A 72,089-nucleotide genomic window follows, 5' to 3' on the forward strand; every position below is an offset into this window, starting at 1 on the left:
AGGTGAAGTGCAGAGGAAGGAGATGCCATGGAACTTGGAATTAGTTTTCTCTGTTGTGAAGAACGTGAAAGAGATTAAAAAGTGATGTCTCAGTATAATTTTCACATGTTTACATATTTAGTAACATTTAGATCTATTCTTTTTTCTTTCTTTAAAGAAAAAATATATTTTGTAACATTTATTTTACAAATGTTATTAAAAATATGATTTTGTTAGTATAGCTAACATTTTAAAAAATGTTAGATAAAAAGTGTTAGTAAATATCTAAATCCTAGTAGTGATGGTGGCCCTCCTTATGGTAATCAACCTCAACCACCATATTCCTATCAACCACCACCTCAACATTATCCTCAACTACTATACGGACAAGTCCTATCTTATCACCAAATAGCTCCATATGATCCTAATCTAGATCCACCATCATACCTCCAACCATATGTGCCTCAATAATAACCATATGAGCCATATAAATCATACCTAGAACCACCACCATTCAAACACCAATACTCTCATGAACCTCTTGAACAATTACTCCCATATACACCACTTCAACATTCTTACCAATATGAACCACCTTCCATATATGAAGACTTTCTCGCAAATGATGAACCCTCTTTTTCTCCACAACCCTCAATGAAGGAAGCACTCCAAGTGTTTCTACAAAAGCAAGAAAAGTACCAAAAGAGGCATGATGCTATCATGGCTACCTTAGCCGAAACTTTATCTCGCTTGGCCTCAATACGCTCTTGCAATAATCCGAGCACTTCCACGGATGAATGCGTAGAATCTACTTCAATTGAAGTATATGGAGTGAAAGAGAGCTTAGAACCTCAAGAAAAAGAAGAGGAGTTAAAGTATGAGTTGCAATAAGTGGAGGAAGTTGAGAACAATGAGTCAAAAGGAGTGGTTGAAGAGTTAGGAGAAGATGAGCAAGGAGCAAGCTCCATTATTGAGGATGATTAACCAACGATCTCATTGAGATTGTTGAACCTTCCTCTATGAAGTATGAAATTGATGTTGAGGAGGATCGTGCACAACCTTCGAAACATGTTTTGAGCAATGAAGATGATTTGGAAGAAGTTGGTGAACAAGAAATAGAATTTAAAGAAGCTAGCCAAGAGGTGGAGGTTGTTAAAGAAGAGTCAAAGGGAGAGGGAACAACCATAATACATCCATTGGATATATCCCTTGCTAAGTCACGATCATCCATATTAAAAGTTGAGTGGGTAATCATCTCATCCTTTAACTTCCTTGGCCCATATCAATATGCTTTGTTGGAAATGGATGGTCAGCTTAGAACTCTTCTTGGGGTGTTAAGCAAGAGGAAATTGGATATTAGTTGGCAACATAAATCAGGACTCACTAGGGTTGAAACCTCAATGTTGGAGTTCCAAAGATGGTGCAATGCTCAATTCAATAGATCTCGGAGGAGGATTTGGCATTTAAGGGAGAATTCGGAACTCTTGTCACCTTAATGGAACTATAGTAATCAATTAAAAGACGGGTGCAAAAACAAGGTTTGGGATCCCGGAATACAAGGTGAGGATCAATTTTGGGAGCTCTTAACTTGTTTGAAATTTCATCAAAGCTTGGTGCACATCAATTGGAATATTGGAGAATATTTGAAGTCCAAGCATTGGTGGAAGTATAAAGATGAATTCAAGCATAAACCTCCATGACAAGAGCTCACCAAAATGTCCAACTTAAGAAGAATAAATAAAAGTGCTAGGTGGGAGACACCCCACCATAGTAAAATCTTCGAACCCTCACTTATTTTTACTATTCTTGTACATATTTCTCCTCTTTGTTAACTTAATTTGGTAGGTTTTTTTATTGTTAATTACGTTTTTGAATATCTTATTGGATGTCACTTTTGAAATATTTTATAGCTTTCTTAATTTGATTTTATATTCTTATTTCAATTATTAAGTTTTCAAGTAATTTTTTAGTTGATTTTGGCTTTAGGATATTAGAAAGTAGGTTGAAAACTTCTTTTTAAGCTTAGTTGTACATGGTAAAGAAAAGGATTGCTATCGTGCGTATGCATGGGAGATGTGTACGCATCATACCCCTTCTAGAACCAAAATTGTGCGTACAGATGGAGCATGCGTACGCATTTCACCCTTTCCTGAATTAAATTCATACGTACGCATGGGAGATGCATATGCATTATTCCTTTCCAGAATCAAAATCATGCGTACACATGTCCTGTGCGTACGCACCATCTCCAGTTTTGCCCAAGTTGTGCATACATGCGTACGCTTGAATTCAAATTAAATCCCCCCTTGTACGAGCCCTAATTTGCACATCACCACAGTTCACCCCTTTCCTTCTTTGTTTGTTCTTCTTCCTCAACCCTCACCCTTCCACCACTCAACCACCATTAACCACCACAACTGGCAAACAACCATTGCCACCGGACCACTTTCCACCAACCATCTTGTTCTTCATCCTTCTTTTCTTTCCTTCTTTCTTCCTTCACCATTCTTCTTCTCCCTCATCACTTCAACCTCCAGCCACCACCAAGCTCCACAACCGCCGATGAACATCCCTCGTCACAGGCTACTCCAACCAGCCACTCCTCTCTTCACATTTATTTAGATCTATTTCTTCTTCCTTTATCCGCAATAGAACACTAGAACAGGGTATCCCCAAATTTTTTCTCTTTCCAGCGTGTCAACTGCCACTGGCGCCACCTCTAGTGGTTGTTGCAGTGTAGCTACTGCCCCTTTTCCCTCTGCTCTGTTTCTGATATTTCTCTACTTCAAGGTTTTTGTTTAATTTTTCTTTTAATGTTTGTTCAGTTCATTTAATCTTGTTTAGTTATTTGATTTTAGTTAATTAGTTAGTTGAATTAGTTTGCTATTAGTTGATTTTAGGTGGTCTGGTTAGAATAATTTAGTTACTTTAGATTATTAGGTTTTGAATTATCGTGAAAAGTTTTTGGATTGACCTGAATTAGTAGATAGGTTGCTGGAAGAGTTTGGTTAATTATTTGATTATGTGAATTGCTACTTTGTTGATGCTTATGGCTATTGGAATTACTGTTCATCATTGATAATTGGTGTTTTGCTTAATTTGTTGTTAAGATTGATGAGATTGTTTGATCCTGTTAATCCACGATGCTATATCTGATTTTGCTACAATATGCTTGTTGAATTAACTGGATTATGCTTGAACATTGCTGATTTTGCATTATGTGTTGATAATTGTAATTGCAATATGTTGGATTGCTTGACTGAATTGATGTGAATTGCTATCGAAATTCTGTTGTCCCTGTTGAACCTTTGAATTGGTGTTGCAAAGTCTTTATTAATGCAATTTGGGTTGCTTATACTTTGCATGCCATATGTTTGTCACCATGTCTCAAAATGATTTTTATTGAATGAATTTTGGTCAATTTCTTGCTTCAATGCTTGTTTCCTCGTGTTTTACCTATTGCATTGAAGTGACTGTGTTCACACTTCTAATTGACCAAAATTTGTGCATTTTGTATGGTTTAGGTATCTTACCTAATATGACAAGATTGACAAAATTTACCTATGTACCCCTTTTGATCAACTTTGGGTGTGCTTAATCAGTTTTGGGTTACATTAGGTATGAACCTCACTCTTTTGTATCAATCTTGTGATATTGGTGCTTGAAAGCATATTAATGTTCGACTTACTAGGCTCATCTTGTTGAACATTATTTTTGTTAGTTCTTACATCAATTGCTTCTGAATATACTTTTGCCTATATGTTTAACTTGTGTTTTGAATTACATGTTGTAGCTACCCTGTAATTTGATTCATTATTTCTTATTTAGGCATTAAGTTGAGAATATTACTTATGTGCCCTTGAGTGCTGCTTATGTATACCCTTGTGTTGTTTGCCTTGTGATTCCATTTCATGTACCCTATTCCTCTGCTCTTTTACAGGATGACTGACAGAAAAGGAAAGGGAAAGGCCAAGTAACTGGGCTGAGTAAGAGGGGAAGAATCTGACAAATGGCTAAAACAGTGGATGACCCACAATCTGAGAGGACGATCAATAGGAGAGACCAGTTTAATCAGAGAACATCTCCTACTGATCTGTCTAAGTTCTCCAACCTCTACTCAACGCTCAAGTTTCCTAAATTTTAGAAATGAGGCCTCCATGTTGAGCAAAAGCTCCAAATCCCTGCTGAGCTGAGAAAGTTCACCGATGATCAGATTGATCAGTTGAATGGGCATTTCTGGATAGGGAACTAGTGGAAGTGAATGCATCATGGGTCCCTGAGTTCTATTCCAATTATTACACGAGGGGCCTCGATGCAGTTTATCTCAAAAGCAAACATATTGGTGACTGATGAAGCCCTCGAGGAGATCCTCCACATCCTGCCTAAGCTTGAAGGCAAGGATGATTATGAGAGGGCTGAGGAGGATCAACTCATTTTGACCTTTGACTAGGATAAGATCCTAAGTGTGATAGCATAGCCGGGCAGAACATGGATTTGTGGTACTCAAAAACCGGGCCCCAAATCTATTGCCATCAAGTACCTGACTATTGAGGGCCGACTATGGCATCAGATCCTCTCTAACTACGTGGTACCAAGTACTCATGAGACTGAGATCATAGCAGATATGTCGGTTCTTATCTAGTGTGTTTTGGAAGATAGACAACTATACCTTCCAAGAGTTATCAAGAAGTACGCAGATATGTGCATGCATACGCGAAATGGGGAAATTACAGTCTCGCATATACGGGAAATACCACGCGACACGAGACAACTTCCCTGTCCTAGAGGCTCGTGTACGAGGACAGAAGCTGCGTATGCGAGTTGGGAGAATGACACCCCCGTGTACGCAAAACATGGCATGCATACGCGTAACCCCTATTTTTGGAAAAAGTGTATTTTTCGTGTTTTCAACTTATTTTATAACTTCTAAACCTCTATAGTTACCTTCTAAAGTCTCAAATTTAGTTCCTAAACATAGGGAGAGGGATAAAATTTGAGAAGGAGTTAACTTAGAGGTGAAGAACGATTTTGAAGTAATGATTTTGTGGTTGAAGTAGTGCAAAAATAATGATGATGTTAAGAATGATAACATAATTAATAATAAATGATTGATATTGAATTATTATTTGGCTTATACACTTCCACTTATCTAAGATACGAGTTTTTCTAGGTATATGCAGTGACTAGCCACCACTTGCTCCAGGTTGAGACTCGATACTCTGTTAACCTAAGTGGCAAGATGTTGGGGATGCGCACATGAAGGGACTGTCCAAGGTTAGCTACCGGACATGTCGGGTTTGGCTATATAATCGACAGATGATATCATCAGTAATAGGGCAGGCATACATCATTTGCATTTGTCTATTTTGTTTGAGTTTGCATTACTTGAAATTGCCTATTTGATCAACTATGCCTAATTGCTATATGTCCTATTTGTTGTAACTACAATCTATCTGTGTTTTCTTTGTTTGTATTATATGTTTATGCAACTGAGAGATCCCTTGCCTGGCAGAGAAGTGACGATGGTTATTCTATTGGAGTTTTAGAGGGTTGGAGGAGAGTGAGATTGAGGTGTTAAGTTATATTTGGATTTGAACCTATGTACCTTAGATAGTTTACTTGGTTTCTAGTTTAATTTCTAACTCTAAGTTTTCAATCTGAGTGTCAGAGTTCTAGGATCGCCTCTGGCTTTCCCGGGACCTTATATATTATGTATGTTGGCACTTTTACCATGCTGAGAATCTCTGGTTCTAATTCCATATATATGTTGTCATTTTTCAGATGCAGTTCGAGAGGTACCTCGCTAGGCGTCTGGGGTTTTCTGTCACAAGCAAAGTTGGGATGTTATCTTTTGTATTTTGCTATGTAGATGTATATGTATAGACTTTTCCTCTACATATGCTTTACTTTTGTTCCTCCTAGGGAATTCATGGAGAAATAGGAGTTTCAGTAATGTATTTTGAGTTTTTTGGGAATGTGTGTGTGTGTGTGTGTGTGTGTGTGTGTGTGTGTGTGTGTGTGTGTGTGTATGTATGTATGTGATATTCTCCGGTGGACCTTGGTTTTGCAGCTCAAGCCTGGAGTTTGATATTTTGTACCATTGATATTCTGCTCCTTATGTACATATACCTTTACTTTCTTCCTATTTAAGTTTCTGTTATGTGAGTGTTACGCTTTTTTTTTTCGCAATTTTGCTTAAACCTTCCTTCAAGGCTCCTCGTTATAAATTCTTTTCAACTATTACTATATGTGTATATTTTATTTTAGAGGTCATAATATTTTACCACGTTTGTCTTACGGCTTAAGCGTAAAGCTCTGTGTGATAGAGTGTTACACCCTTAGAGCATAGCAGCAAGGAAGAGCAGGATCTACCAGCTGAAGGTGGAGACGAGTAGAACTCCAACACTATCTTGCTTGTGGAAGGCCGTGCATATTTTTAATTGCAGGGAGATCGAGCAACCAGATTGGCTGTTAGTGACAATTTTTCCTTCTAAACATTTGTTTTTTATTTTTATTTGGTTTGTATATATTTTAGCTATCTATGCTAGTTTTACTTTTAGTCATTGCATTTTATTTATTTTAGTTTGTATATATTTTAAATATCTTTTCGAGTTTAGCATATTTTACTTCTTTCATTATGGTGTACATATATATCTTTGTCTTTTAATTGTGATTGAATAATATGATAATAGGACCTAGTTCACTTTCCTATATGCATATGATGATTTGGATTGATAAAGAATAGGAAAAGAACTTAGGATTTTTTACTTTTCATCCAATCACATTATACTTATACATATAATAAGTTTAGTCAAAATAATTAATTTTCAAGACAAATTTTTTATATAGGGCATCCATTGATTTGAATAAAAAAAATTATTGAACTTGCTTAAAAAATATGTGGAACATAGATGAGAGTTAGAACACACAACCTTGTGAGATTTGAGTTTTAATGTGTGGTTGCATCACATTAACCACTATTTTCATTATTGTATGTGTTATTCTCTCTCTATAATTGTGATCTTTGATTTTTTTAATTCCTTATGTCTAATATTTTGTGTATGAATGCATTTACATGATTGAGGCCTTATTTTATTTAGCTCACTTACCCAAATAGCCTTACCCTTTTATCTACTATTGTTAGTCAATTTCGAGCCTATTTAATCCCCTTTTGTTCGTATTTTTAGCACATCATTACCCCTAAGTGAGAGTGTATATCATTTAAGTGTGAAAAAATTTAGGAACACTGGTAGAGAAAAAATTGGATATTTTACATTTTTGTTAAAATTTTGAAAATTTGGTACATACTCATGCATTGAATGTTGAACTATAAGCATTAATCCTTTTTGTATATATTATGTATTGGCAAAAAAAGAAAACAAAAGGAAAAGAAAATGAAAAGGCAATAAAAAGGGGACAAATGTTACCCCAGAAGTAAAGTTTAAAAGAAAAAAATGCATATGTGATATGCATTGAAAAGAATGCATGAATATGTGAAAAAGTGAATAATGGGTAGTTAGGTTTTGCATTAGAGTTGAATAGGTTGTCATAGGTTAGGTGGGAGTTTAAGTTAAGCAAAGATTCAATTTCAAGTCCACTTAACCAAATACAATCTTACCTTGAACTTAACCCCATTACAACCCTTGAAAGTCCTCATCATACTTGTATGTATACATTGAATAATTGTTGACTGGTAGAAGAAAAACAAGTCTTGAAAAGCAAGATTAGAAGAGAATTGAGTGAATCAACCCTATACACTTGAGCGATTAGAGAGTATACATATCCGGTGATGGGTTCGATTACTCAATTCTATATTTTCACCTTTTATTATTTATTATCTTGTAAGTTATTACAATCTTTTGGAACTCTAATTGATTTATGGGTCTACATTGATTGCTACATTATTTTAGCCCTCTATATTTATATATTTCTTTGAAAATTGATTTATTTTGACCGAGTAGATACATATATAGATACAAATAGATAGATAGAATAGATATAGATAGTTACTTTTAATAAATATGAATATCCGTTGATCTTGTCTTTCTTAATGTTTAGCATGAGCACATGCTGTTGTTTAAATGTGGGGACGGAGGTTGATAAATCTATATTTTATGATGAATTTTGGGTTAAAAAGAGTGGAATTTATCAACTTATCTTGCATTTATTCATTGAAATTGCATGTTTGTTTGAATTTCTCCTAATTGTGCTTAATTATGAAAAACATGCTTTTTATGCTTGAAAATTGCTAAATTTAATTCATTGTTATCCCATTCGATGCCTTGATAAGTGATTTAAGGTTTAGAAGGCAAGAATGGCTTGGAGAAATGAAGAAAAAGTATGCAAAGATGGAGAATTCATGAAGAAATGAAGTTTTCGAATTCTACCCAGTTGTGCGTATGCATGGCAGATGCGTACGCACGAGTGGCAGCACGTGATTTACTTAAGTAAACATGTGGCTCGCGATTTGAATCCCATTTTGAGTCCAATCCAACTCATTTCTAAAGCAATTGAAGGAAAAACTCAAGTGGGGATCAACAACCAAGTAGTGTAGGAAGTAGTCATAGTAGTAGTGAAAACCATGTTTTAAGTAAATATCCTAGAGAAAGAAGCTCTCTCTTCTCTCTAGAAATTTAGGGATTTTAGTTTAATTTCTCCTTAGATTAAGGTTTTGATCTTGTTTTAATTTAGTTTTCTTCACTTCTTATTATTCTAGCATCTTAGTTTGTTTAATTTTACTTGTTAGTTTCTTTATTCTTGCTAATTTTAGTTTATGAACAATTATTGATTTTAATTTTCCTGTAATGCAATTTGATATTTTTGTTTATCAATGTTCTTTCTAGTTGTTATTATTGTTTTCTTGAATTTGGTAGTTATAGATTTTATTGTTATTGCAATTTATGATGTTTTTCTTTTATGCCTTTTAAGTGTTTGCTAAAATGCCTTTCTTAGTTCTAGAGTAGAATTTTGCATTCTAGGCTTGGAATTGAGGACTTAGGTGACTGATAAAGAGAATTTATCGTCGATTTAGATTTTTACAAAATAGAATTCTGTCATTGAAAGTATAGTCTAGACCAACAATTAATTCCCAAATCAAATGTTTATATTCAAATCAAATAACCGAGATCAAGAGTACTTCAACCTCGGATCGTGCTCCCTAGGATGCAACTGAAAGTGTCACACTTTTGGTTGTGGAGGGGTTTTTGCAATCAAAGAATAAAAGATTAAAAGAACTAAGCAATAAAAGAACTAAGAAATGATCAAAATTGGAAATTAATGCAAGCAAAGGTAAATAGGATCAAACTAGTGAAAATGCTATAAATGCAATAAAAGAGCCTTGACTTGGGAATGAGGATCCAAGGAATCCTATCATAGCCATAACCACAACTATGGTAATTATGATGAGTCAATCTCGCCTAGTCAACCCCAACCATTGAGGAGTAAGTCAAGCAAGCATAATTGACCTTAATCCATAAGTCCTAACCAACTTACCAAACTAGTTGATAAAAGGCTAGCGTCAATGGAAATAAGAGTCAACTAACTACCCAAGAATTACCACTAAATTTCGGACATTATGAATCTGGTATCCTAGGAACTCAAACCACAAGTCAAGGTGGGAAAATCTACTCAAATTCTAAAGTTGGCATTTTCACAAATATCTTGTGTGCATAAAAGTAAAACATGGAAAATTGCAAGGAAAAATAACAAACTATAACCAACTACCAATAATACCAACAATAAACATCCAAACAAACATAAAGAAAGCATGAAATATTAAATTCATCAATCAAAACTTCAAGAAACACAAAATTGCAAGTATGGACAAAGTAACTTGAACCAAAGAAAGTGAAAGTAAAAGTGCTATAATTAAAGATGAAATTGAAAGTACTTACAATTAAAGAAGCAAAATCAAAGACCCAAGCTTGCTATAAAATGCTACAATTGAAATTGTATAAACCCTAGGAGAGCTCTCTACTCTACACTACTCCTATTCCTAATTACTATGCAAAAAATGTAAAAAGTGGCCTTCTACTCTAATGCCTTCAAATGGCTTCAATCCCCCTTGATATAGCACTTCCCTTTCAGCATTGGAGCTTCCAAAAGTGTGCTAAAGGCCCCCAAAATCACACAGCACGTGTTTCTTTAATAAAATCACGTGCAGGGACCTGTGCGGACGCATAGGCGTGTGCGTCCGCACACTCGGCTGTTTTGGCTCCTGTGCGTACGCACGGGTACTTGTGCGCACGCACGAATGGAAATTTTCTCTTGTGCGTACGCACGCTTGCTTGTGCGCACGCACATCTTGATGTGTGTGCCTTTCCTTATTTTTCTTCATGTTTTCTCCCTTGTACATGCTTTCTTCCACTTTTGGCTATCCATTCTTGCCTCTAAGGTCTGAAAACACTCAACAAATATGTCATGTCATCAAATGGAATAAAAGTGGAATTAAATTGCTCATTTCAAGCACAAAATTGCATGTTTTCACATTTAGGATCAAATTGGGGACAAAACACAAAAGTATGCTATTTTGGTGCTTAAGTGTGAGTTCATGTGCTAGAATCCATCCAAATTGAATCAAAATATGCCATCAAATATGGACTCATCAGTGACCTTGAGTCATTGATGTCCAATATTGATTGGTAATTTAGGGTTGTTTGTTGGTTTTATTTTTACTGTCACTAGTCTTTCACTAAGTCTAATTTAGTGAGTTGGCTAGGACTTGTGCATTAAGATCAATTATGCCTATTTGACTTTTCTCCGATATTTAGGGATGACGAAGTGGAATTAACTCTTTTTAGTTACCATGCTTGTGGTCAATGACTTGGAAAGGAAACCTTAGCTCTCAATCCTTGCGAAGATACTTTTGAGCATTTGAATTTCTTTGTTTGCTCTTTACTTTCTTACAATTTAATTTCTTGTCTTTTGCTTTTACAACCCTTTTTTCTCATAACCAATGATACGCATACCTCACTGCAATTTCTTTGAGAGACGATCCAAGATTTAAAATTCCCAGATTTTATTGATTTGAATTTGTGACAATCAATTAAACTCTGACACGAGTCATTTGTTGGTTTGGAACTATACTATTGACGAAGCAATCTTTTTGAAAAATTCTGAACCGACATTTGGCCCGCGTCATCATGCTTACCAGTTCCTCTATCCCTTCTTACCCTATCAACATCACCATCAGCTCCATCCTAAAGTAATACACATTACCCTTGGTCTTGAAATTCATATCTAGGTCTCCCTACAACTTGAAACCTAATATTTGTGGCTCAAAATCGTTGACGAATAAAATGTTTAAGGTGATGAGGTGGTCGTGCAAGAGGTGGGAGGGAGCGAGAAAAAGAGAGGTAACACTTATGGTTCGTAGAGGAAGTGCCACCATCTTCTTTTTTCTCCCTTTCTTTTTTTGAATCCTACTCCTTTCTCTGCTTCCTTTTTTTCTTTTCTTTTTCATTTATTTTTTTAATTTTATGATTATTTTTATCAATGACATTTTGGTCCAAAAATAAAGGTATGAGAAAAAAAGGATCATTTTAAACAATGAGCAAAAGGGACAAAAATGTCCCTCACCCCTCATTAAAAGGCTCACGGCCGTATTTCTCTTTCTTCCTCAAATTCTTTTCTTCTCTATGGAAGCAGACCAGTGAAAGTGAGAGAGGAAAGAAAAAGATTTACTATTCATTATCACCTTCAAATCCACTTTTCTAACAAACCAGAGCTTTAATGATGACTCGTTTGCAACTACACGCTCTCGTCTCCCTCTTTATTTCTATACAACTTTTGCAGTGAGTAACCATGAGAACTCATTTCTATTTCTCATTCTTTTTTTTTTTCACGTTATGAGGTGCGAGGGATGAAAATATATGATTTTGATTCCTTAGAGGAATCTCCTCTAGCTCGAATTCGAGAGGGATTTTATCCCAAGTTTATGCAATATAAGGTAAAGAAATCCTTTCTCTCCATTTTATCCCAATTTGTATGAAACCTTAAGTTGAAAATTGAATGAAATTGATTGATAGAGTTTGTTGAGGCTTGGATTGGCCAAAGGCTTAGGATCACTGCATTTAAGGTACGGGTTTTGTTGTCAAATAACCATTATATAATGTTATGTGAAACCCTAGGCTAGTTGACATAAAGATATTGATGAATTGTTGTTGATGATAGTTCAATAAAATATACTTGTTTTAAATGATGAATTTGAATGGTAATGACCGAAGGCCTCGAATATTTGATTATCCTATGGCATGCTATGATGTTGATATTTGTTATTTCCTAAATTATTGAGAATGAGGTTGATGACGATGATAGGCTAAACTTGTTGGGAGTGGACTTATGATGATGATACTAAATTATGATTTTGGGTTTGGTTAAAAATTATATGATGATTGAGATAGTAATTAGATATTTGGTGAGTTATTGAGTGAAGAGATAGATAGAACAGGAATAAAATGAAAGATTATGATTTGGTCTTGAATGTTGGTTGAGTTTTGATGGAAATGATTCCAAGAATTGGTTAAAAGTGGAGTGCCTTGGTGTTGTAGAAAATTCTGCACTCTGGCAGATTTTTTATTAGATTCGACGAGTTATAACTTGGTCTCCAAAGCTTAAAAATTGGTGAGGTTTATTTTGTCATAAAATTGAGAATGTCTAATTTATTGTCTTCAAAAAACAAAGGCAAAATAATTTTTGTAGCTAAAGTTATGGTCTTTTGAAGTTTGGAGGTTAAAATGTGATTCTACAGAAATAGCAGCAGTAGCAGGTACGGTGCTTATACACTATTTTGCTGATTTTTCTAAAATTTTGTTTTTGATGTAATGAGCCTTTCCAGTGAGCCTATGCCTTCCCGTAACACCTATCTTGCGCCTAAGAAATACTCTAAGGCATTTAAATTTGTTGAGGATAGTTTTAATGAATTTAATATGAATAATCTCCCTATAATGGTTGTGATTAATGAACAACGGGTAGTGTTATAATGAAATTGGGTAAAGGAAAGGACTCAGATTCAATGAGTTGAGAGGCATTTTATGTGTTATGTGTTGTTCTCATCGTGAGAAGAGGGTAAGGCCTTGTCAAGAATCCTCTAAATATAATGGTTATTAAATGAGATATGATTAGTGTGAGATGATAGTTTTGTCCCACCCACAATGAGGACGGTGGTTTTGTCCCACTCATAGCTTGAGGATGATTGTTTTGCCGATAAATATGATTATGGAAAATCATGATTATGATTATGATATTGGTTATGACTCTGGTTGTTTTTATTATGATTATGATTGTGATATAATAATTGAATTGGCAAGGATAGAGGATTTGTCCCGCTTGCATGATTATAATTGAGATATGACTATTCATTGACAAGGAAATGTATTTTGTCCCGCTTGCATTACTGATGAGACACATGAACCTAGCAAGGATGGTGGTTTTGTCCCACTTGTTCAGTGCTGCGGTGAGACACTTGCACCTGGCAAGGATGGTGGTTTTGTCTCACTTGCTCAGTGCTTTGGTAGAGATGTTGGGATGGTGATTTTGTCCCGCCCATATTCTTTCTTATCGTAAGGGTGGTTAGGCATGCAATCCCTAGATTAGCTAGCCTCCAAGAGAAGGTGACAGGGCACTCTCCCTCTGAGACCGACTTGTGATAAATGTGGGATGTTCCTCTTGGGGATGCATGATTGAAAGACTATATCCGGATTAGTTACCGGATGTATCGGGTCTGGCAATATAACAGACACATGAGCTCACGGCCAGTACGACAAGCGTGCATCATATGCATTTATTTGGGTGTACATAATTGTTTGGTTTGCCTACATGTTTATCTATTTGCTACTTGTACTAGTTGAACTATTTGTACTTTGTAGTGATTGATGATGGGTGTTTTGCTTGTGTTTGTTTTCCTAAAAGGATGACGTAAGATAAGATGATAGTTTTGATGGGTTTCGTTAATTTTAAGGTTTGAGATGGTCAATTAATGAGAAATGCATTATGGCGATGTTGGATAAATGTTGATGAGTAAGTTGTTTGATCTAGAGTTTTTAGTTTGTATCTTTAAGTGAATTATGATACTAAGGACTTAGTTAATGAATTGACAAATTAAAATGTTAACTCAATTGTAATCAAAATTATAGTACACACTAGAGGTTTTCTTTAAACGGTTTAGTTAAAACCATACGCTTTGAAATCCTATCGAGTTAGAGATTAGGAATGCTTAGAGGCTTCATGTTCCATATATAGTCGTTATTTGGATTCGTTACCCTGCTGGGAACCTTTGGGTTCTTACCTATTGCTATTTACTTCTCTTTTTCAGATCTCGACGGTCTTCTGTGATAACCAAGTTGATCTAGCGAGTTTCTACTTCTTCGGAGTGACTAGTCTAATTTTGGTGGTTTTCTCTCGTTACCTATATAATTACCATGTGTATTTATAATTTGAAAGACATGAATTTCGTGTATTATGATCTATTTTAAAAACTTGTATACATACATATATGTATTATAATTTGTATTAATTGAATTCGAAATTCTTATTTGAAATCTTTTCATTCATCTAGTCATGTCAATTCTATTTTATTTTGGTATAATGTATATGTAAAAAAAAGTATGGCTCATAGGCTCCTACTTATGTATTATCAATATTATTGATATGTTAAATTAAGAATTACAGGTTAAAGATCACTATAATGTTCTAGCTAACAGCCTATTATGACCTAGGCATAATGAGTTCATTAGTTAAAGTGTTACAATTTTACACTGCACCAATTTAATATGAGCTTATACATTGAGTCCAACTATTCTTGTATAGGAAACGACCGCTTCAGTAACATAGCATTCCCCTATATATGATACATCCTTCAAATAGACACATCTAAGTTTGTGGAACTAGATACTTTGTTTCATTGAAAAATTTCCAAGACATCCTTTTCTTTTAATAACTCTCTAATTATCCCGCAATAGATATCAAATTCGATTCGACCCGATCATTCAAATTAGAATACCAGTCATTCGGTCTACTAACTGATTTGAATTATCATTTAAACCTGTTAAGCAATTTACTCAGTCAAATTTGATCAAACTCAGCAAAAACTGGACAATTCCTAGTTAAACTCGAGTTGACCCACTAGGTTAGAGAAATTTGAAGTTACGTCCTCCTAAAAAGAAAAACCAACGTTTATCACTATACTCAGGGCTGGGCGAAAAAATCCCAATCTTGGATTTTAAACCCAATCCAAACCAAATCATTTTAAAAAAACCAGTTTTTTTTAAAAAAAATCCAAACCACATTGCATCAATTTTATGGTTTGGTTTTTTAATCCAAACCATTTAACCAACTTAAATCCAAATCCGGATCCAAATCCGAATTAGGATCCAAAATTGGAAAAACCCTAATTTGGTGAACCAGTTCATAGTTCACACTACACACAAATCATCGCGCTTCTCCTTCAACTGTGGCGTCTTCTCCTTCGGCGCTTCTCCTTCGGTCTTCTCCTTTCTCATTCGCCGTTGTCATTCTTTGGTTTCACCGTCTCCGTTTCCCCGACTTGCCGTCACAAGTGTAGGCTTTCCATTCGCCTCTGCTCGCACTTCTTGCCACTGGGTCATAGCGTTAGTACCATTACCCCTGCTCGTTCTTTTGCTAGAGGAATTTCGAGTTGTCGTGTCTGATTTTGTAATTGATTGCATTGCAAATTTTTTTTCTACCCAGGAGCACATCAAAGTTGGTGAAACTGAACCAGAACAAGCAGTTCCAGCACAAGCAGAACAAGCAGTAGCCCCTGTTCTAGTTTTCTGCTTCCAGGTTTGTGTCCATTTTCCTTTTTATTTTATTAAGTTTGATTAATTTTGGTTAATTAGCTTAGTTAGATTAGTTACTATTAGTTGATTATAGGTGGTTAGGTTAGGATGATTTTTTTTAGATTGTTAGGTTTATGATGGAATTGCTGTTTTGATGAGAAACTGGGCCGAGATGATTTGAACATTGTTTGCTTGTGTGAAAATTTACTATTTTATTGCAAAATTACTGAAATTGTTGCTGGAACTGGGCTGTTTTGATGAGAAGCTGGGCTGGGATGTTTTACTTTTATGTGGTTGCTAATTTGTGCTGAGAACCTTGTATGATTTGAATGCAAGTTCATTTTTTCTTTTCTTTATAATATGAACATATTTGTTATTGGATTATGTTCCTGGGCTCCGACCTCTTCAATGCATAGAACTGTTTCCTAGAGAACTGACAGCTGGTTGGGTTTCTTGGGGGAATGAACCCCTTCACTTCTAAGATTCTAGATATTTTGTCAAAAGATAGATAAATAATAGATACTATACTTCTTTGTAGTAAGGTGCTAACCAAGTGACCACAGGTTTAATTTTTTCTTCTTCTCTCCTCGCGGGGTGGCATAAGGTTATGTGCTAGGCAGGAGTTTTGTGCATTATGGTGTTCAATAGATAGATGATTATTGTACAAGTGAAATATGACCAAATTTTGTTCATGCCTGAATTTGTATCGTCTATTTCTAGTGCTGCTTTTTTGCTGCATGTTATGTTGACTGAATGTTATTTAGTGTTTCAACTTATCTGATTATAGGAATTATGACTGTTGCTCCTATTACATGTTGTTTTTCATCCCTTTATTTTTTAACTCGAGACTATTAAATTTTTCGGAGCTTGTTTGAATATTTGTATCTCTCATCCAATGCCCTATTTTTGTTTTGTCCCTTTTTGTATTCTTTTTCATTCTTATGTGGTTGGGGAAGAAACGTAAGGAGTCAGATGCGTATAGCTTTGGATTGGTTGCTTTAGAGATTGCCACCGGGAAAAAAGGTGTTTGAGCTTATAGAGAATCAAGATAGTCAAAAGGGGTTAGTTGAGTGGGTTTGGGATCATTATGGAAGAGAAGAGCTGCATAAGGTTGTGGATGAGAGACTAAAAAAGGATTTTGATGAGAAACAAGTGAAGTATTTTATGATTGTTGGTATGTGGTGTTGTCATCCTGATAAGAATATGAGACCATCAATAAGACAAGCAATTCAAGTGCTTAATTTAGAATGAAGGTCCACTGGCACAGCTTCCAACAAAGATGCCTATTGCAATTTATTATATCCCTACACCTTCTGTCAGCTCTGATAATGCTTCCATTAGTGTTAGCCTCCAAACTGGTCGTTCAGACCTATTTGTTAGATGTTTCATGAATAATAGATTATGAAATTATGGCCTTCCAAGGTAGAAGTGCAAGAAAGTGTTTTGGTATCATTTCCCAAAGCTTAGTATATTCAGTTGTTCAATAAAATTGTGTTGACCCAGACTATATTATATCATGATTATATGTGAATTATGATATTGATTATCATATTCTTTGGAATTGGCTTCTTTCTTGAAGATAACAATTTTCCTTTTATTAGGTTTTTAATTATTTGATTTAGATTTTGTGATGGTGGATTTTTTCCTTGAGAAAATTTTACATGGCAGTAGCTTATTGAGTGACATAACATACACAATTAATTTTATGTTAAATATTATTGACTATAATATATAGAAATTCTTAGATATAGCTTTTGTTTAGACTGTTTAAGTTTATGTGAAATAGCCTCATAATCCATGTTCATATGTCTCTTTGCAAATATCATGTTATTTTCATAAAATGCAAGAAACTAAGTTGGTACAATCAGTTGTTTGTCTCTCTTTGGGCTGTGTATAGTTTATGAATCATGTTGAAATCATTCTTAATATGAAGTTTTAATTTCATAATCTTTGGGCCGTGTTTTCTTTGCGAGATATATGAACATGGATTAGTTTATGAATCATGCTGAAGTTTTATTAGCTGCTGGACTAGTTTGTGTTAATTTTAGCATGTTTGGCACCAAATTTTGAGTTATGTAAACCTTGCTTTATATGCAGAGCAAGATGACTGAAAACACTAATATTGAAGCAGCAGGGATGTCCGCTAGCACTCAACCATCTTCTCCACCGTCAGGTTTTCATAAGAATCGCTCAGCTGTCTGGGATCATTTTGATGTAGAGAATGCTACCGAGAAGAAGGATAAATGCAAATATTGTAGTAGCTTAATACAATATGGGAATGGAACCACCTCAATGGGTGGTCATTTGAGAAGATGCAAGCAAAATCCTAATAATGATTCGAACAAAAGAAGAAAAACAACAACCACCCCGACTATAGATGAGTGTGATATTTTAAATTCACCCAGTGCTTCCAAATTTTACCAAGAGGAGGCTCGAAGGGCACTTGTGGAAATGTTTATTGGAGAAGAGGTACCATTTCGCTTCGTTGAAAGCCCGAAATTCCGAAGATTTGTACATGCCCTACAAGCAAGATTCGAAGTTTCTTCACGGACTACATTAGCACGTGACATTGGAACTCTTTATGCTGAAGAGAAGATGAAGTTGCAAGATTTTCTCTCCGCAAATTGTGGTAGAGTATGTCTAACCACTGACACTTGGACTTCAATTCAAAATTTTACTTATATGAGTTTGACAGCACACTTTGTTGATTTGGATTGGAAATTACATAAAAAAAATACTTAATTTTTGTCAAGTGACAAGCCATTCAAGAGAGGTTATAGGAGCAACAATTGAATCTTATTTAAATAATTGGAATTCGAATCGGGTATTTAGTGTGACAGTTGATAATGCCTCGTCTAATAATGTTGCAATTAAATATCTGAAGTAGCGATTGAATTCTTGGAATAGCATTATTTTGAATGGTGAATTCATTCATATGAGGTGTTGTGCACATATTATAAATTAAATTGTAAAAGAAGGGTTAAAAGAGATTGATGAATCAGTCTTGAGGATTCGTAGTGCAGTAATATGTTAGATCTTCTCCATCTAGAGCTAGTAGGTTTCAAAAGTGTGTTGAACTAGAAAAACTCCAATATAAAGGCTTGCCTTGCATGGATGTTGAGACTAGGTGGATCTCTACCTATCAAATGTTAGAGGTAGCTTTGAAGCATCGCAAAGCATTTGAGTTGCTTGCTTTGAAAGATAATACCTATATAGGAGAGATGAATGGAGGAAAATGGAGAGGTGTTCCTTCTGATTCAGACTGGGAGTATGCTGAGTCCATTGTACCATTTTTGCGAGTGTCAGTGATGCCACTATACGTGTTTCTGGTACCTTATATGTTACCAGTGATATGTATATGAAGGAAGTATTTGCAATTGGACAATTTATTTGTCATTCTTGTGATTCTGTTGATTTTAGTACTATGTCAATGGCAGAAAGGATGATGGTTAAGTATGAGAAGTATTGGGGCAATCCTGATTTGGTGAATATGTTGTTATTGATTGCTATTGTACTTAATCCAATGCAAAAGATTGAGTATGTCAATTATTTCTTGGATTACTTATTTGGAGAAGAAAAAGGAGGCGAATTGAAGTCAAAGTTGTCCAAGTGCATAAAGTTACTTTATCAATAATACCAAAGTTCTGAGGAAGCAAGTGAAGCTGATACGCAAGATGTTCAAGCCAACAACATTAATACCGATCTTCATGGCATGGGCTTTTTTCTGCAAGCAACCAGTCGTAGAACAAATACAAGATTTGAACTTGATAGATATTTACAAGAAGAATGCGAGCCATAATCCCATAAATTCGATATACTAAACTGGTGGAAGGTCAACTCAACCCGATTTCCAATTCTTGGAAATATGGCTCGTGAGGTATTGGCTATACCTGTTTCTACGGTAGCTTCGGAGTCTGCATTTAGTACTAGAGGAAGAGTCCTCGATCCATACCACAGTTCCTTAACACCTAGAATGGTAGAGGCCTTAGTCTGCACAGGAGATTGGCTTAAGGAAGATCTCTTCTCTGCTTTAGATGATGATGGTGAAGTTCTTCATCAAGTTGATCAAGGTATAGAATTTTTTTCATATTTCTTCTCATTTTATTTTATTTTTGTTTTTGTCGTCTTTCTATTTTAGAATTTAGGTATTAGTTACCAATTAAAAGTTGTTGAATATAGACTTGATAATTAATTTGATTCCCTTGGCAGATATATTTTCCTCTAATGATGGTGCTTGTTCTATGGCGGCATCAATTGATAATCTTGATGATGACTAGGTATGCTTAATATTTTCATTTGGTTTAATACTTTCATTCAAAGATTTGTTTTAAAATGACAAAGGTATATTTTGTTATTTGCATATATATTTTCCTCAAAGGTTGTGGTTGTTTGATAATTTTGTTGGCAACTTGGTATCTTTTGATACTTTGTGGTTGTTGTTTTAGAGAGATTTTTTGGTGGTATTCTTTTGCTATTTTGAGAATGATTAAATGTTATATAGATTAGCTATTGTCATTAGATTTATAAAGAACCAAATTCTAGTTGTAATGAACCTATATACTTTAAAATGATTTAGTATTAATTTTACTTTTTAAAAAATTATGGTTTGAAAATTGATTTTCTAAAAACTGGTTTTAAAAGTAGATTTTTTGTTAAAATATCTGGTTTTAAAATTGGATTTTTGGTTGAAGAAACTGGTTTTAAAACTGGATTTTATAAAAAAAAAAACTGGATTTTAAATTTGAATTAAAAAAATCGGATTTAAAACTGGTTTATAAATAATATCAAATTTAAAATAAGTAAGTAAAATCGGATTGAAATTCTAAAACCGATTTAGAACCGATTTTTATTTTTTCAAACCGATTTAGAAACAATTTCTCTCTTCAATCTATTTCTGGTTTGATTTCATGAACCATAAAACTGGTTCTGAAGTGAATCCAATTTAGATTTATAAAAATCCAAACCATGCCCATCCCTAACTATACTAAGTTGTTCTTTGTTATACATAATGTTTTCTATAAAATATATTCACAAATGGAATTAAATTATATCTATAAATTTAAAAGAAAAAATAAGAATATTTTTATTAATTACAACTATTTCAATGATTATAATTTTATTATCATTTGAATAAATACTTCCAATTTGACCTCCGCCCTTTTCTTTCTTCGTATTTGACAATCTCACTCCACATACACCGAGGAGGATGCTTACCTAAAGAATTAAAATAATAATGGAATACACTAATTTCTCTCAATCCTCAATGTGCATAATTGCATATTATTGAATCATTTATTTGAGATTCTTATATATTCATAGTACAAAGAATGAAATGAGAACAAAGAACAAATTAATAAAGAATAGCTAACAACAAAAAAACGACTATAAACAATGTTTGCTATTTATGAGGGAAATGAAAGAATGAATGGAATGATATATATTATATATAATAATTAATGCCTCCAAGGTTTAATAAAAAATATATTCAGCTTGAAAGTGTGCAAGGCTTCAAGAACCACAACATGTCCAATGGCTTTGTTTCTCCTTTTCCATCAACTATTGTAGCATTACTTCTGCTGTTCATTGCTGGGAACTCTTTTGCGATTTCCTGGTTTTGCTCAACTTCTTGTAGGATTGCTCTTTCCTGTTACATATCAATCAAATGATTCATATTTTTATCTTTCACCAAAACTCAAAGGTTTCTATATACATGTAAGACAAATCAAATCATACTTCAGCACTAATCATACGGTGCACAGTTGTGAACCGTATGTACGAAAAGTTCAAAGTTTCTCAAAGTTTATATTAGCATATCGTCACATTGTGTTGTGCAAACAGTTCATGGACAACATATGAAGCAGCCAATATGAATCATAATGAAACAGAAGAAATTAAAGTTATTGGATGCATCGAAAAGTTCGAAATCCCACCATTTGAGAGATCAAGTATAAACAACAATGGACTGCTTTGTAACTAGAGTATGAATTTAAGCTGTGTAGAGTCAGCAGAATTGACCGCACAACACGGTATTAGTGAAGGAACAAGCAACAAGAAGCACAGAGTACACACAAAAGCATTCTTGCTCTCTCCATATGAAGCAATGAATTTAAGAAGATACTTTCAGGATATTTATCTTTCAGGATATTTATCTTATCATTAGTACACATAGCTTAGTATAGTACTGTCCTGTCAGTTTACTCAATCTGGAGTGTATGTCATCATGTTGTTTTGTGCTTGTGCACGCAAAGAAAAGCATTGGATGCACTGAAATGCTTCAAAATCCTACTTTGGATCAAAATAAAAGGAACGAACACAACTTTGGATCAAAGAACTGCCTTAAAACTAAGATCCCACCCCACTGCATATTCTTGCTCTCTCCATATGAAGCAATGAATTTAAGAAGATACTTTCAGGATATTTATCTTTCAGGATATTTATCTTATCATTAGTACACATAGCTTAGTATAGTACTGTCCTGTCAGTTTACTCAATCTGGAGTGTATGTCATCATGTTGTTTTGTGCTTGTGCACGCAAAGAAAAGCATTGGATGCACTGAAATGCTTCAAAATCCTACTTTGGATCAAAATAAAAGGAACGAACACAACTTTGGATCAAAGAACTGCCTTAAAACTAAGATCCCACCCCACTGCATATTTAGTATGAATGGCACTATTTTTTTACCATTGTCTAAATTCAGCTGAATTGATCTACCACAAAAGAGAAAGGGACACAGAAAAGAATCAGTTATTCTTGCACATTTATTTGGAGCAACATAATGACACTAACATAACTTGTGAGTCGGGTTATGAAAAATCTATGAATGAACACACTATGGTCTTGACAAAATTCTTTTAGGATTAGTTATCATTCATTTTCACTACCTACACAAAATTTCACTAATAAAAAAGTTAATATTGTCTTGTCAGTTATGTAATCACTATGAAGAGTGTGCTACATAAGGGATGGTAGTTACATACCATTAGCCTGGACTTAGGAGCCTTTGAAGGTGTAGCTTTATTCGGTCCGATTCTTGTGGCAGAGAAGCACTGAGGAGAGGGAGGATTCGTTCGAACTTGCTGTTGTAAGAGCTCCTCCCTTTTATGTCTTACATTCTCAATATTAAGAGATATTGGCACATTTTCTGACCCATCAGGTCTTCTGCAGAATACAATAATCCACAAATTGGTGGTTAACTCAAGGACTGCTATAATGGTATAAAACTTGTAGTAGTTGATATTCTAGTTAACCAACAGCTAGGAAAACAACTTTTTTTTTCCTTTGTGTTTTCTTTTTCTTTTATTTTTTTTTTCCTTTTAAGAAAAAGCTGAAACAAATGCATCCTTGATCTATGCACTAACAGTGCATGTTTACTAGCTGAAAGTCTTTACCATTCTTATGGGGATAAAACTATTTTCGAGACATCTATTTTATTTTCGTTTTCTAATGGATTATTTTTCAGGTCTATGACAATGAAGATTAATGCCAGCATAACTGTAAAGTGATGAAGTGAACAGGGACAAAAAGTACTTTTGTTTAAGCTCTTCAACAACATGATCTCATTCAGCAGCTCTAAGTCTGCAGATCATGTAAAACAATGACTCTAATGTGATGAAATGTAAAAAAATAAAATAGTTTTGTTTAATTTTATACAACATTCATAACCCTTGAATAACATGATATCATTTTGTATAGTTTTAATCATGCTATTTGTTCTTAAAGACCTAAATGGCTAACAACATGATATTGCCATTGTTCAATCCTCTGATATTATTCATGTTGTTATTTCCTTGATTCAAGCATTGTATCCAGTGGAATTGAAGAATATTGAGAATAAAACTATCTTCTTGGTGTTCTATGCAGTTACTTGTTGTACAGCCAAATTAGAAACTACAAGTGTCTTAGCATAAAAGAGAAATATTGATCACTAAAATTTCAATAAGGACTAACACTAAACATTCTATAAACAGTTAAACACATAGGCTCTGAGGGAGAAAATGCTTACTTCTTTCTCTGTAGCTTCCCGTTAACACTTGCACCATCCAGTTTTTCAGCCTTTCCCACTTCAATCAGTGGCTTCCTCTCTTTCTCTCTTCTATCTAACTCTGTCAAAGGTTGCACAGGAGATGGGGACTTCTCCACAGCCTCTTCACTCTTCAAAGGGTTCAAATTCTCAGCGTTTTCTCTCTCCCTAGCTCTTGTTGCCAATTTCTTCAACTCGTTGCAGAATTCTGTGATTTGATTCAGAATAGGCCGCCCTGCGAACAAATTCTTTGCAGAAAGAGTTGATCTCAACGAAGGTGCCTTGTTGTTCAGGAATGTGTCATCAGCTGGTTTTTTCTTCTCTTCACTTGACTTGACTGCAGCCTTCATGTACTTGAATGGATTCATTGGAGGTGTAAACACATTTGGGTTTTGGTTTTCGCTATCTTGGTTGAATCTTGATTTGCCATCTGGGGGAGAAGCTGATGGGAGGGTGGGCACCCTTCTCTTAATTTTTGCATCTCTGCACCAAAATTCATCAATATATATGTGTGTGTGCAGCAGGCTAATCAAAGAAATTCAGTGTTTTAACAGAACCTCAAATTGCATGGGAAAAGAAAATAATAGTAAAATAAATTTTTACTAGTAGTAAAGTACCTTCTATTTTGGTCACCAAGAGGAAGATTTTCTGAAACATAAGCCTTCAAGAGAAAAACATAATAAATAGTCAAGAAAATTTCAAGAGAGCAGTAAACAAATACTAATAATTGGAACCTCAGAACAGCAAATACAACCACTCAAAAGTAACATAGCAAGAGGGGAAAAAAAAATTCATCCTCCATAACTGAAACCTCAGAACAATGAACAGATGCATATAAAGTATCATAGCAATAAGAAAAACACGAATCTTTTAAGGAAATTAGCTACTTAAGCTTAAATCTTTAATTGGTGCAGAGACACCCTGAGAACAGAAATTGTCAAGTTTCTTAAACATTTCACACTTCCCCAGCATTCAAACGATAAAAGAACAAATGGACCTCGTGAATCATGCTGAAGAAAAACATGAACAATATAAGAAAATTAGCTAGTCAGATAGATTTTATTTGTTTGGGAGAGACCAAGAATAGAAACCGTCAAGTTTCCTTAATTTCTCACATTTTTCCAGTATCCAAACAATTAAAAAGAAAAGCTACTCGAGCTTAAATCCTTTCCTATTTGGGAAAGACGCAGAATAGAAAGTGTTTAGTTTCTTCAATTTCTCGCACTTTCACAGCATCCAAACATTAAAAGAATAAAATAGGTGAGTAATACATATACATATAAAGAAAGGCTAAAGATGAGAATGGAAAAACCTTGGAAGGAGTCTTTGATCTGAGAAAATCCTCTGCTGTCTTTGGATGCTTGCAATCTTAAACAACCACCACCAAATTAACAAGATAATTATTAACCAACAAAAAAAATTGCAAAATTTTTGGTAAACCCTAAATTGTGATTTGGGGATTACCGGGCCTGCAAAACCAAGCTTCGTCATCAACATGATTGAGGGAGTAATGATCAACGGACAAGAAGTCAACCCATTTGGGGGCGTTGATGTTCTCGTATAGGGCGTCTTCTACGAAGTTCCATTCTTGCGCTACTCTCTTCCAGTCTATCTTCGCAGGTTCCATAGAAAGAGAGAGCGAAAGCAGAAAGCGTTACGCCGTTGAGAGCGAGTGTAAGTGTGAGTGTGTGGTGTGAAATGTGAGTCGGGAGTAGAGTAGTGAAGGAGGGTGCAAATGTGACCGTTATGGGGTTAGAGGGAAAGAAGAGTGAACGTTGGGAACTGGGCTCAGACTCAGCTTGTTCTAGCTATTTATTTATTAATATTATATATTCCATGAGCCGATGACCGTTATCGATTGCTTCATTCATTAATATTATGTTATTGTATTATTATATTATTATTTTGGATAAGAATTTTGTTGTCCTATGTCCTTTGATTAAGTATACTATAAATATTTTTGATGTATTTAATGTATTAAAAATATAAAAAAAAGTTATTTTTATAATAAATAACATTATAACAAACACAAAAAAATAATAACATTAAAATATTTTCTTTTATAATATACTTAACTAATACCCTTAAGGAGACATAATAGCAAAATTCTTTGAATAATACTACAATAAAAAAGGAAATTTTGATAAAAAATAAAGATTATATTTTTTAGTAAAACAAATTTATCAAAAATTTTTTGTCATGTATAATTATAGTTGTAAAAATGGACCAAACCAGCTAGTTCGACTAGTAAACCAAATTCCTAATCGATCCGGTCCAACCTCAAGACCGTTTAAGGTCAAGAACCAATAAAAATCTATCAAAACTAGTGAAAATTGATTCATCTGAACCGCTCGAGAGAAAATTTTAAAATTGATAAAGATGTGATTTGAACATGACTCCTCCATTGCATACTCCCGTTAACACTAAACTATGTTATTCCTTGTTATTTTATATGCTAATTATTAATTATATACTAAAATCGCACAATAATTTTTTTAGATATTATTTTAATTTTATACTCACTTATATTTAAATTAATTATATTTTTTATTATTCATAATTATTAACATAAATGTTAAACATGTATAAATAAAAATATTTGTTAAACATGTATAAATAAAAATATTAAATATTTTTTATTAATTATAATATAATTATTTTTTATGATGGTATGATATTTATTAATATTATTTTTTAATAAATACACATAGTATATAACAATATAATGAATATAAAAATACTTTAATATAAAAATCAAAATTAAAAATTTTTATTATGAAAAAATACTAGAATTTTATATACTTATTTAAAAATTACTGGATTATAACTTATTGATTATAATTAGTTGAAACTTGATTGTTTTTAAAATATTAGTGAAGATGTGTATTTTAAATTTTAATTTTTAATTTTTGACTTTTTATCTTTTATTTACATAAGACTGGTTCTATCGGTTTAACCAATAAATTATCGGTTGAACCAATAAATTATTGAACCAGTAACTTGACTAGTTTGATCACCGGTTCGATTTTAAAAACTATATATGTAGTACACATATCTTTTTTAAATTTTAGTAACAAACTTTATTTTTTACTCAAATTTTTATTTTACTAAAAAAAATTTCTATTATATATAGATATTATATATCATATACACAGTAGAACTAGTGCAGTCTCCCATGCTTTACGTGGCCAAGACATGTTGGTATTCAACGTGGAATTAATTGAATAGATTGCACCTTATTTATTGAATTCATAATTCATGGATGAGAAATTGTAAAATACATGGTGATTGTTTCAACCTAAGTTACGAAAGATTTTTCTGTATACGACATTTATTGTTGTATAGGGAAGTACAAATGAATGATTTTGAATAAAAACTCTCAGCCCTTTCTTCAATTTTACTCGTGATAAAGTAATGTACAATTGCCCATGAGTGAAAACTGATCTAGGTAGGTACAATCCAACTATGTTTAACGTTTACCCTTGTGACTTATTAATAGTCATAGCGAACGAAACGATAATTGAAAACTGTCTCTGCTAAAATTTGAAGGAAAGAGTCTGGTTGTTGGGTATTATGTTCATGCACAAAATTAGTACCACCTGTCCAGTTTTATGTTTGGTCAACGTCATACATTCAATTACATGAGGGCCCAACCTTCTTACCTGTAGCCTTGTTCCGTTACATAACCCACTTGATTGATCAATGTTACGCAAAAGCATAACAAGCACGCCTTCTTTCAATGTTAGTTGGTGTGGAGGTAGTCTGGAGCAATTAATGGCATTTAGGACATCTGGGGTTAGCGTTTCTAACTCGGATTCCATGTTTCCTTCCTCAATGCACAACGTATCGGAGCTAAGATAAGTTTTTTCTTCGCCACTTAAATGTTGCATTATGTATGCATTGACCTCGTTAACCACTTCCAACGTGGGAGCAAGAATTGATCTTTCCTTGAAGTATCCCATGTCATTAATGTTGCTCAACAATTTTGGATAGACAAATATCACCAATTCACGAAATGCATATGCACTATCATGTATTAACATTTCTTTTGGAATCTCCACCTCTGATTTGCCATCCGTTGAGCGGATAATTTATACCCTTTTTGGCATCAATTTTTACATAGTTTTTAGTATGTTTTAGTCATTTTTATTATATTTTTATAATTTTTTATTCAAAAATCACATTTTTGGAGTTTACTATGAGTTTGTGTATTTTTTTGTAATTTCAGGTATTTTCTGGCTGAAATTAAGGGACCTGAGCAAAAATCTGATCCAGAGCCTGAAAAAGGACTGCAGATGCTGTTGGATTCTGACCTCCCAGAACTAGAAGTGGATTTTTTGGAGCTACAGAAACCCAAATGGCGCGCTCTTAATTGCGATGGAAAGTAGACATCCTGGGCTTTCCAGCAATATATAATAGTCCATACTTTCCCCGAGATTTGATGGCCCAAACTGGCGTCCAAAGCCAGCCTAAAACATCTTGGCGTAAAACGCCCAAACTGGCACCAAAGCTAGCGTTTAACTCCAGGAACAGTCTATGTACGAAAAAGCTTCAATGCTCAGCCCAAGCACACACCAAGTGGGTTCCGGAAGTGGATTTCTGTACTATCTGCACTTAGTTACTCATTTTCTGTAACCTTAGGCTACTAGTCTCATATAAAAACTACTTTTAGAGATTCATTTAGCACCTTATGACATTTTTACATTTCATATTGTACCTTTGACGACATGAGTCTCTAAACTCCATAGGTGGAGGTGAGGAGCTCTGCTGTGTTTCAATGAATTATTGCAATTACTACTATTTTCTATTCAATTATGCTTGATTCTATTCTAAGATACTCATTCGTACTTCAGTATGGAGAATATGATGATCCGTGACACTCATCATTATCCTCAACCCTATAAACGTATGCCTGACAACCACTCCATTCTATCTGAGCTCAACGTAGTCATTGGGGGACAGCTTGAGTGCGTATCTCTTGGGTTTCTAATCCACGGACCGAGTCCGGAGGTTAGAACCTTCGTAATATAGGCTAGAATCAATGGCAGCATTCCTGGGATTCGAAAAGTCTAAACCTTGTCTGTGGTATTCCGTGTAGGATCTGGAAGGGGATGACTGTGACGAGCTTCAAACTCGCGAATGTTGGGCACAGTGACAGTGTGCAAAAGGATAATGGTCCTATTCCGACGCTAGTGAGAACCGACAGATGATTAGCCGTGCGGTGACAGCGCTTGGTATTTTTCATCCGAGAGGATCATACAGCTTGCTATGGAAGGAGGCCATGCGTGTTTGGAGAAGAAGACAGTAGGAAAGTAGAAATTCTGATGATAGAGCATCTCCGGAACCTCAGCCTACTTCTCATTACTGAATCACAAGTACTATTTATTTTATGTTATTTATTTTTCATAAATATAATCACTCTTATCATTAATCTCCTGACTAAGATTTACAAAATAACCATAGCTTGCTTCAAGCCGACAATCTCCGTGGAATCGACCCTTACTCACGTAAGGTATTACTTGGATGACCCAATGCACTTGCTGGTTAGTTGTGCGGAGTTGTGAAAGGTGTAATCACAATTTCGTGCACCAAGTTTTTGGCACCGTTGCCGGGGATTGTTCGAGTTTGGACAACTGAAGGTTTATTTTGTTGCTTAGATTAGGAAAAATTTATCTTTTTGGTTTAGAGTCACTATAATTGAGTCTTCTATTATTGTTTTTTTTTTGTCAAAATTTTAAAATCCTTATTTTCTTTTCTTAAATTATTTTCGAAATTTTTTTTAAACCAATAACTTCATAATTTAGTCTTCTATTTGAGTGTAGTTTCATGTTTTAAGTTTGGTGTCAACTGCATGACTTTATTTTTCTTTCAATTTTTTGAATTATTAGTGCCCAAAGTATAAAAAATTTTAAGTTTGGTGTCCTTTTTGTTTTTATTTTCTTAAAAATTTCTAAAGTGTTCTTGGTGTTCATCTTGACATTCAAAGTTTCCTATTTGTTTCCTTTATTTTGATCTAAAAATTCTAAGTTTGGTGTCATTTTATTGTTCTTCTCTTTTCTCATTAAATTCAAAAATATCTTTTCTATTTATTTAATTGAATTTTCGAAAGTTTCATTTAAAAATTTTGATTTTTATTTTAAAATTTTTATTTTATCTTATTTTAGTTTTAAAATTTCAAAATTCAAAATCTTTTTCAAAAATCATATCCAAAGTTTTTCAAATCTTCTTAATTAATTAATTATTTTAGTTTTCGAAACTTATATTTCATTTTCCAATTATTTTATTTTATTTTTTTTTTATTGTTTATTCGGTTTATTTTTAATTAAATAAAATAAAAAAAATAAAAATAAAAATATACTTTATTTGCAATTCACATCAATTCCCTTTTCTCCATCATCGACCTAAGTAGAAATGAACAGTCCAGAAGGACTCTGGGGTCATATGCTAACCCCATTACTACTGCATACGGGAGTAGTATCTGTATATCCCCCATCAGAGCAAGCAGTTCTGAGCTAAATCCTCAGCTCATTATCATGGTGCAGCAAAATTGCTAGTATTCCGGTCTTCCACAAGAAGAACCTACTGAGTTTCTGGCACAGTTTTTACAAATTGCTGACACAGTACGTGATAAAGAAGTGGATCAGGATGTCTACAGACTATTACTGTTTCCATTTGTTGTAAAAGATCAAGCTAAGAGGTGGTGAAATAACCAACCCACAGCAAGCATAAGAACATGGAAACAGTTATCAGATAAATTCCTGAATCAATATTTCCCTCCAAAAAGGATGACACAGCTAAGGCTGGATGGTGCACGAATTGTGAATCACACTTTTCACACTCGTACCACTAACCAGCAAGTGCACTGGGTCGTCCAAGTAATACCTTACGTGAGTAAGGGTCGAATCCCACGGAGATTGTTGGTTTGAACCAATCTATGGTTATCTTGCAATTCTTAGTCAGGAAGTCAATTATATTTATCAGTTGAATTGCGATTAAACAAGAGAGCATGGATTAAAGGTTACTTGTTATGCAGTAATGGAGAATATGTTGGAGTTTTGGAGATGCTTTGTCTTCAGAATCTCTGCTTTCCTCTGTCTTCTGATTCATGCACGCACGTCCTCCTAAGGCAAGCTGTGTGTAGGTGGATCACCGTTGTTAATGGCTACCATCCATCCTTCCAGTGAAAAGGGTCCAGGTGCGCTGTCACCGCACGGCTAATCATCTGCAGGTTCTCAGTCGTACCGGAATAGGATTTATTATCCTTTTGCGTCTGTCACTACGCCCAGCACTCGCGAGTTTGAAGTTCGTCACAGCCATCCAATCCCAGAATCCTACTCGGAATACCACAGACAAGGTTTAGACTTTCCGGATTCTCATGAATGCTGCCATCAATCTAGCTTATACCACGGAGATTCTGATTAAGGAATCTAAGAGATATTCATTCAATCTGATGTAGAACGGAGGTGATTGTCAGACACACGTTCATGGATTAAGGAAGGTGATGAGTGTCACTGATCATCACCTTCTCCATAGTTAGGCGCGAATGGATATCTTAGGTAGGAACACGCATGTTTGAATGGAAAACAGAAATACTTGCATTAATTCATCGAGACACAGCAGAGCTCCTCACCCCCAAAATGGAGTTTAGAGACTCATGCCATCAAAGAGTACAAATTTCAGATCTAAAAATGTCATGAGATACAAAATAAGTCTCTAAAAGTTGTTTAAATACTAAACTAGTAGCCTAGGTTTACAAAAAGTGAGTAGACTATGACAGATGGTGCAGAGATCCACTTCTGGGGCCCACTTGGTGTGTGCTAGGGCTGAGACTTAAACATTTCACGTGCATAAGGCTGTTTTGGGCGTTCAACGCCAGGTTTGGATCCATTTCTGGCATTGAACTCCAACTTTTAATCCTTTTCTGGCGCTGGACGCCAGAATTGGGCAGAGAACTAGCATTGAACACCAGTTTACGTCGTCTATCCTTAAGCAAAGTATAAACTATTATATATTTCTGGAAAGCCCTGGATGTCTACTTTCCAATGCAATTGGAAGCGCGCCATTTAGAGTTCTGTAGCTCCAGAAAATCCACTTTGAGTGCAGGGAGGTCAGAATCCAACAGCATCAGCAGTCCTTTTTCAACCTGAATCAGATTTTTGCTCAGCTCCCTCAATTTCAGCCAGAAAAATACCTGAAATTACAAAAAAACACACAACTCATAGTAAAGTCCAGAAATATGAATTTTTCCTAAAAAATAATGGAAATAAACTAAAAACTAACTAGAATATCCTAAAAACTATATGAAATTAACCCCAAAAAGCGTATAAAATATCCGCTCATCACAACACCAAACTTAAACTGTTGCTTGTCCTCAAGCAACTAGACAAATAAAATAGAAGACTAATAGGTTGAGAAGCAATAATATCTCAGAGTTATTGAGTGAAGCTCAGATTCTAATTAGATGAGCGGGACTAGTAGCTTTTTGCTTCCGAACAGTTTTGGCATCTCACTTTATCCATTGAAGCTCAGAGTGATTGGCATCTATAGGAACTTAGAATTCAGATAATGTTATTGATTCTCCTATTTCAGTATGATGATTCTTGAACACAGCTGTTTCATGAGTCTTGGCCGTGGCCCTAAGCACTTTGTTTTCCAGTATTACCACCGGATACATAAATGCCACAGACACATAATTGGGTGAACCCTTTGGATTGTGACTCAGCTTGCTAAAGTCCCCAATTAGAGGTGTCCAGAGTTCTTAAGCACACTCTTCTTTCTGCTTTGGACCTTGACTTTAACCGCTCAGTCTCAAGTTTTCACTTGACACCTTCACGCCACAAGCACATGGTTAGGGACAGCTCGGTTTAGCCGCTTACGCCAGGATTTTATTCCCTTAGGCTCTCCTATCCACTGATGCTCAAAGCCTTGGGATCCTTTTTATTACCCTTGCCTTTTGGTTTTAAGGGCTATTGGCTTTTTTTTTTGCTGCTTTTTCTTGCTTCAAGAATCATTTTTATGATTTTTCAGATTATCAATAACATGTCTCATGTTCATCATTCTTTCAAGAGCCAACAAATTTAACAGTCTTAAACAACAAATTCAAAAGACATATGCACTGTTCAAGCATTCATTCAGAAGACAAAAAGTATTGCCACCACATGTAACTAATTAGAATTTCTCTTATTAAAAACTCGAAATTTTATTGCTTCTTATTCAAAAGATCTACTATTTTATTCATGTTTGCTGATGATGAGAAAAATAAACTATGGCTTAATTGGAGATAAAATCAAAATAGATACTAATTACTACTATATGACTCCTAAGGTGAACTTTTATAATGACACTATCACAGAGTTAAAGCAGAAATTGGAATTTAACAACCTTTGTTCTGGGAAGTGGATGTTCCTCTGATCTGTGGGGTGCTTGGTCCTTCAAGAGATAACTTCTGGCACTTCAATTCCCTTAAGTCACGCCCTTGCTCCTCTTGTTCTTTAAACATATAGGTGAGAATTTGACTGTGCTCCTTCTATTCTTTTATTATTTGTTCCATAGCTTCTCGTATCTTGGTAACGGACGTCTCAAGATACTCCCAGTATTCAGATTGAGGAATTTCTGGGAGAAATTCCTGTGTTTTCTTCTTGGTGGGATCATCCTATGCTTGTTGTTTTTCCATTGATGCTTTGGTGATTGGTTTCTCAACTGAGATATACTCAGTTATTCCCATTCTTACTCCGGCGTCCTTGCAAGAGTAGAAAAATCACGCTTGGATAAGCCAACCTGGCCTCTTTAGAATTTTTGTTAGCAATTTTGTAGAGTTCAGCTGAGATTAGCTGATGAACTTCCACTTCTTTTCCCATCATAATGCAATGGATCATCACTGCTCTTTTAACAGTGACTTCAGAACGGTTGCTAGTGGGCAACAGAGAATGCCCAATGAAGTCCAGCCATCCTCTGGCGACTGGTTTGAGATCTTCTCTCTTGAGTTGATTTGGGACACCCTTTATGTTGGTGGTTCACCTGGCTCCAGGGATACATATGTCCTCTAGAATCTTATCCAGGCCCTTGTCTGTTCTCATCATTCTCCTGTTGAAGGAGTCTGGATCATCTTTCAGCTGAGGTAGCTTTAAGATCTCCCTGATCCTGTCAGGGTGGGTATGAACAATCTTTCCTCTGACCACGATCCGATAGTCATAGAAAGCAGTCCCAGATAGTTTCTGCTTGTCAGTTTGCCACATATTAGCATAGAATTCTTGAACCATGTTCCTCCCTACTTTCGTTTCAGGATTAGCTAGGACTTCCCAGTTCCTGATTCGAATTTGCTCCTAGATCTCCGGATATTCATCTTCTTTCAGATCGAATCTAACTTCCGGGATCACTGATCTCAGACCCATTATTTTGTTATAATGGTCTGAATGTTCTTTAGATAAGAACTTCCCTTGATTCCAAAGTGGTTTTGGAACGCTCTCTTTCTTGCCTCTTGGGGTGGGTTGTTTTCCTTTAGGAGCCATGATATTAGTGATCGCGGATAAACACACCAAACTTAGAGGTTTGCTTGTCCTCAAGCAAAAGAAAAGAAAGGAGAGGGATAGAAGGAGAGATAGGTGCAATTGTTGATGGAAGGGGAGGGAGGCCGAACCCAAATTTAAAGGGAGGGAGGGTGGGTTTTCGAAAAAAGAGATAAAGATATGATAAAAAAGATTGATTTGGAAAAGATAAGATAGAAGATATGATAAGAGAGGATATACTTTAAAATTGAAAAGATATGAAAGATTTTTGAAAAAGATAGATCTAGATTTTAAAAAAGATAAAGTAGAGATTTTGAAGATGATATTGATGAGTTGAAAAGATAGATTTGTTTTAAAAAAGAGATTTGAAAAGAGTTGGATTGAATTTGCAAAGAGGCTTGGTGCTTATGGATTAAGATACATTTGATATTTTTAAAGAGGGATTTTTAGAAATTAGGGATTTTAGAAATCAGGGTTCTTAACATGTTTATGCAAGAAAACATGAGTTGAAACATGAAAATTAAGATTAAAATGAAAAATATGAAGAAAAATTGAATTTACCTCCTCCCCGCCATCCTGGCGTTTGAACGCCCAAACACTGCCTGTTTTGGGCGTTCAACGCCCAAATGCTGCTCTCCTGGGCGTTCAACGCCCAGTTGTTGCCCTTTTCTGGCGTTGAACGCCAGATTGCTATCCTTACTGGCGTTCAGCGCCCACTGGGTGCCCCTTTTGGGCGTTGAACGCCCAAAACAGGCTCTTAATGGCGTTTTCTTGCCAGTGAGCTCCTTTTCTCTGTTTTGTGTGCAGATTCCTTCTGTAACCCTGTGAACTTATGCAATTGATTCTTTACCTTGTTGTCAATGAACTCTATATAAACAAATAAAAATAAAAATAGAAATAGGGCAGAATGCTTAGAGGATTGATGCCCCATGGCTGGGTTGCCTCCCAGCAAGCGCTTCTTTATTGTCTTTAGCTGGACCTTGCTGAGCTTTTAGTCTAGCTTCAGCCTTGAGCATTCTTGCTCAACGTTGCCTTTAAGATAGTGCTTGATTCTCTGTCCATTGACAATGAACCTCTTATCAGAATCATTATCTTGAAGCTCCACATAACCATATGGTGATACACTTGTGATCACATATGGTCCCTTCTACCGGGATTTCAATTTCCCGGGGAATAGCCTGAGTCTAGAGTTGAACAGCAGAACCTTCTGTCTTGGCTCAAAGATTCTAGATGACAGTTTTCTGTCATGCCACTTTTTTGATTTCTCTTTATAAAGCTTGGCATTTTCGAAAGCTGTGAATCTGAATTCCTCTAGCTTATTTAGCTGGAGCAATCTTTTTTCTCCTGTTAATTTGGCATCAAAGTTTAGGAATCTGGTTGCCCAGTAGGCTTTATGTTCCAGTTGGGCAGGTGACATGCCTTACCATACACCAGTTGGTATGGAGAGGTCCCTATAGGGGTCTTGAATGCTGTTCTGTAAGCCCACAGAGCATCATCCAAGCTCCGTGCCCAATCCTTTCTACGGGTGCTTACTGTCCGTTCTAGGATTCTCTTTAGTTCTCTGTTAGAGACTTCAGCTTGCCCATTAGTTTGTGGATGATATAGAGTAGCCACCTTATGGCGAATTCCATACCGAACCATGGCAGAGTAAAGCTGTTTATTGCAGAAGTGAGTGTCCCCGTCACTGATTAGTACTCTAGGGACACCAAACCTGCTAAAGATATGTTTCTGGAGGAACTTCAGCACTGTTTTAGTATCATTGGTGGGTGTGGCAATGGCCTCAACCCATTTTGATACATAGTCAACTGCCACCAGAATATAAGTGTTTGAGTATGATGGTAGGAAAGGTCCCATGAAGTCAATTCCCCATATATCAAACAACTCAATTTCCAAGATTCTTTGTTGAGGCATGGCGTAACCATGAGGCAGATTACCAGCTCTTTGGCAACTGTCACAGTTACGTACAAACTCTCGAGAATCTTTATAGAGTGTGGGCCAATAGAAGCCACATTGGAGGACCTTGGTGGCTGTTCGCTCACCTCCGAATTGGCCTCCATATTGAGATCCATGGCAATGCCATAGGATCCTCTGTGCTTCTTCTCTAGGCACACACCTACGGATTATTCCGTCTGCACATCTCTTAAAGAGATAGGGTTCATCCCACAAGTAGTACTTTGCATCAGTAATTAATTTCTTTTTTTTGTATCCTGTTGTACTCCTTGGGTATGAACCTTGCAGCTTTATAGTTTGCAATGTCGACAAACCATGGTGTTTCCTGAATGGCAAATAAATGCTCATCCGGAAAAGTCTCAGAGACCTCAAGAGAGGGGAGGGGCGTCCCTTCTACTGGCTCTATCCGGGACAGATGATCAGCCACTTGGTTCTCTGTCCCTTTTCTGTCTCTTATTTCTATATCAAACTCTTGCAGAAGCAACACCCATCTGATGAGCCTGGGTTTTGAATCCTGCTTTATGAGTAAATATTTAAGAGCAGCATGATCAGTATACACAATCACTTTTGATCCTACTAAGTATGATCTGAACTTGTCAATGGCGTAAACCACTGCAAGTAATTCTTTTTCTGTGGTTGTGTAATTCTTCTGGGCATCGTTTAGAACACGACTAGCGTAATAAATGACGTGCAGAAGCTTGTCATGCCTCTGTCCCAACACTGCACCAATGGCATAATCACTGGCATCACACATTAGCTCAAATGGTAATGTCCAGTCTGGTGCAGAAATAACTGGTGCTGTGACCAGCTTAGCTTTCAGCGTTTCAAACGCCTGCAGGCACTCTGTGTCAAATACAAATGGTGTGTCAGCAGCTAGCAGATTGCTTAGAGGTTTTGCGATTTTTGAAAAATCCTTTATAAACCTCCTATAGAATCCTGCATGCCCCAGAAAGCTTCTGATTGCCTTAACATTGGCAGGTGGTGGTAATTTTTCAATTACCTCTATTTTTGCTTGATCTACCTCTATTCCCTTGTTTGAGATTTTATGCCCAAGGACAATCTCTTCAGTCACCATGAAGTGACATCTTTCCCAGTTTAAAACTAGGTTGGTCTCTTGGCATCTTTTCAGAACAAGTTTCAGGTGATCAAGACAGGAGCTGAATGAGTCTCCATATACTGAGAAGCCATCCATGAAGACTTCCAGAAATTTTTCCACCATATCAGAGAAAATAGAGAGCATGCATCTCTGGAAGGTTGCAGGCGCATTACATAGCCCAAATGGCATCCTTCTATAAGCAAACACTCTCGATGGACATGTGAATGCTGTTTTCTCTTGATCCTGGGGATCTACTGCAATCTGGTTATAGCCTGAGTAGCCATCCAAAAAGCAGTAATAATCATGACCTGCTAGTCTTTCTAGCATTTGGTCTATGAATGGTAAAGGAAAATGATCCTTTTTGGTGGCTGTATTGAGCCTTCTGTAGTCAATACACATGCGCCACCCTGTAACTGTTCTTGTAGGAACCAGTTCATTTTTTTCATTATGAATCACTGTCATGCCTCCCTTTTTTGGGACGACTTGGACAGGGCTCACCCAGGGGCTATCAGAAATAGGATATATAATCCCAGCCTCCAGTAATTTGGTGACCTCTTTCTGCACCACTCCCTTCATGGTTGGATTTAGCCGCCTCTGTGGTTGAACCACTGGCTTGGCATTATCCTCCAATAAGATCTTGTACATGCATCTAGCTGGGCTTATGCCCTTAAGGTCACCTATGGACCACCCAAGAGCTGTCTTGTGTGTCCTTAGCACTTGAATAAGTGCTTCCTCTTCCTGTGGATTTAAAGCAGAGCTTATGATCACTGGAAAAGTGTCACCTTCTCCCAGAAATGCATATTTCAAGGATGGTGGTAATGGCTTGATCTCGGGTTTAGGAGGTTTTTCTTCTTCCGGAAGAAATTTCAGAGGCTCTTTCATGTCCTCTGAATCCTCTAAATCAGGCTGAGCATCTTTAAAGATGTTTTCCAACTCTGATTCGAGACTCTCAGCCATGTTGATCTCTTCTACCAAGGAGTCAATAAGATCAACTTTCATGCAGTCTTTTGATGTGTCTGGATGCTGCATGGCTTTGACAGCATTCAACTTAAACTCATTATCATTGACTCTCAGGGTTATTTCCCCCCTGTTGGACATCAATGAGGGTTCGTCCAGTTGCTAGGAAGGGTCTTCCTAGAATGAGAGTAGCACTCTTGTGCTCCTCCATTTCCAGCACTACAAAGTCAGTGGGAAAGGCGAATGGCCCAACTCTGACAATCATGTCTTCAATCACGCCTGATGGGTATTTAGTGGAGCCATCAGCAAGTTAGAGACATATCCTGGTTGGTTTAACTTCGTCAGTCAAGCCAAACTTTCTGATAGTAGATGCAGGTATCAGGTTGATGCTTGCCCCAAGATCGCATAAAACTGTCTTGGTGCAATTACCTTCTAGTGTGCATGGTATCAGAAAACTCCTAGGATCTTTAAGCTTTTCAGGAAAGCTTTTTAGAATGACAGCACTGTATTCTTCAGTGAGGAGAACTCTTTCTGTTTCTCTCCAATCCTTCTTATGACTCAAGATCTCTTTCATGAACTTGGCATAAGAAGGTATTTGCTCAAGTGCCTCTGCAAATGGAATCTTTATTTCAAGAGTCCTGAGATAATCTGCAAAGCGAGCAAATTGCTTATCCTGCTCCTCTTTCCGGAGTTTTTGAGGATAAGGTATCTTGGCTTTATATTCCTCAACCTTAGTTGCTGTAGGTTTATTGCCTACAGAAGTGGTTGAAGAAGCCTTTTTAGAGGGATTGTCATCAGCACTTGTGTGTGTCTGATCCCTCACTGGCAATTGAGTGCCAGAGTTAGAAGCTGGAGTGACGTGGGACGCCAACTCATTGTCTGTTCCTGGCGTCTGAACGCTAGAACTGTGCCCATTGTGGGCGTTCAGCGCCAGATCTTGCCCATTTTGGGCGTTCAACGCCAGATCCTTGCTTGTTTCTGGCGTTGAACGCCAGTCCTTGCTTGTTACTGGCGTTGAACGCCAGTCTTGGGCAGGGTCTGGGCGTTCAGCGCCAACCTTCAACCAAATTTCTGGCGTTTTAACGCTAGAATTACTTTTCCCTGGGCTCTTACTGTCCTCAGGTGAATTTTGGGTGGTTTGCTCATTCCTTAGCTCTTTGTTGCCTTGAGGTGGGGTATTTAGTGTTTTCCCACTTCTTAATTGAACTGCTTGGCATTCTTCTGTTATTTGTCTTGACAGCTGCTGCTTGGTTTGCTTCAATTGTTCTTCCACATTTATATTAGCCATCCTTGTCTCTTGTAGTTTATCCTTGAATTCAGCTAATTGCTTTGTTAGAAAATCCAATTGCTGATTGAATTCAGCAGCTTGTTTCACAGGACTGAGTTCAACAGTTACTATTTTAACCTTTTCTTTCATGGAAGGGTCACTGCTTAGGTACAGATGCTGATTCCTGGCAACTGTATCAATGAGCTCTTGAGCCTCTTCAATTGTCTTTCTCATGTGGATAGATCCACCAGCTGAGTAATCTAGAGACATCTGAGCTCCTTCTGCAAGCCCATAATAGAAGATGTCTAACTGAACCCACTCTAAAAACATTTCAGAGGGGCATTTTCATAGCATCTCTCTGTATCTCTCCCAGGCATCATAAAGAGATTCATTATCTCCTTGTTTAAAGCCTTGGATGTCCAGCCTTAGCTGTGTCATCCGTTTTGGGAGAAAGTATTGATTCAGGAATTTTTCTGTCAGATGTTTCCATGTCCTTATGCTGGCCTTAGGTTGGTTATTTAACCATCTCTTAGCTTGATCTTTCACAGCAAATGGAAATAGTAATAGTTTGTAGACATCCTGATCTATTTCCTTATCATGTATTGTGTCAGCAATTTGTAAAAACTGTGCCAGAAACTCTGTAGGTTCTTCCTGTGGAAGACCGGAATACTGGCAATTTTGCTGCACCATGATAATGAGCTGAGGATTCAACTCAAAGCTACTGACTCCAATGGAGGGTATGCAGATACTACTCCCATATGAAGCAGTAGAGGGGTTAGCATATGACCCCAGAGTCCTCCTAGACTGTTCATTTCCACTTAGATCCATGATGGAGAAAGGAAGATGATGTAAAAAGAATATTTTTATTTTTATTTATTTATTTATTTATTTATTTATTTATTTCAAAAATAAAATAATTTAAAATAAAATAAATAAAAATAGGTGAAGATTTTAGAAAAATTGAGGGGAGAGAAAGTGGTAAGGAAGTTTTGAAAAAGATATGATTTGGAAAAGATTTTAAATTTAAAAAAAAATCTGAATTTTTAAAAATAATTTTCGAAAATTTGTTTTAAAATTAGAGAGAAAAGATATTTTTGAATTTAGTGAGGAAAGAGAAAAACAATAAAATAGCACAAGACTTAAAATTTTTAGATCTAATGCTCCTTGTTTTCGAAAATTTTGGAGGGAAAACACCAAGGAACACCAAACTTAAAATTTTAAGATCAAGACACAAGGAAAACTCAAGAACACTTTGAAGACTCACAAGAACACAAGAACATGAAGAAAGAACACCAAACTTAAAATTTTTAGAAAACCAAACTAAAATTTTCGAAAAACAAAGAAAAATCAACAAGAGAACACCAAACTTAAAGTTTGACACAGAATTTAATAGAAAAATTATTTATATTTTTTTTTTGAAAAAGATTTTTAATAAAACTGGTGCCCAATCATCAAGAACATTAACCAATACTCTAGCCAATTGGGCAATAAATGTAACACTTGTTTTGAAGAAGGATATTTTTAACCAAGAACAATAATAAGAGACTCTAAACCAAAAAGAAAAAATTTTCCTAATCTAAGAAACAAAATAAACCTTCAGTTGTTCAAACACGAACAATCCCCGACAACGGCGCCAAAAACTTGGTGCACGAATTGTGAATCACACTTTTCACACTCGTACCACTAACCAGCAAGTGCACTGGGTCGTCCAAGTAATACCTTACGTGAGTAAGGGTCGAATCCCACGGAGATTGTTGGTTTGAAGCAATCTATGGTTATCTTGCAATTCTTAGTCAGGAAGTCAATTATATTAATCAGTTGAATTGCGATTAAACAAGAGGGCATGGATTAAAGGTTACTTGTTATGCAGTAATGGAGAATATGTTGGAGTTTTGGAGATGCTTTGTCTTCAGAATCTCTGCTTTTCTCTGTCTTCTGATTCATGCACGCACGTCCTCCTATGGCAAGCTGTGTGTAGGTGGATCACCATTGTCAATGGCTACCATCCATCCTTCCAGTGAAAAGGGTCCAGGTGCGCTGTCACCGCACAGCTAATCATCTGCAGGTTCTCAGTCGTACCGGAATAGGATTTACTATCCTTTTGCGTCTGTCACTACGCCCAGCACTCGCGAGTTTGAAGTTCGTCACAGCCATCCAATCCCAGAATCCTACTCGGAATACCACAGACAAGGTTTAGACTTTCCGGATTCTCATGAATGCTGCCATCAATCTAGCTTATACCACGGAGATTCTGATTAAGGAATCTAAGAGATATTCATTCAATCTGATGTAGAACGGAGGTGATTGTCAGACACACGTTCATGGATTAAGGAAGGTGATGAGTGTCACTGATCATCACCTTCTCCATAGTTAGGCGCGAATGGATATCTTAGGTAGGAACACGCATGTTTGAATGGAAAACAGAAATACTTGCATTAATTCATCGAGACACAGCAGAGCTCCTCACCCCCAACAATGGAGTTTAGAGACTCATGCCGTCAAAGAGTACAAAGTTCAGATCTAAAAATGTCATGAGATACAAAATAAGTCTCTAAAAGTTGTTTAAATACTAAACTAGTAGCCTAGGTTTACAAAAAGTGAGTAGACTATGACAGATGGTGCAGAGATCCACTTCTGGGGCCCACTTGGTGTGTGCTGGGGCTGAGACTTAAACATTTCACGTGCATAAGGCTGTTTTGGGCGTTCAACGCCAGGTTTGGATCCATTTCTGGCGTTGAAATCTAACTTTTAATCCTTTTCTGGCGCTGGATGCCAGAATTAGGCAGAGAACTGGCGTTGAATGCCAGTTTACGTCATCTATCCTTGAGCAAAGTATGGACTATTATATATTGCTGGAAAGCCCTGGATGTCTACTTTCCAATGCAATTGGAAGCGCGCCATTTCGAGTTCTGTAGCTCTAGAAAATCCATTTTTGAGTGCAGGGAGGTCAGAATCCAACAGCATCAGCAGTCCTTTTTCAACCTGAATCAGATTTTTGCTTAGCTCCCTCAATTTCAGCCAGAAAAATACCTGAAATTACAGAAAAACACACAACTCGTAGTAAAGTCCAGAAATATGAATTTTTCCTAAAAACTAATGGAAATAAACTAAAAACTAACTAGAATATCCTAAAAACTATATGAAATTAACCCCAAAAAGCGTATAAAATATCCGCTCATCACTGGACATCCAAGGTTTTAAACAAGAGGATCATGAATCTCTTTATATTGCATGGGAGAGGTACAGAGGGATGCTAAAGAAATGTCTCTCTGAAATGTTTTCAGAGTGGGTACAGTTAGACATCTTCTACTATGGGCTTAAAGAATAAGCTCAAATATCTCTAGATCACTCAACTGGTGGATCTATACATATGAGAAAGATGATTGAAGAGGCTCAAGAGCTGATTGACACAGTTGCTAGAAATCAGCATCTGTACTTAAGCAGTGAGTCCTCCTTGAAAGAAGAGGCTAAAGCAGTATCCACTGAACTTAGTCCTCAAGAACAAATTGCTGAACTCAATAAGCAATTGCTTATAATAACAAAACAGTTTGCAGAATTTAAAGAGATGCTCCAAGACAGTAAAAATGCTAATCAAAATATGGAAGCACAATTGGATCAGAAAAGACAGCAGCTATCTAAACAGATAACAGAAGAATGCCAAGCTGTTCAATTAAGGAGTGGAAAAACACTGAATGTATCAATCCAAGGTAGCAGGAAGCCAAGAAAGAAACAGCTGACAAAGGATAACCAAACCATTGCCCAAAATCCCTCTGAGGACAGTAAGAGCCCAGAGAGGAATGATTCTGGCATTCAAACGCCAGAAAGGGTGAAAAAGTGGCGTTAAACGCCCAAGGGACAGCCAATGCTGGTGTCTAAACGCCAGAAAAGGGTGGCAATATGGCGTTAAACGCCCAAGTAGCCCCCAATTCTAGCATTCAAATGCCAATAAGGGGTCAGACACCTGCAAGTGGTGATAACAACCCCCTTAAGCAGGCTTCTCCAACCACTTCTGTAGGAAATAAACCTGCAGCAACTAAGGTTGAAGAATACAAAGCCAAGATGCCTTATCCTCAGAAACTCTGCCAAGTGGAACAGGATAAACAATTTGCCCGCTTTGCAAACTACCTCAGGACTCTTGAAATAAAGATTCCGTTTGTAAAGGCACTTGAGCAAATACACTCTTATGCTAAGTTCATGAAAGAGATCTTAAGCCATAAGAAGGATTGGAGAGAAACTGAAAAAGTTTTTCTCACTGAAGAATGCAGTGCAGTCATTCTGAAAAGCTTACCAGAAAAGCTTAAAGATCCCAGAAGCTTTATGATACCATGCACATTAGAGGGTGCTTGTACCAAGACAGCTCTATGTGACCTTGGGGCAAGCATCAACCTAATACCTGCATCCACTATCAAAAAGCTTGGTTTGACTGATGAAGTTAAACTAACCCGGATATGCCTCCAACTTGCTGATGGCTCTATTAAAATTCCATCAGGCATAATTGAGGACATGATTGTCAAGGTTGGGCCATTTGCCTTTCCTGCTGAATTTGTAGTGCTGGAAATGGAGGAGCACAAGAGTGCAACTCTCATTCTAGGAAGACCTTTCCTAGCAACTGGACGAACCCTCATTGACGTCCAAAGAGGAGAGATAACCCTGAGAGTCAATGAAGATGAGTTTAAGTTGAATGCTGTCAAAGCTATGCAGCATCTAGACACACCAAAAGACTGCCTGAGCGCAGATGTTATTGACTCCTTGGTGGAAGAGATCAATATGACTGAGAGTCTCGAATCAGAGCTAAAGGATATTTTTAAAGATGTTCAGCTTGATCTGGAGGAACCAGAGAGAATATAAGATCCTCTGAAAATTCCTCAGGAAGAGGATAAGCCTCCTAAACCCGAGCTCAAATCACTACCACCATCCCTGAAATATGCATTTCTGGGGGAAGGTGACACTTTTCCAGTGATCATAAGCTCTGCTTTAAATCCATAGGAAGAGAAAGCACTAATTCAGGTGCTAAGGACACACAAGACAGCTCTTGGGTGGTCCATAAGTGATCTTAAGGGCATTAGCCCAGCTAGATACATGCACAAGATCCTATTGGAGGATGATGCTAAGCTGGTGGTTCAACTACAGAGGTGGCTGAATCCAACCATGAAGGAGGTGGTGCAAAAAGAGGTCACTAAGTTACTAGAGGCTGGGATTATTTATCCTATTTCTGATAGCCCCTGGGTGAGCCCTGTCCAAGTTGTCCCCAAGAAGGGAGGCATGACAGTGGTTCATAATGAAAAGAATGAACTGGTTCCTACAAGAATAGTTACAGGGTGGCGTATGTGTATTGACTACAGAAAGCTCAATACAACCACCAGGAAGGATCATTTTCCTTTACCATTCATAGACCAGATGCTAGAGAGATTAGCAGGTCATGAATACTACTGCTTTTTAGATGGCTATTCAGGTTACAACCAAATTGCAGTAGACCCTCAAGACCAAGAGAAAACAGCATTCACATGTCCATCTGGAGTATTTGCCTACAAAATAATGCCATTTGGTCTGTGCAATACACCTGCAACATTTCAGAGGTGCATGCTCTCTATATTCTCTGATATGGTAGAGAAGTTTCTGGAAGTCTTCATGGATGACTTCTCAGTATTTGGAGACTCATTCAACTCCTGCCTTGACCATCTAGCACTTGTTCTAAAAAGGTGCCAAGAGACTAACCTGGTTTTAAACTGGGAAAAATGTCACTTTATGGTGACTGAAGGAATTGTCCTTGGCACAAAATTTCGAACAAGGGAATAGAGGTGGATCAAGCTAATGTAGAGGTAATTGAAAAATTACCACCACTTGCCAATATTAAGGGAATCAGAAGCTTTCTGGGGCTTGCAGGATTCTATAGGAGGTTTATAAAGGATTTTTCAAAAATCACAAAACCTCTAAGCAATCTGCTAGATGCTGACACGCCATTTGTCTTTGACACGGAGTGTCTGCAGGCGTTTAAAACTCTGAAAGCTAAGCTGGTCACAGCACCAGTCATTTCTGCACCAGAATGGACATTATCATTTGAACTAATGTGTGATGCCAGTGACCATGCCATTGGTGCAGTATTGGGACAAAGGCACAACAGGCTTCTGCACGTCATTTACTATGCTAGCCGTGTTTTGAATGACGCACAAAAGAATTACACAACCACAGAAAAAGAGTTACTTGCAGTGGTTTATGCCATTGACAAGTTCAGATCTTATTTAGTAGGATCAAAAGTGATTGTGTACACTGACCATACTGCTCTAAAATATCTCCTCACAAAGCAGGATTCAAAACCCAGACTCATAAGATGGGTGTTGCTTTTGCAAGAATTTAATATAGAAATAAGAGACAGAAAAGGGATAGAGAACCAAGTAGCAGATCACCTGTCCCGGATAGAACCAATAGCAGGAGCGTTCCTCCCTCCTACTGAGATCTCTGAAACCTTCCCGGATGAGCAACTCTTTGCCATTCAGGAAGTACCATGATCTGCAGACATTGCAAACTATAAAACTGTGAGATTCATACCCAAGGAGTATAGCAAGGTGCAAACGAAAAAATTGATTTCTGATGCAAAATACTACTTATGGGATGAACCATATCTCTTTAAGAGGTGTGCAGACGGAATGATCCATAGATGTGTGCCTAGAGAAGAAGCACAGAAGATCCTATGGCATTGCCATCGATCACAATATGGAGGACATTTCGGAGGTGAGCGAACAGCCACCAAAGTTCTCCAGTGTGGCTTCTACTGGCCTACTCTCTATAGAGACTCCCGAGAGTTTGTACGTAACTGTAACAGTTGCCAGAGAGCTGGTAATCTGCCTCACGGTTATGCCATGCCTCAACAAGGGATCTTAGAGATTGAGATGTTTGATGTATTGGGTATTGACTTCATGGGGACTTTTCCACCATCATACTCAAACACTTATATTCTAGTGGCAGTAGACTATGTATCTAAATGGGTAGAGGCAATTCCCACACCCACTAATGATACTAAGACAGTGATGAAGTTCCTCTAGAAGCATATCTTCAGCAGGTTTGGTGTCCCTAGGATACTGATCAGCGATGGAGGCACTCATTTCTGCAATAAACAGCTTGACTCTACTCTGGTCCGATATGAAATTAACCATAAAGTGGCAACTCCATATCATCCACAGACAAATGGGCAGGTTGAAGTCTCAAATAGAGAACTAAAACGAATCCTGGAGCGGACTGTAAATGCCCGTAGAAAGGACTGGGCAAGAGGTCTGGATGATGCTCTGTGGGCATACAGAACAACATTCAAGACTCTTATAGGGACCTCTCCATACCAGCTTGTGTATGGAAAAGCCTATCATCTGCCAGTGGAACTGGAACACAAGGCCTACTGGGCAACCAGATTCCTAAACCTTGATACTAAGGTAGCTGGAGAGAGGAGATTACTCCAGTTGAATGAGCTGGAAGAATTCAGACTCAATGCTTTCGAAAATGCCAAAATTTATAAGGAGAAAGCAAAAATATGGCATGACAAAAGGCTGTCATCTAGAGTCTTTGAGACAGGACAGAAGGTCTTGCTGTTTAACTCTAGGCTCAGATTGTTTCCCGGGAAATTGAAATCTCGGTGGAGGGGCCCATATGTGATTACAAGTGTGTCACCATATGGCTATGTAGAACTTCAAGATATTGATTCTGACAAAAAGTTCATTGTTAATGGATAAAGAATCAAACATTATCTTGAAGGCAATGTTGAGCAAGAATGCTCAAAGCTGAGACTAAGTTAAAAGCTCAATAAAGTCCAGCTAAAGATAGTAAAGAAGCGCTTGCTGGGAGGCAACCCAGCCATTATCAATAATTAGATATTTGTAACAGTTAGATAAGTCTTTTTAATTTTGTTTTCCTTATTAATTAATATATTTTCAGTGAATAAGTCAGGAAAATGGAGGTTCAAGACATAAAACAGAGAAATCACAGAGGAAAGGAGTTCACTAGCGTCAAAACGCCAATAAAGGTATCATTCTGGGCGTTAAACGCCAGAATAGGCAGCATTATAGGCGTTTAACGCCAGAATTGGTAGCATTCTGGGCGTTCAGAAAAACGCCCAGTGAAGAAGGATTTCTGGCATTTAACGCCAGCCAGGGTACCTGGCTGGGCGTTAAACGCCCAAAATGGCCACCAGATGGGCGTTAAACGCCAGAACAGATAGGGGAGAGGTAATTTCGTTTTCAATTCAAATTTTTTCAAATTTTCATGTTTTAAATCAAAATTTTCTACATCAAATTAACACAAACATTCATTTTTCAAGTTCCATTCTCGAAAATTCATAATCTCATAAAATCTTTTTAATTCTTCTCCAAATCTTTTCAATTCTTTTTCAAAAATTCTTTCATCTTTCCAAATCCTTTTCATTTTTTTTGCTAATTCATATTATCTTTTATTTCCTAGAAGCATAAACAAAAATTCAGATTTAACTTCCTCATATCTTTTTCCTATCTTTTAATTTTTTGAAAAGAATCTCATCTTTTTCATATCATGTTTATCTTTTATTAATCATATCTTTCAATCATATCTTTTTCTTTTTTTTTTAAATTTTCGACCCCATTCCCTCCCTCCCCTTTATTTATAAATTCGGCCACCCCCTTTGGTTCATCATTGGAATCCTTCTCTCCATCTATTCATCTTCTTTCTTTCTATTTTGCTTGAGGGCAAGCAAAGCACTAAGTTTGGTGTGATTTTAGTGATCCCTAAGCCAAAACAAACAAAGCTCATGGCTCCCAAAGGAAAATAAACCACTTCAAGAGGCAAGAAAGAAAGCAACTCAAAGCCACTTTGGATGCATGAGAAATTTTGCACCAAAGAACATGCAGACCATTACCTTAAAATAGTATGCAGAAGATCAGTGATCCCGGAAGTTAGATTCAACTTGAAAGAAGATGAATACTCGGAGATCCAAGAGCAGATTCAAAACAGGGGCTGGGAAGTCCTGGCTAATCCTGAGATACCTGTTGGAAGAAACATGGTCCAAGAATTCTATGCAAATCTGTGGATGACAGAGAAGCAAAGATTAGAGGGAACTGCTTTCTACACCTTCCGGACTATGGTCAGAGGGAAGATTATTTACTTCCACCTGGACAAAGTGAGAGAAGTTCTTAAACTTCCTCAACTGCAAGATGATCCAGAGTCCTTTAATAGGAGAATGGCCAAGGATAAAAGGCTAGATCAAGTTCTAGAGGACTTATGCCTCCCTGGAACCAAATGGATTACCAATTCAAAAGGTGTCCCAAACCAGTTAAAGAGAGGAGATCTTAAACCAGTTGCCAGAGGTTGGCTGGATTTCATTGGGCGCTCTATACTCCCAACCAGCAACTGATCTGAAGTCACTGTCAAGAGAGCAGTGATGATTCATTGTATTATGCTAGGGAAGGAGGTAGAGATTCATTAGTTAATCCCCATTGAAATTTACACAATTGCAAACAAAGAATCCACTGAGGCCAGATTGGCCTACCCAAGCTTGATTAGTCTGCTATGCAAAGATGCGGGGGGTACAGATGGGTGTGGATGAATTTATCCCAGTTGAATGCCCAATCACCAAAAAAGTGATGGATGGACCTCAAATTCAAGATAACCCCACCAAGAGGGGGGCGCATGAACTCCTTCCAGAAATTCCTCAATTTGACTATTGGGCTCGCCTAGAAGCATCTATCACCAAGCTGTAAGAAGTTGTGAATCAACTCAAAGAGGAGCAGCAGAATCAAAATAGCATGCTTTGCAAACTGCTCATAGAACAAGAGAAACAAGGGCGTGAGATACAGGAGCTAAAGCGCCAGAAGCTGTCCCTTAAAGAGCCAGGCGTCCCACAAATTGAAGGAGCACTTGGCTCTCCAATTACAGGTTGTTGAGTCCTAAATCTGTGATAACTTTTGTTATTAGAGATCTATTTTAAGAGTCACATGAGCATTAGTATTAGAGTCATTTATTTTTATGTCTTTAATTTTCTTTCTTTTATTATTATTTGTCTGCTTTTATGTTTATTTTATGTCTTATTTTTATTTCATGATCAATAAAATTTAGAGTCCATGTCTTAAGGCTATAAATAAATTCCATGAATCACTCACCCTTCTTAAAAAAATGTTTTTAATTACAAAAGAACAAGAAGTGCATGATTTCATATTTTACCTTGAAGCTAGCTTAATTATTTTGATGTGGTGGCAATACTTTCTGTTTTCTGAATGAATGCTTGAACAGTGCATATTTTTGAATTTGTTATTTTTGAATGTTAAAATTGTTGGCTCTTGAAAGAATAATGAAAAAGGAGAAATGTAATTGATAATCTGAAAAATCATAAAATTGATTCTTGAAGCAAGAAAAAGCAGTGAAAAGCTTGCAGAAAAAAAATGCGAAAAAAGAAAAAAAAAGCCAATAGCCCTTTAAACCAAAAGGCAAGGGTAAAAAGGATCCAAGACTTTGAGCATTAATGGATAGGAGGGCCCAAAGGAATAAAATTCTGGCCTAAGCGGCTAAACTAAGCTGTCCCTAACCATGTGCTTGTGGCGTGAAGGTGTCAAGTGAAAAGCTTGAGATGAGCGGTTAAAGTCATGGTCCAAAGCAAAAAGAGCATGCTTAAGAGCTCTAGACACCTCTAACTGGGGACTCTAGCAAAGCTGAGTCACAATCTGAAAAGGTTCACCCAGTTATGTGTCTGTGGCATTTATGTGTCCGATGGTAATACTGGAAAACAAAATGCTTAGGGTCACGGCCAAGACTCATAAAGTAGCTGTGTTCAAGAATCAACATACTGAAATAAGAGAATCAATAACACTATCTGAATTCTAAGTTCCTATAGATGCCAATCATTCTGAACTTCAAAGAATAAAGTGAGATGCCAAAACTGTTCAGAAGCAGAAAGCTACAAGTCCCGCTCATCTAATTGAAGCTAATCTTCATTGATAATTTTGAAATTCATTGTATATTCTCTTCTTTTTATCCTATTTTGCTTTTAGTTGCTTGGGGACAAGCAACAATTTAAGTTTGGTGTTGTGATGAGCGGATAATTTATACCCTTTTTGGCATCAATTTTACATAGTTTTTAGTATATTTTAGTCATTTTTTATTATATTTTTATAATTTTTTATTCAAAAATCACATTTATGGACTTTACTACGAGTTTGTGTGTTTTTCTGTGATTTCAGGTATTTTCTGGCTGAAATTAAGGGACCTGAGCAAAAATCTGATCCAGACGCTGAAAAAGGACTGCAGATGCTGTTGGATTCTGACCTTTCTGCACTTGAAGTGGATTTTTTGGAGCTACCAAAGCCCAAATGGCACGCTCTCAAATGCGTTGGAAAGTAGACATCCTGGGCTTTCCAGAAATATATAATAGTCCATGCTTTTCTTGAGATTTGATGGCCCAAACTGGCGTCCAAAGCTAGTCTAAAACATCTTGGCGTAAAACGCCCAAACTGGCACCAGAATTGGAGTTAAACGCCCAAACTGGCACCAAAGCTGGCGTTTAACTCCATGAACTGCCTATGCACGAAAAAGCTTCAATGCTCAGCCCAAGCACACACCAAGTGGGTCTCGGAAGTGGATTTCTGCACTATCTGCACTTAGTTACTCATTTTCTGTAACCCTAGGCTACTAGTCTCATATAAAAACTATTTTTAGAGATTCATTTAGCACCTTATGACATTTTTACATTTTATATTGTACCTTTGACGGCATGAGTCTCTAAACTCCATAGGTGGAGGTGAGGAGCTCTGCTGTATTTCAATGAATTAATGCAATTACTACTGTTTTCTATTCAATTACGCTTGATTCTATTCTAAGATACTCACTCGTACTTCAATATGGAGAATATGATGATCCGTGACACTCATCATTATCCTCAACCCTATGAACGCGTGCCTGACAATCACTCCATTCTATCTGAGCTCAACGTAGTCATTGGGCGACAGCTTGAGTGCGTATCTCTTGGGTTTTTAATCCACGGACCGAGTCTGGAGGTTAGAACCTTCGTAGTATAGGCTAGAATCAATGGCAGCATTCCTGGGATCCGAAAAGTCTAAACCTTGTCTGTGGTATTCCGAGTAGGATCTGGAAGGGGATGACTGTGACGAGCTTCAAACTCGCGAATGTTGGGCGCAGTGACAGTGTGCAAAAGGATAATGGTCCTATTCCGACGCTAGTGAGAACCGACAGATGATTAGCCGTGTGGTGACAGCGCTTGATATTTTTCATCCGAGAGGATCATACAGCCTGCTATGGAAGGAGGCCATGCGTGTTTGGAGAAGAAGATAGTAGGAAAGTAGAAATTCAGATGATAGAGCATTTTCGAAACCTCAACCTGTTTCTCATTACTGAATCACAAGTACTATTTATTTTATGTTATTTATTTTTCATAAATATAATCACTCTTATCATTAATCTCCTGACTAAGATTTATAAAATAACCATAGCTTGCTTCAAGCCGACAATCTCCGTGGGATCGACCCTTACTCATGTAAGGTATTACTTGGACGACCCAGTGCACTTGCTGGTTAGTTGTGCAGAGTTGTGAAAAGTGTAATCACAATTTTGTGCACCAGTCCCCTACCAACCCATCACCAATTTTCAGTAGCTAGTCAGCAAATTCCTTGGTCATGCTTACCTCAGATACATTCATTCCCATTGTTAACCGCATGTTTTTTGAAGTATATTAAAGCATGCACAATTTCTTGACATGATCCCATTGGAATGACAGGTAGTATTTGTCTAAAGTCTCCACCTAAGACAACAACCTTCCCCGCGAAAGGCAAATCTGCATTGTAGTAAAGCTCGAACCTATATGTCACACAAGCACTTGTCCAATGATTCATAACAAAGTTTGTTCAACATTAGTGCCTCATCCCAGATGATCAGTTTAGCCCTGCAAACTAACCTTGCCAATGAACTTCCTTGTTTAATGCAACATATTGAGTTCTCATTTATATCCAAAGGTATCTTAAACCTGGAATGCGCAGTACACTTATTTGGAAGGAGTAGAGAGCCAATGCCACTTGATGCAACATTGAGTACAATATGACCTTCACTACGAATTACAGCTGAAAGGGTCTTGTATAGATATGACTTACTGGTCCGACCATACCCATAGACAAAGAAGAAAATGCCTTTATGCTTGTTAACGACATTACTTATGATATGAAATGCCTTTCTTTGAGCTTCATTCATGCTCTGTAAGTTTTTGACAACTCATCTTTTAGAGATGATAAGTCAAAGTTAAGCTCGTCCATCAACATTCTGTCTTATAATCCATCAATAACATCCAGAGTTAGAAAAGGCATCTGATCATACTCTTTGAGAGACCAACCATTGGCCTGTAATTTCTCCTCTATCTTTGTTAACATCATATTCATTATTTGTTCCTCAGATAGATGTATGTCTACACATGAGAATTAGTAGGGTTACTAACCAGAATAATTATCCTGAGTAGATGCATGTTTCATGAGTTTAGAAGAGGCAATACATATAAATTTGGTCTAACCTTCACGTTGCATGTGTTTCCTTTGTGAGTATAGTACATCTTCAGATAGCACATGACAGCATTGCTGCCACACAATTACTGGTCTACCAATGTAATTTGACAACAAGAGCACAACAAAAAGGTCTCGAAGATAGTTTGCAGACGCCTAGGTGCTTGCCTCTAGTAATGCATCAATGAACTCCTTGTCGTCTTACAACAACTCCAGTGCATAACAGGCTTCCTTAAATGTGTCATACACAACATCATCAACAATACACAAATCAACAAAACTTAGGCACCCCTTCTATATATTTAGTAGCAGCCTCAAATAGTAGTCTTCGCCGTTCCCACGTGGAACATGCGTTAGTCTTCCAACTGAAAATCCTTGTTTCCTCGCCATCCACATGAAAATATCCTCCTTCTATACAAACTTGGTTGGAAATTGACTATATGATAAGGATCTATCGAATTTGAATAGTCTATGTGCAAGCATCCATGCCAGAAGCTTTGTCAACTTCCCATCAACTCTGTCGATAACATCTACAATGTTTTTATGGTCTCTAAATACGACTGCGTGCTTATTTGGCAAGTGAAAAGGTAACCTAATAACAGAAGACTCCTTTAGTTGAATTTTATATCCAAAAAGTTTGCCATAATGCCTCACATGATGATATATACCTGCAGTCGTAGTAATTTCATATCTTGTCAACTACTTGTATGGTATCAGCTTCACTTGTGGTTTGGTAGCATATAGCGGTGACCCTATCATTTTCTTTGTAGACATATTTGAATAGGTACTTGATTGCAGATGTTTGGCATGTATGCTCAACATTGATGTGGCAACCGTATTTTAGCAGCAGTGATGGATTATAGGGAACAATATATGAATTGTCATGGGTAATGTTTTTCTTTATGATAGTGCGGCCATTATCTGATCTTTTATATCTAGGGAATCCAGCATCATCAATAGCAGTTCTTGGCCTGAATAGTTTTGGGTAAAATTTTGAGTACCTACCATTTAACATGCACGGGTTACTATTGTTGTACTTGCCGCATGGTCCATGTACCATGAACTTTTCCACAGCTGCATATAGTTTTGGCCTCATTAACTTATCAGGGATCTCAGTTGAGATGTGCTTGTCAATATCATCAGGTGACCTTGGCTTGTCCAACAGATGCATGAACAGCAATATATGCGCGTGTGGTAGTTAACTTGGCTTTTGGAATTCTACTATGCAGACCTCTGTGCATATTATAATAATAAGTTAGTTATAAGCAACAAACCATGCACATAAAATCTATGAAAGTTAACTTACATGCCACAATCTTCCCAAAAAATCTTCCTTGCTTAAAGTCTGTGATTAACTCACTTAGCTTTATGTGGAATACCCTTGAAATGATGTCAGGCCTATCTTCTGGTTTGAAACCAGTGTCCTTTAGCAATCGCTTAACCTCATTCCATTCCGGATTGCACGTAATGGTTATAAAGTAACTTGGATACCCCGCATATTTGCAAATGGCAAATGCATCCTTGTAGTTGTTAAACATGTATCTTAGACCACCTGTGAAGCTACTTGGTAAAATAATTCTTTGACCGGTGGCAATTGCATTAGCTTCCCCCCTCACCAATGATTTATGCAGTGTACTATACTTGTCCACGCGCAGTTTTGGTTGGTTGTTTCTGATGAATTTTAGCCGCTCGGACTCAATCATAGTATATGCATCCACAATGAATTGATGGAACAATCTCCTCGAATGTAATAATAAGGGAGACTCATGTTCCCTCATTTGAATACAAAATGAGAAGCATTCGCGCATGGTGATGTTCTTCCTTTTTTGGTCTCGTTGATGTCGTATCTAGCAGACATGGCAATGTCGATCTTGAAACCATCTTCTCCATATGGGAATACTAAAGGATAGTGTAAGGCCAAGTACAGTGGATGCATTACATCTATCCTTTGCAACTTGTTAGTAGTAGACTCAAGTATAATATCCCTATCAATTAATGATTCGTCAATGTCTCCTACAATAAAAATAGCAAGCTCAGATGTCATTGGTAGGTTGTAAACTCAGCCATCAGTATTTCTCCTCTTGATCAATTTTAATCTAATGTTAGTTCTGTTGACATCGTTGAACCGATCTGTTGTTGATCGAAAGATCTTGGAGAGTGGGTTGTGTGTGTCTAACATTTGCTTCAGTTGATCCATAATATGAGTTTCAATATCGTTACATGATGTAGAAGACCTACCACATAATAAAAAAAATAGTTGTGTTTTAAAATACTTGTTTTTATTTATAGTTATAGGATATTGCATATGGTACGTATCATTGACTGTGCGGCCATGCATAGAGTAATAAGGGAGATATATGTATGTAGTATGCGGTACCTGACAGCATTTATTCGATTCTAAATCTCGTCTGTGTCATAGATATATAGTTGCGTGAATCTTGGCTTGTCATTGTCTTGAGGGATTAGGCTTCTAATAGTATGGTAGTTTTGTCCATTGTTGGTGGCGCAGTACCGTTGTTGATTGATAGATTGATCTTCCCCGCCATTGACGTGAATGCAAACATCGAATTAAACTTTCTTATGATCTTTCTAAAGTATCGACCATTTTCGTGATGACCATAATAAAGGTCATGCAATAGTGCAGGAGGCTCTGTAAGAAATGGCAACTGAATCTTTCCATCCATGCAACAAAGAGCAAACATTGGGATCATATACCTCTTTTTGGCTAATCTCTCTCCATCCCACATACATGAATTACAATGTATACATCGATGCACTAGATCCCTGATGTCCAAGGTATCTATTAATTAAAAAGCGATATGCTCATGGTCAGCAGAAAAAGTAATTTAAAGTAAATGGAATTCCTCAATTAGTCAACATACGTAACAAAATTCTTGTAGTAGATATTATTAACTAATCTTGTTCAGATGTATGCGCTTCTATTTCCAAGTTATCGACTTAATGGTGATCTAAAGAAATGTAATTGAATAATTTAAACAGAAGCATTCTGAAATACATGTTCATATACATTTATACAATATAAGTAAGCTATTAAATAAATAGTAGCTTGCTAATTAGTTGGATTGTAATGATGTACATAGTCAGAGTTTAGAGAAAAATCATCAAATGCGTCTAATGTTGATATATTGATATACATTATACGTTTCACATTAGACATGTTATAAGTTACCTCTGTCTGGTATGTAAGAGAATAAATACAACCCAGCACAATAAATGACTCCATTTAGTACTTACTAACATGCCCCCTCTTAGGTTAGGTACTGTATTCTTTGATCGGGATGGTTGTTCCGTGAGATCGATGACTCCCCACATAAGAATTGTGAGTCGGAAATACGTCTGATGGATACGTTGTTTTCTTTGTTCAGAATCCAATCACGATGATTTGCAGCATGATTGCTTTGCGAAATATTATGGGTTTAGCCAAAAATGTGAAATAGTAAGATAAATCTCGCATGATAAGTGTCTATATAATTAAAGAGTACGTTATGTAAAATAGGTATGCTAGTTTTTCTAATCATGCTTTTAAAAATCTACATCAAAATTCAATATCTAAAGTATTTTTTGATAGATACATATTTAATGTTGGATATTTTTGTCAAGTTTATTAATTATTTGAGGGCATTTTGTCGATAGCAAGATCAAAGTGCATTTTTGTCAATGACGAAATTATTCGAATGCATTTTTGGCAGTTTACACTTTAATATTAATTAAAAAAAATAAATAAAATCTAATAACATGTAAACAAATTTATGTTCTAAACCTAAAGTCTTTTAAATTATGATAGTTATTTAAGTTTTAATCATAGTGTAGAAAACCGAACTGGATTGAACCTTTTGACTGGGTTAATTGGGAACCGGTTATTTGACTGGGTCTGTTGACTCTGAGAACCACCTAGCGAAAAACCGGTTTATAAACCAACCAAATCCCTGATTAACCAGTGAACCGACAGAACTAACCGACCAGGTTTTTTTTAAGATTATTGGTTCAGTGGTAACCCTACAAAACGACGTCGTACTGAATTTAAAAAAAGAAACACAAACCCAATAAGCCAATACCCAGGCCATCCCACCTCTTTCTCTCTCTGAAAGTGCCCAATACCCCAGGCATCCCACCTCTTTCTCTCTCTCTAAAAGTGAAAACTGGAAAAAAAACCCAACCCTAAACCATTAGATACCCAGTGTCCTAGCCACCATCTCAGCCACGAAAGTTCAAACTTATCGCCAAACGGGTGGAGGGTGCTTCTGGCGCCGGGTGGAACTAACCATGGTGGCATTATGCATCATCGCCTATGGAAGGTGAAGGTCTGCTCACGCTATGTCTCTCTCTCTCTCTATCTTATCATTTTTCTTCTTGTCATCGTCGCTGCCGATCTCTCTCGGTTGGCGTCGAGCTCTCTCTTTCTTTCCATGTTGCCGTCAAGCTGTCTGTCTCTGTCACCGTTGAACTCAACAACACCTCCTCTGGTAAACACTGTTGTGTGAATTTATTGTTGATTGATTTTGTACTTTTGTTAATAATGCTGACTGAGTTGCTGGTTTTACTATTTTAGTGATTTTGATTTGCTGAGTTAATAGTATTGAATCACTTTCTTTGATAATTTTTTATTATCTTGAGTTGTTGATTTTTTGAAATATTGTTGTTGCTGATTGTCTAAAATAATATTGTTGCTGATTTTTTGGATGTGGGTATGTCTGATATTGTAAGCAAGGACAGATCCAAGGGTATGGTAAATGGCCTTGGCCCTCCAAGTTTATTGAAGAAGTATATATATCAGATATGTGATTGATAAAATAAAAAATATTTTGTGATTTTATATGTAATTATTTTTAATAATGTGATAGGTTTAAGTTTTAATCATTTCTTTTACTGATATTTTTACTTAATCAATTTTACATCATAGTATCATATACTCAAGTCTTTATACTTTTTAAATTAATTTTTATATACTTATTTCTATGAATATAAATGCTTACATTATTTTGTTTTAATAATCATATTATCTAATTTAGATATTCTTGTAAAAAATACCAAATTTTCTTCTAAACTTATATTGTTGAAAAGAAAATTTTTACCTTACTTTTTCATGGTAACTTATTCCAACTATAGTTTTATTTTCAGATTTGTATTTTATATTCTAAAAGAGTACCAGTATCTTGGAGATAATTAATAATTTATAAATTATTTTCAAGTTTTTGAAACTTTTAAAATAATTGATCTTAATTAAAAAGATATGTAATAACTTCTTAACCAAACATATCATAAAAGTATTGGTATCTTATAATTTTATAGAGTAATATAGAGTACTATGTAATTCTTATATCGAAAACAAAATTATTGAAAAAAATTCTATATTTTTTAATATATATTGATAAAACCTTTAAAAAATAGCAATTCACTAATTGCATATGATGCATAAATTACTTTTATATAATGAAAAAAAAGAACAAAAAATAATGAAAAAGTGATTGTAAGTGAGTCTTTGATGAAAATCTTGAAACTAACACTCAATGATGATTATGATTTTTAATGATTAGAGTTTTGTTTGGTTAAAAATTGTTAGTCAATTTTTTTTTGGTAGATTTATTATATGTTTGTTAAGAGCTTTGATTATTTGTGATTGCGTGGTATGTTGTTAATTTCATTGTTAATTATATATGTCGTTGTTCAATAGTTGCTAATTGATGATTAGAAATTGTGAAATGTTGAGCCATCCTGTGTCTTTTATTTTTCAGGTTAACACTGTATATATAATAAATCTTAAAATGCAATGATTTGAAAAAAATGTATTGTTAGTTATCCATTGATGAGTAATAACGAAAATATTATTCAAATCGGGATGTGTATTACCTTGAAGGATGAAGCGTTGATTGTTGATTGCTTGCATGATCCAGTGGATGGTTAGTAGGGATGTGTTGTGATGAATGACAACTAAATGGAGCATTATTATGTATTAAAAATTATATTGTTGTTCTTTTAAATGAACCAAGTTTCTCCTCTTGACTGCATTTTTCTTGTAATCAGACCCATAGGGATGAAGCTTAGGGGATACATTCAGACGGAGTTCAGCGGTTGTTGTAACGGATTGCTGATCTGATACAACAACAGGGTTGGACATTATATCTAAGGAACTCTTATATGGAAGTAAAGCAGGGAGGAAGTTCCCTATGCAATGAAGTTGATGAATATAAATATATTAGAATGTATAAATAGGAAAACCATAGAGAAATCATACCAAAATCGCAATGTATTTTTCTTATTTTTTGAACTTACCATGGGTGCCTCGATTCGGATTTGAATTTTCATTATTTAGCTATCTCCCCTGGTCTAATATAATCCTCCTTCTCAACCTAGCACGTTTGGGACTTAACATGTAGTCAAGGCTGTTCATCTTAAATCGTTATGTAATTGGCATACTCTAATCAGGTAGGGGTAGATAGTAGTTCAGCAAATTAAATATTATATATGTCAGGCTTTATATATTCTTGTTTAGTGGTTTACAACCATAATTTCTTGTTGTGACTTAGTTAGTCTATGTGTATTGTTCTTTATATAGGCATATCAAAAAAGATTTGCGGAGGTTTTCGAATCTTGACGGCATGAATTATTTGTAGCTATTACATGTTAGGTACACATTGAAGACACCTATCACAATTAAGCTAATGATTTTTAAATGGAGTTTGTCCATTTGCGATGGCTATCCCTACAGATTCATGGATACTCCGTATCTGCCAAAAGGGTCAAGTATTGATGCGGAAAGTAGAACGATCATTAACTGTTAATTTTTTTGGCACATTTTTTATACTATTTATAAAGGCAACCACATAGTAGCATGCCTATATATTCATACTGAAGGTACTATATTTGCTTTGTTGTATTAGTTCACTTTATTATCAGTGTGCGTATTGTGAAAATTTCTGAAATGCAACTTGTTGGACTTCTTCTAATATCTCCTACATATTTCTCCCTATCATGTCTTTATGGCCAGCTTAAAGTGTTAGAGCATGTGTTTTAATGTAATAAGTTGTGCTTAGCACTCTTATCTAATTATCATATGCATCCCACTCACGGCTAAGGTCCAACCTAATGATATTAAATTCAACTACATATATTAATATGTATATAATGTGTAGGATCATGCGTGATGGGTTTATAAAACTCAAGAGTGGACGTAAATTAATGGGAAAATAAGAACTTAAAGCAGTAATATCATTTGGACTTAAGATGTAGGCCACAAATACATCAAGATTAGATAACCCAAAAAATTTACACCTATTTACCCACTAAACTAGTGATAGTTGAGGGTGATGAAAGTAACTTCGTGAACCATCATTTCATTCCATGTCCAAATCCATATTATCCATATCCATATTATAGTAATCAGTAAGCAATTCTTTTAGACCCCCTGCAGTAACTGTTCACAAAGTTACTCCGCATGTACTCAACGTATAGTGATTTATAGCCACTTATACCAAAAAGGAAACTTCAACCTAGATTTATTGGGTGTAGTGATGTTCAAAGCTCCAAGACATCTACATGCATGACTATTTCATCGAAGGACAAAACTGTAAATCATGCTATAGTCCCAGGCCTAAGCAGATTATTAGTTAGAAAACCTCTCCAACCCTTAGCCAATACTGCCTGAAAGGAGTTGTAGTCAAAAGCCCATAGAATTTTCATGTTGTATGAGACCCCACTTCGTTGGACAACCCAAATGTGGCTATCCCTCGAAGGGAATGCATCTGATGCGAAACTCGGTGGCAAAACCTGCACATGTCTCTGGAATACATTAAAGAAGAACTCGAACAAATAAACAACAGATGGGTATTCATTTGAATATAATTAAGATAATAAATTTTCGATCAGAAATGCCACCTACTAGTGCCGATGATGTGGTGTCTTCAATTCTGATGCAGCATATGTGTGACATAATATGACAGATCAGCAGTTCCTTCGGTGGGAAGAGGTTGATAAGGGTTGGTGGATTGAAATGGTCATGTGTTGGAGGGTGAAAAGGTATTTCTACATAAGGATAATTGGTTGGGATGGTGAAGAAGTCTTGAAACTTCGTTGGAGGAACCAAGATATTTGCATAAGTTCCCATAATATCAGCAGTGGTTTTATATTTATTTAGGTCGTGCATTTCTATCTGACTAACGCAAAGCGGAATAGGTTCATCCTCCATAGGAGGCGGGACATTAAGGTCAAATGACAAGGGCTTGAATAATGGCGGTTGATCAACTGAAAGTTGATAAGCATGATTTGACTGGGCTGGATTGTTATTATGGTTTGTTGGTCGTCCATACAAAATATGTGCATGGCTCTTTGGATGATTGTGACAGGTTTTCCTCTACATAGCAAGCATTTTATCTTTCTCTTTTTCTTTTTCTTGTACATAGCATTTTGATATCTTTCAATTTCCATGAAGAATGTATCATCACCCAAAATTTCTTTGCCCTTCACTGAAATTGGTGTAGAAAAGATGGATCTAAAACCATGCACTACAATAGGTATGCTGGCCATATTGTTATCCCTTACCTTTAAGACATAAAAGATGTCATCATATAGGTATCTCAGCTTGAGTGTGCCTCCTTTGGATAGTTTATAAACACTCACTAGATTTTGAAGTCCATGTGAAATATATGATGTGGTGACCCTTGAATAATGGCTAGCTGAAATCGATTCTGGTTACAATCCACAACCTGGAGTTTATCACTCAAGAGATATTTGAATCTTCTATAGAATACACTTGGTATGTCATGTTGTCTCTATGTAAAATAATGAGGAAGACGAAGATTGATTTGCAAGCTCAAATTATCAAAATAAATCACTACTTAAGACTATTGTTACCGACACAGCTATATGATGCAACATAATAAGAATTAGGTATTTGTTGCTGTTTTTGAATATGGAGGTTTTGAAACCGAATCATATCGTGTAAGGATCCACCGTTAGATAAAATACACGATCATCTTCTTCAACGTCATGCTTCTTTCGTATACCATGCATCGTAGATAGTTAATGCACCAGGATATAGGAGAGCCAGTAGTGATTAAATGAGGTTACATTTGATGTTTCTGGACATCACTATGCAAGGTTTTGTCACCCTCAGTCAGGGGAATGTTTTTACCTGCAGGGAAGGAGTTTCATTAATGTGCTACTCTATAAAATATGGGTGTGACTGCATTTTAATTGTTCCATATTTTAACATGTGAACAATTAGAAAATGTCAAGATTTGATACTTAATAATTTATTAATTTTCTTATATATAGAAGATATAGACGATGATTTTCTTGTAGGTCTCCATCACTAGCTGGATTGGTCTCTCTACTTCCCAATGGGATGAGACAAAATAGAAGATGTAAAATAAGAGATAAGCATTTTGGATGTATCCTGGAGGGTATAGTATAGATGTAATGATTGTCTATGTACATGTATGATCAGAGTTGTATAATCAACAGTAAGTCATAAGCAGGCTTTAAAGAAACCAGCAAATGATCTGCATATAAGGCAACTTTGCAGATGTAAATTAATAGTTATCTTACTTTTTTGGCATTATATTAGATTAGTTGATTATTCGGTGCATAAGTTTTATATATTTAATTCAACCCATTCCCGATTGGTTCGGAACACAATAGAACAATAGAGGGTAAGCATACGATTAGGAATTGTCTCGTATATGTGTATCGGACCGCTTCATACAGACCATACAAAGTTAGCACTGCTATCATCATTCCTTTTTTGCATGAAAAGAATAAAAAATTAGGCGTACATGTGGCTCAGGGTACACCATGTTGTGTTATTGATTTGCGGTAAATTTATTGGATTAGACGCAAGCGGTAACTCTACACCAGATAAGGTTAACAATTTTAATAGTATCATAGCTGAATTGCATACTAAAGTAGTAAAATATTATAAGTTACAATGACAGCAAATGATCATTTTCTTACATTAAGTAAAAAGCTAGCAATATTATAGTAACTAATTTCTTTTATTACATAATTTATTTTTATTGTTACCTCTTTTTTTATGGCAACTCATAAGTGAAAGCAAAATATTGTTAAATCACCCGAACACAATGGAACATTATAAGGATTCATGGTCTCATTTGATATTTCAGGAAAATAAATATTTATCAAAGTTGTATAGGATTTTTTCCTTAGATAGTGTAGTTACATATATTAATATACTTGCAATTGTAGAAGAAAAATGATAGCTTTTGATGTTGCGCTAATTTGCCCATAGTGAGTTGTTTCCGTATTTGGTCGCGCACTAAATTACTAAATGGACCATTGAACTGATTTTTTGTGATTGTGATAACTAATTTTAAATTATTCCGTCATCAATATAATTTATTGGATTCTAATGTGAAAACAAAACATAATTGATTGGATTCTAATGGACCATTGGATTCTATGGCTATCATAGATGAAAACAAAACACAGGAGCGAAATAAAAACAGTGATACATAACATAAGTTGTAGAAAGTAAACAAAAATATCTAATTTAACTATTTATTTTTTGACCACTTTGATGTAAAGAGTAGTCTCGTCATTGTTGTATACTAAAAACCTCAACATAGTGCCAACTCTAAATCCATTGATTTTGGCAAGGGCTTTCCAGCCTCTTGTCAAGTATAGTTGTACCTTCCTCTTCCTGCTCCATCATAGTTCCAAACTATAGCAGAACCCGTTGTCCATGACAACTTTGACATGATTTAGTTTCGATGGAAATGTTCCTTGTGCAAATTTAAGTGGTATAACCTGTTAATCGGACCATTTTTTTGTTTGGGTAAATTAGAAAGAAGAAATCTACACCTCTGCTATAGAGACATAGTTTAAATTAAAGGGTAAAGTATATTTTTTGTCCTTAAAGTTTGACAAAAATTTTAAAAATATTCCTAAGTTTTATTTTGTTTCAATTTTGTCCCAAAAATTTTCGATTTGCATCAAATATACCCCTGACAGCTAATTTTTCAAAAAAATTAAGATCGATTCAACAAAAATTTCATAAGAACAACCCCTCAACACAAGCAAATCAAGCATAATTTTTATGCATTATTGTTATATTGGTCTTAAATTTTTTGAAAATTTAGCTCCGATGGTATATTTGATGCAAATCGAAAACTTCTAGGACAAAATTGAAATAAAATAAAAATTAGGAGTATTTTTAAAACTTTTGCCAAACTTCGGGGACAAAAAATATACTTTACCCTAAATTAAAATATTAATTCAAGAGATGGAGATCATACCACTATGCTATTATCAACCTGGTTAGCTGTCAGGAGTTTAAGGCAGGAGTAAATTTCAGGCCCTTGAATCATGACATCAATTTCTTCGATGATGGCGGGGATATGATATTGGGTAACTGGCCTCTTCTGTTTAATATATTCTTCCGATGGACGGAGATATGTTACAGGTGTTTGACTGCAGTGAGCTCCTTCTTAGAAATTAGCTAGACCTCCCTCATGCATTGGATGATTAAAATAGGCAACATTACCTAATACATTGGAAGTGTACTTTAGATTGGAGTTGGAGTGCTTGAACCCAGTTGCCTTTTGAGGATCACTTATTTTCTTATAAGATACCAATTCATTGGCAAGAATAGATTCTTGTGGTTTAGTGTCACCATTTTCGATCCCCTGCATGTAGCTAAGTAGCACATTGTCAGGGAATGAGGATGTTGTATGCTCAACAGGATGCCGGTTCATACCATCAATATTTAGTTGGTGCATTGATGGATCGCATACATTATACAATGCTTGAGGGGTGAGGTCATGAGAATTCTTTCTTATTCATATAGGTATCTTTAAGCTTGATAACCATGAACACGTCTTCTCCTATGAACATTAACTTCATCCAACCACTGTCTGTAAAACCATAGCAAATAACCAAATTGTCAAAGCCACTTATGATGTAGCCAGTCTCATTACCATTTCCAACCTTAAGCTAAATTTGGCTATTACTGAGACTTATGATGAATATCCTATCTTTTCAGTAACTCTGTATTTGTGATAAAATAGAGACGGCAATTCATAGAGAATCTACATATGCATTGTATAGTTATAAGTTATAACGAACACAAAAAGAAGACTTTTGGAGACTTAAATGAAGAAAATATGGAAATGAACCATAAGGAAAAACTCACCGCTAGAGGATCCACATGAAGGTAAAAGATTCTATCATCATCAAAATCGGGGGGAAGCAATCTTCTATTTTCTGCAGGTGGTGGTGCTTGACTCATAATGGAGTTTGAGTTAGTTTCAGGGGATCATGGAAGGACTGGGACGATGATTCTTCAACTATGCTAACTTTATAATTGCTGAAGTGAAGGCATAACTCTCGTGGGTTAAAAACTAATGATCAAGACTAAAAAGGTTAATACTTGTGAAAGAATTAATATCAGAAGAGTAGAGATGTAGTTGCCCTCTTTTGTGTAGGATAGAGATAACAAAATATGTCCGTGTTATCAGAGAAGATTGAGGATGTCCGGGGTATTGGTGGAGATAGGGGACTTAAACCCTTCTTAATAAGCAATGCAATACGCCTCAAAAAAGTAAGATGCGATGAATTAGTGGGGGTTTCGATGGACCTGTTCCTATATGTCAGGGTACATACTCTTATTAAGATGGTATAATTAGTACTTGGTTGTATATCTTTATAATTTATGTACATATATATTATACCATTTCTATATAAATATCTCTCTAGAGAGAGAGAGAGAGAATATAATATATATATATATATATATAAGTAAAAAAGTATAAGTATGTATGCACATAATTTGTTTTTGTCAATAAGATATTAAGACATGTATTAATTAATGTATCGATAGGCTACATAAAGCACGTTGAATTGAGGGGGGATTGAAAGATTTGTGCGTTCCAGTTTTACAGGAAAGCATGATACAAAGATAAAATAACATGGATTGGTGGCAGTTTATGATGTGGTCTTCTGCACATAAGAACATGGTGTGGATGTTGAAAATCAATTATTGAATTTTTATAGCTATCTACATCTACATATTTAGAGACATGTGCTATTAGAGACCTGTGAAGGTGCTTGCTGTACTTGTTGATGCAGGGAGGTTTTGCGTATCATGAAAAGTCTTGCAAGTTAACATGTAATGGCGACTATTTTATTCAATTACAAAAACAATGACACAACGGGCACACTTTCACTCTCGATACAAAAATGTGCCCATTCTACACATTCCATATTTATGAAGCAAATAAGGGTTGGGTTCAACCACATACACCACTAACTTAGCGATAGATAAACTAAAATATAGCATAGGAACAACCCTATATTAAAAAGAACATAGCAAGACAGACAACAAACTAAATAAAGTCTTCATCAACTGGCTAATGTCGAATTGACCAGCCACAAATAGATTGGTAGTGGCCATTGAAACATTAGATGAACTATTCCTCCACTGTCTTGTTGGCATTAGCATTATCACCATCGACAACCTTCCTGCATTTTGAAAATGACACATTGGAAGAGTCAGGATAAAGTTTGATAAGCTTTTTGGATCAATCACCAGTAATAATTTTCTCCTTTGGGGTGGAGTACCCAAAAGCATCATCAGTGGCCAAAATTTTGACAGATGGGGACCTTGTACCTTATAAAAATGACATAAACTTGTTAAACCAGATCCACATACTATTCATCAGCATGTTATAAATGGTTGGGAATATATGACCAATATTATGAGTCTCGACAAAGTCAGTTTGCATGCTAAGGAGTTCTGAGCTCTGAGCCTACGGACTGCTACAATGTTAAGATAAAAAATAATTTAGTTATCTTTAATTAAAAAATAATGCAAAATATATATACTATCTATTGGCTACCTCGTGCATGTGATGCTTATCCAAAAACTTGGTTAAGACACTCGTCTCCCAGCATAGCTTAGCGACAATTATCTTGAACGGCTGAAAGGCATTCAGATTTTCCATCTTAACAAAAATTTTGAATAGAAAGTTTTGTCCCACCAATGAGTTCAGTTCGGTTGGGTATTCTTTATTTATGCCACCCTGCGTGTATAAAATATGTTAAGTGTCATGGTAAATTTGGATTAATAGTAGGATAATGTAAATTTAATACACAAATTTGATATCCTTATCAATTGAGCTAGCCTAAGATTAAAGGAAGTAACTCCGAGGTATTTGACCGCCTCTTTGTCGTACAGCAAGAATGTAGCTGTGTCTGTATCATCGGCCACTATCATGTTAATGTTGTACCTATAATTGTTGATTTAAAGGTACAGGTTGGAATACTTTGTAAGTGATGTTATTTTAAATATGGAATAGAAAACTTGCAGAACCATACCTAGGAGTGTGAGTGTTTGGATATGTGTCATATTTAGTATAGTAGTATGAATTTCTGTCTCTTTCAATGAGTGAAAGCAATGTTTGCAACTCTTGTACCACCATCCATTCTTAGGATCAATTGCAACAACATCATCAATAGTAGCAAAATTACCACCCTGATTTTGGTTAGGGTCAGATTCCTGTAATTGTGAACAAAATTTTTAAAGGGGAACGAGAAAATCTGTAGCAGCTCACCTCAATTGTGTCTTTGAGCTCTGATATTGACTTGTATGTAAATTGGTTGATAAGTTCATCTTCCAGATTATATACGGGTTCTACAGTAAGTTGGGATAGCCTCTTTGCAGGTGGCATCCCAAACATGATAATACTGCAACAATATGGTGACCCAAATAGTATGGCCAATAGTTTTAGGTACATTACATAATCTTTAACAATGTAACAAATAACTAACTACCAAAACCTTTGGCGAAATTTCTTCACTTCTTTGAGGTCTACATTTATGTGAAGTATTGAGTTGTAATTGGTATTCGATATGCCCATTGTACCTATTAGATTTGAAGGATTATATAGGACAAATAAACAATCAATCTTAATTAAAATATATCCGGAATAAAGACAGTCATGGTAATTAACAACAATTTGTTTTCGAAGTAATTAACCTTTATATAGATTGAATTTTGCAAATTGGAAGATGAGTATATACTCAGTGGTTGGTTGTTCAACCATATGGTTCACCAATTGAGTAGCGAATTCTTTCCACAAAGTGCATCGAATGTTATCTTTGCTCCTGTTTCAAAATGGTTCCATATGAGAGCACTTAGAAGGCATTACATTAAAACAAAAAGTATGTATAAGTTTTTGTACTCACTGCATGTCTTGAAGCTCAACAACTATGTAAATGCAGGTCTTTCCATTCCTTTTGAATTCGATAATGTCACCTTTGCAGTAATTAGTTCAATGACATCTACATGACAATATCCAGTGAGACATCAATGTGATAGTAGTAGCCACAACGAACTAGCCTAAAGTTGTGAATATGCCATACCAATAAGATGGGATTGAGCATTAGTGTGATTAAGTATCAACTCATTGGAAACAAACCAAAACATGTTCATGGGAAATGAATTATCTTGCAGGTCCTAATTTGAGTATCCCTTTTGAAATAAATCCGCTGTGTGTGATTGGTTGGCTTGTACTTCTGATTGTTTGAAAACAATGAAAAATTTGATATGGTGTATATGTTGCCTTCGGCAAGGTCGTCTTCAAACAACTATTTGTGTAGGTTTCTGATGGAGATATGTATGTGATCCCCTGAGACATAATAGTCCAGTTTTCAAATCAACATATTGCAAAACAAATAGGAAATTAGTGTGCACATGGTTTTTGATTACGCAAGTCAATCAGTGAAACCATGATATAAGCTCACCAAGTGATCATAACCACCATGTCCAGCATAGGCTTTTAATATTTCTGTTCGGAATGTCTCACAGACCAGATCTTTGTAAAACTCTAATTACCTTAAGCCTTACCTCACGTCAAAAAGCAAAGGCTAATCAAAGGTTAGGACAATTCTAAAGCTAGTACATATATATATATATAGAAAGAAATAATAATTCTAGAAGCCCGATGAAGAATTAATCTCAAAAACAGAGTTTGAAAAGTGCAAAGCGTTCACACGAAACTACAAACTTAAGGCACAAGATATACATACAGATATCAAGACATATATAGATATATAAGAGCATAATAGTCATAAGGGTCTAGCCGCCGCCCGCGGAGTTTAAGCCGGATAGTTATATACAGACAAATACAGAGTTGTTGGAAGTAAAACAACTTATACAATATTTCTCTCAAAGTAAGCCTCTAAGGCATAGATAAATACAAAAGTGAGAGATCTACACAAAATAAATCAAAAGACTTCCAACACATAGCAAAGATCCTCCGCTCTGTCACTATCAAGCAACTCACCGAGGTGGGTTGCGACCTGCGTCTGAAAAACAACAACAAAGTATGGAATGAGAACCAAAGGTTCTCAGTATGGCAATAGTGCCCAGTGATGTAAGATATAAGACTCCGGGACGCCAGAGACAATCCTAGAACTTCATATCTATCACAAGATTCAAGCTTAAACCATAAGTGAATTTAAAAAATTAACTTTAAAACCACAATGAAAAAGGGTAATCTAAGTGGATTTTTAATCTAATAATTATCCGCTGTCCCACAGCCTTCGCCAGCCTAACCGCCATGCGATCCTATCGCCACCTCCTTCTGAACCTCCTAAAAAATACACAGATAATAACAATGCAAGTAAAGCACAATTATAAGCATGTATATCAAGTAATTCAATAAGCATTTAGGCATGTTAAACACTTAGCTAAAAAATATAAGTCGGCAAAGCAAACAAACCGATAGAATATGCACATGATGAATGCTTGTACTATTTGGCTGTGATATCACATTGTCGGTTCAATTGCCAACCCGACACATCTCCATGGAGATGTCGCCTTTCAATCACGAACATAGATACGAGAACCCCCTACGGCTATAGTGTCAGGCACACTGATGTGATCCGAAAGGATGCGAGTGGGATACTCTCCCTCATACCTCACATCTCAATGTAAGCGGGATTAACCACCATCCTTGCCAAGCGCATAGCGTCTCAACAATCTTAATAAAAATATTACATCAGTGGTTTTCAGAAATCATTTTATTCAGTACTCAGTAGTTCACCACTTCCTCAACTCGTATCATTAATCATCAATACAATACTCCGCCTTTTCACTCAACCATATCTGTCCTCAGTACTCCAGAAACCTAAGTCTCCGTTTTCTAAATTCATGTAAAATTCATCTAATTAAGTCACTAATTCTCTTCTATAGGTCCTTAGGCCTAATTACAAAATATTACCCTCAAACTGCATCTTGGAGAAGTTTAGAAAGTTTGGAGAACCCTTAAAAACAAAGGAAATAATTTTTTAGCAAAACAGGGGTCTTGCGTACGCAAGCCCTTGCCTCGCGTACGCATGCTGTTGAAAAAGGGGTGGTCGCATACGCAACTGCTTGCTCGCATACGCGAGTGTCCCAACCCAAACGGGTTGCTCGCATTACATGTTAAGATTCGCGTACGCAAAGGCTTTATTTTTGATAGCTCGCGTACGCATACAATGCCTTGTGTATGTAAGATGCCCAACCCGAATAGTTTGGTCGCGTCGTGTGCACTGTGTCGCGTACGCAAGGAGTGAAAATCTGTTTGCTTGCGTACGCAGGTAGTGTTCGCGTATGCGAGTTACCCAACTCGAATGGGTTGGTCACGTTGCGTGCTCCCTGTTGCGTACGCAGCCCACACTAGACTTAGAAAATTTTCAAATGTTGCAGAATTCAGGTTTTGGCACAAAACTTCAAACAGTCATAACTTCCTCTATAAAAATCCATTTTTTTCAAACTTTATATCACTTTAAAGCTCTCAAAAAACTTTAATTTAAAACAAATTTCATTCAATTTCAAGCTTTAAGGCTCAAGTTATGATCTGTCAAAGTTCACCAAAAATTGGTTTTTGCCAAAAACAACAAGATTCTCATCATTCCAAAATCCACAACCAAAACCAAATATCCTACACTCAAAATAGTTTCAAATTGACTAATTATTATTCATACACCTTCTATGTCATTCCTTATCCTACCAACATACAATTTCACTCATTTCATCCACAAATTCTCACTCAATGCATCATTCAGCTATCCTCATCTTTCACCAACATCAATAAGCATCAAAATTCACTATGAACTCTCCAAATCATCATGTTCAAACCTCATCCCAATAATGAATAACAATATCAAAGTACAACATCATAATTCATCAAATCAACAATACCATCATACATTATCAAATCCAACAATCAATTCAATCCTTTCCTAAAGTCCACTAGCCTAAGTGTCCAGAAATATCATATATTACATAGAGGAAACCAAAACCATACCTTGGCCGATTCCCAATATGTACAAAACACCAAATATGTGCCCAACAAGCTTCCAATCACAAGAGTTAGCTCCCCAAAGTTCCAATTCCACAAGTTCAACCTCCAATTTGGTTTTTCACCAATAATATTTAATCTGAACCACATATATCACTACAATTAACCCCTAAACTCAAAATTTCAAGAATTTATAAGAAGGTTAGGGTTTTTACCTTCTCTAAAGGTCATAGGATCACAACTCAATACTTTCCTCAAGTTAGATTGATCCTAAACACATCAAAAAATCAAAATCTTAAAATCTCAAGCACTAAATTTTCAAATTTATGGAAGTAAAGACTGAGATGTAAATCGAGATTTCCTTACTAGTTTCTTGGGTGGGTTTTGTAGAGCTCTTCATGGTGATCACGTGGCCGCAAACAGTGCGACGATCGAAGCTCTGTAGCTCAAGTTATGAGCTTGGGAAGTTGCATGCGAATAGTGACAATGGAACCCTCACTCTCTTCTCATTTACAGCTGCAACTCTGACTTAGTGGATGGGGTTCATTTGAGTGTTTATGTATGTTGGGCTTGGGCCCAACTTGGGTCCGATCCAATCCATTAGCGTTTTGGTGGGCCAAACCTTTAAAATTATTGCCCAATTTTCAATTCTAAATGTCTTCCTAAGGTTTTCTACTTTTTTTATTATTCTTGCA

At 36.2% G+C, this 72,089-nt stretch overlaps 3 protein-coding genes across 3 annotated transcripts; 1 reads left to right on the forward strand and 2 right to left on the reverse strand.

The window, feature by feature from the left end:
* Positions 1-17,876: 17,876 nt before the first annotated feature.
* LOC148549420 (zinc finger BED domain-containing protein DAYSLEEPER-like) lies at positions 17,877-18,515 on the forward strand. The gene has a single exon (XM_088496293.1). It carries the CDS (start codon positions 17,877-17,879, stop codon positions 18,513-18,515), a length of 639 nt encoding a protein of 212 aa, XP_088352419.1.
* A 2,505-nt stretch (positions 18,516-21,020) lies between these two features.
* On the reverse strand, positions 21,021-25,595 carry LOC107613346 (interferon-activable protein). The gene is made up of 6 exons (XM_016315311.3): positions 25,259-25,595; positions 25,107-25,162; positions 24,412-24,455; positions 23,777-24,277; positions 22,752-22,932; positions 21,021-21,417 (listed from the first exon to the last, which is right to left on the reverse strand). Exons 1-6 carry the CDS (start codon positions 25,419-25,421, stop codon positions 21,259-21,261), a joined length of 1,104 nt encoding a protein of 367 aa, XP_016170797.1. The 5' UTR covers positions 25,422-25,595; the 3' UTR covers positions 21,021-21,258.
* A 28,700-nt stretch (positions 25,596-54,295) lies between these two features.
* On the reverse strand, positions 54,296-54,777 carry LOC107611336 (uncharacterized). The gene is made up of 2 exons (XM_016313276.1): positions 54,454-54,777; positions 54,296-54,307 (listed from the first exon to the last, which is right to left on the reverse strand). The coding sequence occupies exons 1-2, from the start codon at positions 54,775-54,777 to the stop codon at positions 54,296-54,298; spliced, it is 336 nt and encodes a 111-aa protein (XP_016168762.1).
* Positions 54,778-72,089: the final 17,312 nt, after the last annotated feature.

The sequence above is a fragment of the Arachis ipaensis genome, chromosome B8 (assembly GCF_059453495.1).
Source record: "Arachis ipaensis isolate K30076 ecotype BB chromosome B8, ASM5945349v1, whole genome shotgun sequence".
Taxonomy (NCBI): Eukaryota; Viridiplantae; Streptophyta; class Magnoliopsida; order Fabales; family Fabaceae; genus Arachis; species Arachis ipaensis.

What these genes read in the sequence shown, in the direction of transcription:
- LOC148549420 (XM_088496293.1), top strand. Translation starts at nt 17,877, where the DNA reads ATGACTGAAAACACTAATATTGAAGCAGCAGGGATGTCCGCTAGCACT.
- LOC107613346 (XM_016315311.3), bottom strand. Translation starts at nt 25,421, where the DNA reads ATGGAACCTGCGAAGATAGACTGGAAGAGAGTAGCGCAAGAATGGAAC. An exon ending in AGCTTGGTTTTGCAGGCCCG is followed by an intron (nt 25,163 to 25,258) that starts GTAATCCCCAAA and finishes TGGTTGTTTAAG; the next exon opens with ATTGCAAGCATCCAAAGACA. An exon ending in GGGAAGCTACAGAGAAAGAA is followed by an intron (nt 22,933 to 23,776) that starts GTAAGCATTTTC and finishes TGTATTCTGCAG; the next exon opens with AAGACCTGATGGGTCAGAAA.
- LOC107611336 (XM_016313276.1), bottom strand. Translation starts at nt 54,777, where the DNA reads ATGATTGAGTCCGAGCGGCTAAAATTCATCAGAAACAACCAACCAAAA.